General features: G+C 40.2%; 2 protein-coding genes across 2 annotated transcripts; both read right to left on the minus strand.

Moving 5' to 3' along the window:
• Positions 1–2799: 2799 nt before the first annotated feature.
• On the minus strand, positions 2800–33499 carry LOC109433481 (lipoyltransferase 1, mitochondrial). Its single transcript, XM_019709902.3, has 5 exons — positions 32890–33499; positions 21206–21313; positions 5734–5837; positions 5359–5629; positions 2800–5286 (listed from the first exon to the last, which is right to left on the minus strand). Exons 1-5 carry the CDS (start codon positions 33490–33492, stop codon positions 5125–5127), a joined length of 1248 nt encoding a protein of 415 aa, XP_019565447.2. The 5' UTR covers positions 33493–33499; the 3' UTR covers positions 2800–5124.
• Positions 33500–33861: 362 nt separating this feature from the next.
• LOC109433482 (uncharacterized) lies at positions 33862–34189 on the minus strand. The gene has a single exon (XM_062856376.1). The coding sequence runs from the start codon at positions 34187–34189 to the stop codon at positions 34016–34018; it is 174 nt and encodes a 57-aa protein (XP_062712360.1). The 3' UTR covers positions 33862–34015.
• Positions 34190–50984: the final 16795 nt, after the last annotated feature.

Raw genomic sequence — 50984 nt, forward strand, 5'->3', positions numbered from 1 at the left:
TCTATCTATCTATCTATCTATCTATCTATCTATCTATCTATCTATCTATCTATCTATCTATCTATCTATCTATCTATCTATCTATCTATCTATCTATCTATCTATCTATCTATCTATCTATCTATCTATCTATCTATCTATCTATCTATCTATCTATCTATCTATCTATCTATCTATCTATCTATCTATCTATCTATCTATCTATCTATCTATCTATCTATCTATCTATCTATCTATCTATCTATCTATCTATCTATCTATCTATCTATCTATCTATCTATCTATCTATCTATCTATCTATCTATCTATCTATCTATCTATCTATCTATCTATCTATCTATCTATCTATCTATCTATCTATCTATCTATCTATCTATCTATCTATCTATCTATCTATCTATCTATCTATCTATCTATCTATCTATCTATCTATCTATCTATCTATCTATCTATCTATCTATCTATCTATCTATCTATCTATCTATCTATCTATCTATCTATCTATCTATCTATCTATCTATCTATCTATCTATCTATCTATCTATCTATCTATCTATCTATCTATCTATCTATCTATCTATCTATCTATCTATCTATCTATCTATCTATCTATCTATCTATCTATCTATCTATCTATCTATCTATCTATCTATCTATCTATCTATCTATCTATCTATCTATCTATCTATCTATCTATCTATCTATCTATCTATCTATCTATCTATCTATCTATCTATCTATCTATCTATCTATCTATCTATCTATCTATCTATCTATCTATCTATCTATCTATCTATCTATCTATCTATCTATCTATCTATCTATCTATCTATCTATCTATCTATCTATCTATCTATCTATCTATCTATCTATCTATCTATCTATCTATCTATCTATCTATCTATCTATCTATCTATCTATCTATCTATCTATCTATCTATCTATCTATCTATCTATCTATCTATCTATCTATCTATCTATCTATCTATCTATCTATCTATCTATCTATCTATCTATCTATCTATCTATCTATCTATCTATCTATCTATCTATCTATCTATCTATCTATCTATCTATCTATCTATCTATCTATCTATCTATCTATCTATCTATCTATCTATCTATCTATCTATCTATCTATCTATCTATCGTTATCGAAATGCGTCCAGTTTCGCCTTAAAGGAGCTGAAATGTATTAAGATTTGGCCGCTTCAAAAGTTACGCGAGATTGATTCGGTTTTTAAAGACAAACTTGTTAGAATCCCAAAATTTTCGCAACAATGGCCTACTTTGGCACCTACAAACGATTTCGAGCGCACAAATCTCTTTGTAAACAAAACCAGCGCACCTTATCTTCTTATTTTAAGCTTATTACACGTGAGCAACAATAGAATAATAAAATGCACTGTTGTTTGAAGATTGCTTATTGAGATTTGTGCGTCTGAAGTTCTGACGCACTGTTGAAGCGGGATTTCAAGACGTTTGTCCTCAATACAAAATGGCCAAGTTTGATGATATGGTGTTCGTATTCTAATGCACTGATGTAGCTGAAATTTTGACAGTCGCCATGGAATTACGTGAATTTCCCTCAAGGAGCTTTTGACCAATACTTACAATAAAAAAATAAGGAAATTCTTAAGGATTTTAGAAGGAACTTCTAGAGTATTCCCAGATATAACTCCCGGAACTATAAGGAACTCTATGAGGGCTCAGAAAAAAAGAAGGAACTCCTGAAGGATTTCCAAAAGCAGCTCCTGGGGGGTTCCTAGAATAAACTTTTGGTGCAAAGCTTGTAAGGAATCCTGGATCTCTTGGACTTTTTCATCTTCTTCTTTCTGGCTCTACGTCTCCACTGGGACTTGGCCTGCCTCGCTTCAACTTAGTGTTCTTTGAGCATTTCCACAGTTGTTAATTGAAGGGCTTCCTTTGGCTGCCATTGCATGAATTTGTATATTGTGAGGCAAGCACAATGATACACTATGCCCAGGGAGTCGAGAGATCTTTTTCCGACCGGAACGGGAATCGAACCCGCCGTCTCCGGATTGGCGATCCATAGCCTTAACCACTAGGCTAACTGGAGACCCTTTAGAGAAGGTTCTCCTGCTGTACACAAATACCAGAGAGAACTCCTTTAAGAATCCAAAGGGGAATTTTTTTTCCTAGGCTCCTGCCTGATGAAATTCTATAACAACTTTTGATGGAATCCCAGAAAGAAATTTCGTGGAACCCCAGAAGGAATTCCTGGAGGAATATCTGAAAGAATTTCTGGAGGTATTTCATTAAATAATCTTGCAAGAATTCTCGTAGAAAATTCTGGAGAATTGGAGAAATTTCGAAAGAAAAATCTTGGAAAATCTCAGAAGCATCACTTGGATGAATTCCAAAAGGATGTATTGGTTGAAACCTAGAATGATTTTCCTGGTGCATTCCATCTCCTGGTTTAATTCCTGAAAGAATCCCCGAAGAAATTCCAGAAGAAATGACACCTGGTTTAATCCAAGAAGGAATTCCTGAAGAAACCTCAGGAGCGATGTAGTCTTCTCTCGAAAAATTCTCACCGAAATTCAAGAGATAACCAAGCGGAATGGTAGGAGATAACCTTCAAGATATTTTTGAAGCTTGAACCGTGGAGCCGTGCTTCAATATTTGTCAAAAATTGCCTAACTATGGCTCTCTGAGGGATCCAACGCTCTGGCAATTTTGAGATTCATTCTGGTAGCGCGAAACAGTGTCGAGCAGTGTCATTCATTAAGGATTTCTCTATATAGCTCTTGGACCAAAAACACTTACCATCTCATGTATTTTTTTAAACATTTTTGACATTTTATCATTGTCGTTCTTTCATCATTACATTCTATTTGCACAAGGTACAGTATTGTCAATTTTCAACTTCTACTTTCGTATCCGTTAGTATATTTTTATTCGTATCTATCCTAATTTTGCAACCATTCCTAATTTAACAATTTCACGTCTACTTTTTAGTTTTTTTTTTGTAAGTGATGTTCCTGGTGATGTCTCATCAAGCATGAGATGTTGTGCCAATTAGTACGCAAATTGGCAACACAGTTTCCTACAGAGCTCAGATTCAGATGGATCAACATATGTAAACTAAGACTCATTTAGCAATGTGTGTTAATAATAGCAATATAATCCGAACTAAACAAAAATCAAAGCGTTCATCGGAGAAACCCAACCTTAAAAAATTAAAATGATATGGTTTGTATTCTTGATAAATTTCCCTTATTGTGGCCATTACCGTTCTCGAGAAAAAAACGGCGAATGAAAAAATCGTGGGAAAATGAATATAAAGCGTCGTTTGATAACGGCACGGCACCTCTAATCTAGCTACTAGTGGTTAATTATCCTGTTTAAAGTCTGAAATGAACAAAATACACATCCCACTGTTTCTAATGTAAGAAAGAACTAAGGCTAATCGAGCGAATACAACTAAACGACTAAGAATTGAAAAGGTGACGACTCCCAACTTGTTTCGATCAATTTTGTTTCGCCTTGATGTCCTTAACAGATATAATCATGCTTCTAAAGTAAAGGTTAAATAAAATAATCCAATGTGTTTTGATCCAATTCTAGCTGACTAACATTTGTTTCATAATTGCATAACTGCCGGGTAAGTCAGTTATGCAGTTACAAGATTCCGGTTAGACAATTCTGTGGTACGTTTATCACAATTAAATGAATTTTATGTTTGGTCCTAATGAACTAATTGCCTTGAACTCTTATTTTACGCGAATGCTACACGTCAACAGTTTTTGAAAGCAAGGCTTCCAACGTTTTGATACGGATTTTGAGCTTTGTGCGATATGTGACGACAAGCACTATCGATAATTGCTTGAATATTATTGTCTGCATTGTTGAAGGAAACGGTGACTTCGGCAACAACTTTTCTAATTTCAGTTTTATTCGGAATTGAATGGATGGAAGTTACTCCAGGTTTATCCAGAGCAAGCGAGTTACAATCAACTCATTCTGTATGTGTTTCTCGTTGTGTGTATTTTATCCACACTTGAGTGTTTTCAACAAAATGTGTTTTGTGTCACCATCATGCTGTTTATTTTTGTCCAGTGTGTTTTCGTTGATCGTCAACATCAACCACCCAAGTGTTTTGTTAAATTTTCATGCTTCTTGAGGAAGGTAAGGTGGAAGAAGACGGTAACGTTTGATTTTGATTTTGGATTAGTTTTTTGTCATCCGATGACGAGAAAAAATAATTTGTTATAAACTGCCAAGTGCAATGGATGCGAGTTGGAAAAAAAGTTCAAACTACCATTGTCTTCGCTACACGAATTCAGCCAATAGAATCTTGTATCGCCCGTGTAGCTAAACGTCAAAGAATACAAAAATAAGTATGTACAAAAGGGCGTGCCACTTGTGGCATATTTTACAGATTTCTGTATCATTCCGTATGACTGACACCTCCCAAATAATCGAATAAAACTTGTTGCCGTTGGCGAAGCCGCCACTTCCTCATTGTCGCCACTACTTTCCATAACTATTTTAGGGAAAATCACTCACATGTGTCCAGTTCAAATTTATTTAAAATAATTTTGTCTTCAGTCTTTTACTTTTTTGCTTCCAATTTCCGCTCCAAATTAGAATTCGAAAATGTTTTGCATTAATTTGGACTTCGCGGTTCAACAGAACTCCCAAAATGATTAGCACTTGGCTTGTTCGCCTTCGATTTGTTTCGACAGTTGTTGTTTATTTGCCTCGGAACAATGAGGGAATCAAGTTCGATAAAACAAAAATATAAATGTGGAACAAAACCTCGATGGTTGCGGAAAGAATGACCGAGTGCCACTAGCCGCCACGACGACGTGGAAATCAGAATGCGCTCGCGCCCCTCGACGATTTCTACAAGCGGTTCCCTAATCTACATTTCAAATGGCCACCCCGCTTTAACCCTTCGAAGGCCATTTCGCGATTCTCGACGATCGACCCCGGCAGGCTTTGTGCAAAACGTAATCCGGTGGCATTCGATGAATCATTGCACTTGCCCACACGCGTGGGATTTAAAAAAAACTACCTACTTAACCATACGGGGAAGGTTACTGCATCGAAGGAGGCGTTGCGCACGTGGCACTCTCATTCATCCTTGTCCAGATCTCACAAACCCATGGCATGCTTCATGTTCTCGGTGCTGGCCCCCTTCATCGCGTCCAGAATGCCGTGGAAGCAGTCTTCCAGGTACGGCTTGCCGACAAGACTCGAGACCACCGGAATCGGTTCCTGTCCCGGAACCAGGAGGCTGATTTCCTGGATAAGACCCTGCAATGGAAAGAACTCATTAGCATGTGGCACATTGTTCACCCTCTCTTTTTCCATAAATTCCGTACTCACCTTCTCCACATCCACCTTGACCTTCATCTCCTGTTGCGGTTGCTGCTGCTGTTGTTCACCGCTTTCCGACTTGAGCTGGATGGCCTTCTGCACCGAGAACTTGGGCGTCTTGCCGATGCGCCAGTCCCACGAGGCGAAGTTTTCGCGCAACTCGCTGATACCGGGGAACCACTTTTCGGTGGGATTGATCAACTGGAAGCCAAGCTGCTTCATCAGCAGGTCACGTCCACCGTCCGTCAGTTGGGTGGCCGGCGTCCGCAGGAATTCATATCTACCAGAAAATAAGCAGAAGAAGAACAGAAGGTTAAGCATACATTTACAGCCGGCGAAATTTTGATAATGCCGACCGATCGATGGACGGACGGGGGTACTCACCCGATGGCCGATAAGAGCTGTTGGATGTTGACTGTGCGGTTCACGTCGGTCAAATTTTTGATTGGCGATGGCACGGATGCGGTGGCCTTGCTGATAACTTCGGCCTAGAAGTGGAACGGAGAAAAGAAGCGAACGCATGAGATTGTGGCTGTTGAGTGCATTTCATGAAATTTGATGAAAATACTTGTTGATTTTCGACCGTCTTGATAGTTTATGGAACTTTTTGGCGTTATATGGGTTTGTCAATGAGGTCTTTAATGATCTTGTCCTTCTGAACAAATTTGCCGAAGCCGATATCGTTCTATCTGCTTTCGATCCTGAGATAGAGAAGTCTAAAATTTTACTTGACAATACTGGCGCCACCTAGCGGCAAAATTACCAACTAACTGGTGCATAACCAGCATATTCTTGTCCTTCTGAACAACTTTGTCGAAGATGACACTGTTCTATCTGCGTTCGATCCTGAGATAGATAATTATAAAACTTTACTTGATAACTAGCGACACCTAGCGGGAAAATCATCAACGAATTGATGAATCACCAGAATATTCTTGTCCTTCTGAACAATTTTGCCGAAGACGACCCGTTTCTATCTGCTTGCGTTACCGAGATAGAGAAGTCTAAAACTTTGCCCAATAAACTAGTGTTACCTAGCGGCACAATCACAATCACCAGATTTTGTTTGTCCTTCTGAACAACTTTGCCGAAGACGACATATTTCTATCTACTTACGATCCCGAGATAGAGAAACTGAAACTTTACTTGATGACTAGTAGGGTTCCGGGTCATTTGGCCGAACGCCATTTGGCCGAAAGGGTCATTTGACCGAAAAGGGAATGATGAACTTAATGTCGAATTCGTTTATTTGCACCGCTTGCACCGCTTTGCCACCGGGTGTAACAAACTTGCACCGAAACCGTTCGTTTATTCGCAGGTACTGTTCTGTTTTGACACCCGATTGGCACCGGTGCAAGAAAAAGCTACACCCAGTTTGAGCGCGGTGTAGCAGGTACAAAGCTTGTTTTACCAATACATGCATATCGCTGAACTTGTATCGTGGTTTTGTTTTGGTAAGAATGATGATTTTCTCTTCGGCATTAGGTTAACAGTTTTCTTGGATATTCATTTAACAGCAAATCTGTGCGTTTAAAAATTATTTAAACTCGATCGATGATTATCACGTCTTTCAATCAACTTCTGAGGAATCTTCAAAATTTATCGGTAATATGAAATTTCGAAGAGTTGATTCAACGTATATTTTTCCCATTACTATTTTTTTTTTTTTTTTTTATTATCGCAAATATGTGGATTACTTTTAATGATTTTAATCATTAGAATTTTTTGTCGCATGGTGATCAATTAATTATGAAAAAATGACGTAATAAAGTTTTGATAATCCCAGAATAGAATTAAAATCTATTCATTCAAATTGGACTGAAATATTACTGAAGTAACATTGTGTAAGTACAAATAATTTCAAAAACCGTAAATACTATTTTTTTTTTTCTTTCAACAAATATTGAATTTTTGAATTACATTGAAAGTCAAACAAATGTCACTAAAGGATGGTTTTGAATATGAGTTGCGTGCCAATAACGTTATGTCCTAAAAAGCATTTATTTATTTTTTTTTATTTTTACGTTGTAGCTAAACGTTTTCTGTTGAACTACCTTTAACATTTTTTGTGTTAAATTTGTGCACGTAGATCGTTTACAATTGTATGTTAGCATCCTTTTTTTATTGGGCAACGGAAAAGGTTAAATTCTAAAAAGTTGCTTTTAATTGAAAATTTATGATATTACGAGAATTTGAAGAAGATAAATATTGTAGGAGTGTTAAAACATTGGATAACAATTGTCAAGTAACATTTATTATTACAAGTTTATCATGTACAAGTGGATTATTGACAACTTTTAAAATTGTTAAATTGGATATAGAAAGTTAAAAATAAAATAAATAAAAATATGATGATGGCTTGTTAGGGGAATATCTGTAAATAAAAAGAAAATCGGGTTAAGTACGGTTCCTTTGAATTCCACTAAGAATTTGCATCCTTTGACAGATACGTATTTCGACCTCAACTGTAAGGTCGTCTTCAGTGTCTTGTACTTGACTCGACTTTTTTATTTAAATAAAAATAATTTTTTATTTAAATAAAAATAATTTTGTTCATGACGGAAATCATGAAAACATTGATTATGTTTATTTTTGATATCCTTTATTGTTATCATTGACGCTCTCACGCGCTCTTACTAATACCATCATAAGCTGTCAACAAATTGCACCAAAACCGTTCGTTTTTCTGGTGTCAATTGCTACACCGGTGCAGTGCACCGTCGGGAATAAACGAATTCGACATAAGTGATCATGCCATTGCTCCGTATATCAGTATAACTCGAAAGAACAACCTATGATTCAAAGAAGGAAAAATTTCTGACAACAATATTCTCAGTTTCAACGCCAACTAATCCCTTAACGGTACAACTAGAAAGAATATTGTGGATTTCGCACTAAATTGGTGTCGGAAGAAACTTCATTGACTTCCTCTGCCTTTCCTATGCTTTAAACATAACGTCGGGAGTAGTGCGCTGTATAGAGCATCAGATTTACTATACAGCGCACTACTTCTGACGTTATGTTTAACGCATAGGAAAGGCAGCGGAAGTCAATGAAGTTACTTCCGACACCAATTTAGTGCTAAATCCACAATAGTATCCCAACTAACATTTTCAGCGCTATAAGCTTCAGTCATTTTGTTTTCTGTTGTGTAACCATCGGAAAAAAGCAGACAACGCTGAATTAAAGTGAAAGCCAGTCAAATATAAATCAAAAGCTAATACACGACTGCAAAACAAGCACCACACAGCTACAAAACTCGGTTTTCAGAAATAATTCATCACTTGTCACTGGGGTTGCCTTTATTCCACTCTATTCCAATCTGGGAGTTTACCTGGAAAATGTGAAAATTTGAACAAACCGAATAGGAATCCGCACTAAAAAAACAGCTGCAACTATACAGTACAATTTGTTATACTAACAAATCCCCAAACCAGCAGCGCTTTAAAGGCTCTTATGCGATTTCATTACAGCTAGAAGCTGTTATAAAGAAACTGTTGGTAAACCAACACGGCTTGTCGGGTGTAAACATTATTGTCAAAACAAACTTAAAGCGGGATATATAGCTTCTACACGAATTCTTTACAGCTATCCATCTCTGTGTTGTGAAATTATTTGGGTTGCTTTTATTACACTTACTCGATTTGCACATCTTCCGGCAAATCTTCCGGCATTGAAGATTTGCCGGAAGATGTGCAAATCGAGTAAGAGTCCCAGCCAATACAATAGCTGCTTTTATACAGTACGTTTGTTATATTGCCAAATACACAAAATAGCAGCGCTTCGTAGCTGTTTAAAGAACACTCTTTCAGCTAGAAGCTGTGACGAAGAACCTGTTGGCGCAACCACACAGATGGTTCAATGTAAACATTATTGCGTTTGACGTTTCACAAGCTTTTGCAGCAAGTTGAAGTTGGGTAAGGTTTCTTGTGACACAATTATGAAGCGTTGTCTGGAGTAAAACAAAACGGGCTATTTTCTATGCTATTTATATATAGCAGTGTGGTAGTGAGGACATCATCGGGACCGGTGGATACAGAGATCGGAAGTTCGATTCCAAGTAGCGGCAAGTACTTTAATTATTCAATTTTAAAAGCGATAATTCCAGTTCCACATGTATTGCGTCACGTTATCCATACTGTAATTATATTTAATCGATTAATTTGGGGATGCCGTATAACTATTATTTAACAACTGCAAAAAGGCTGAAAAAGCGCCTTCTCAAGATGTTATTCAGGGAGTGGGTTACATAGGAGCCGAGAAAAGAGCTATGACTTGGTGGCATAGAAGCTGCTCGCACAGCATATACATGTGGATTAAGTTCGCCAGATTCATTGGTATAGGGCTTGCACAGAAGCTTCCGTTAACATGTACAACACAGTAACTCAGCATCAAGTCGTATTTAGGTGAGGACGCTTTGTTGACGTTTACATTCACAATAAATGTTAGTTGGGATATGATGAAAAGAAGGAAACATTTCTGATGATCATATTGGCAGCTTGAATGTGATCCAGAGTTTGCCCACGCCTCCAAATCCTTTTGATACTGATTCGGCCAAACGACCCTTTCGACCAAATGGCCGGACACCGACTAGCAGCATCTTAAGTAGATCGATCAGTGTTGCCATCTGAGGTCATAACATCAAATAGTGTATGGCCACACGTGATAGCCCTTGGTCAGTACTCAGTACTCAAACTTTGCTTCGGAGAAGGTAAACTAGCATCTAGTATGTGTATTTCAATGGAAATTAGTAAGGTAAACGCGTGGATATTGAGCAAAACTATGATAAGGGTGGCAGATCTGATTGCTGCTCGGTCCACGAATTGTTCATAATGCAAATTGAAGCTCTCAGTTGATAACTGTGGAAGTTTTTATGGAATACTAAGCTGAGAGCAGGCCTTGTTCCAATGGACAAAATGTGCCAAATTTTCCAAATTCAACCAGGAACCAGGATTCAATCCATTTCCAATTTATTCAGCTCTCCAATTGTGCAGGTGCATTATCCAACATTTTACCACAAGCCTAAACAAAACACCCCCAAGAGATAGCCTCCCCCAGTTTGTTTTGAACTTCTGAACAACAAAGCAACCCATAATATTTTGCGCATGGACTTTGAACTTCACGCCGGCTACGAGTGACCAGCATAAAACCGCGAATCGCGAATTACGCACCAACCAACCACCACACCATTACCACAACCAAGCAGGCGTTGTTTTGAACCGGCTCCGTTTTGCGTCTGTTGTTTCAGCCCAGCCGAGCCTGTCGCCAATCTTTGCCATATGTACGCGCATGTTTTCACTTTGTTTTGCTCCCCCATCAAACGGAACCGGTTAAAACTGGAATATCGTTGTTGCGGCCGGGCCGGGCGGGCAGAACTCCGAAAAGAAGATATCTTAATTCGAATGACGAATTTGCGCGATAAGTATAGATATCTGAAAGTGGGGCACCCGCCGCGTCTTTCTTAAAATTTTCCACTCATTTCGGATTATTTTTGGCCGCAAAATGTCATTCGTCCAAACGATGGATGGAGGTGAACGCTTCAGTTCGGTTTTCTTATCGAAAGCGAGGGTGCACCAGAACAATACAATCAGTGTTGTGTGCGCTAGCTGTTGAAACAGAAAACCGATAACGACCGTACCGACAGGCGGCTTTCTTGGCTTGTTTGTCGAACCGGATTGTTGTTTTTTTTTCTATATGAATGCAGACTAGAGTGCAAAATTAGAACAGCCGGCACGCCATCGAAGCATGCGTTGAACACGATCTCTGCCAAGGTCTAAAGTTCGATGAAATTTATCAATCGGTTCTCCTGATGAGAGACATCGTCGACGATAGGTTTAAAGGAAGATTTACAATCCAATCGCCTTACAAAGAGAAAGAAAAAAATAACACATGTGTACCTGATAAAATTTGTTATGTACAGTCATCAGAAGGCCGGCTCCAGTGGCACGTTTTCCTCGATTTGGGAACAGTCAGACCACTATGATTCTATTGCTTGGGTAAAATTACCTACTGGAGGAATCATTGGAAAAATCCTTGGAGGACTCACAGAAAGAATTTCTAGATGAATCCAAGGAAGTGGAGGATTCCCTGAGAGAATTCTAGGAGGAATACTTAGAGAAATCCCTGCAGTAGTTCCTGGTAAAACCTGAGGAGGGATCTCTGGAGCAATCTTGGCAGGTATTGCAGGATTGCAGGAGGAACTCTTGAAAGAATACTTAGAGAAATGTCTGTAGGAATCCCTAGAGAGATTCCTAGAGGAATCCATGAAGTTCTTCGTGAATTCTTGGATTTATCTCTGAAACCATATCTGGAGGAATCTCTAGAGAAATCACTAGGGGAAACCCCAGAGTAATTGTTGGCCAAAGTCCTAGAGGAATCCTAGCAGTAGTTCCTTTAGAAATCCCAGGAGGGATTTATGGAGCACTTTCCGCTGAGATATTGTTTGAGGAATTCCAGCCCAAATGTCTAGACTAATCCCAGCAGAAATCCCTTGAGGAATACCTACCGATATTCCTTGAGGGATTCTTGAAAACCCTTGGAGTCCCTAGAAAAACTTCTGATGGAATCACAGGAGGAATTAAAGGATGAATCCCAGCAGAACGTCTGAGAGAAATTCTGAAGGAATCTCAGGGCGAATTGCTTCAATAACCCTAGCAGAAAATGTTTAAGGAATCTGAGCAGACATTTATGCAGAACTTGCAACATAAATTACTGGGGATATCTCAGCACGACTACCTACTTGATTTCTGAGAAATAATCCCTTGATTCCTGAAGGAATCACAGCAGGAATATTTGGATGAATCCCACGAGGAATCCATGGAGGCACTTCTCCAAAGAAGACGTAGTTGCTTTAACCCTCCTAAGATGTTAGGTTTTTTGCACCACAATGGCGTAATGCACGTTCAGTGTACCTGTCTAGACAATACTGATATTGGCATAGCTAGGCTTTTCTTTTTTCTTACTCACTCTCAAAAACAAACACGAGATAGAGAAGGATGCAAGAGGGGGCGTAGGCCCCGTCTTTCATCTCACTCTTTCTCGTGTTTATCAAGGGAAATGAGCGAGATAAAATAAAAAGCTAGCTACGCCAATGAATACCGACCCCAACATCTTACTAGGGTTAAAATGTTAAATGTACCGCGTCATTGGCGGAGCCAGCATTTTCTTTTTTCTTACTCACTCTCTTAAACATACACGAGAGAGAGAAAGATGGAAGATGAGGCAGCTTGCCCCCTCTTTCATCACGCTCTTTCGCTTGCATGTTCAGGAGAAAGAGTAAGATGAAGATTCAGTGACGCATAATGTCACCTTAACATAACAATCACAACCAAGGTTGCGACCATTCATTTGCAAAAAATTACATTCATTTGCTATTATCTCAGTTCAGAAGCATGCTATCGAAAAATAATGTATGGATGAATTTAACCCTGTAATTTTATCTGAAAGTTTGCCGAATAACATTGGGGTCGCAAACGTATACCAATGTCGTGAGCGCGTTGTGAAGGCAACTCTCCACGCGGTGAATGTCAATTACATTCACGCTGTGGAAAGTTGCATTCACAGCTCGCTCACGACTTTGGTATGCGTGTGCGACCCCAATGTTATTCGGCAAACTTTCAGATAAAACTACAAGGTTAAATTCATCCATACATTGTTTTTCGATAGCATGCTTCTGAACTGAAATAATAACAAATGAATGTAAATCTTTGCAAATGAATGGTCGCAACCTTGATCACAACCTGTAGATAACTTTGAGTTTTTTATGCGGATCCTACAGAAGTTCGATCCAGAATTGCTTGCAGAGGTTTTGCTGGTATTGCTCGCACAATCCCTCGTGGGATTTTCACGGATTTGCTCTTGCGTCTTTATCTCGAGATCTCAACAACAGTTTCTTTCAGGATATATCGTGGATGTTGTCGCGAAATTTCTGTAAAAGTTTCTATCGGGATTCCTCGTGAATATTTTCCTCGATTCTTCCGGTGTTCGTCTTAGCACTTCCCCAGGAGATTTTTCCGGAATCATCATCATCATCATCATCATCATCATCATCATCATCAACCTCGCTTTCCCATCCGGCGAAAGTGCTATTTCTGCTGGAGAAACTCTCTCCCCCAGCAGATCCGGTGGGAAACCTCGCTTTCCCATCCGGCACTTCCACATTTGTTTTTTTCTGCTGGAGAAACTCTCTCCCCCAGCAGATCTGGTGGGAAACCTCGCTTTCCCATCCGGCGGAAGTGCTATTTCTGCTGGAGAAACTCTCTCCCCCAGCAGATCCGGTGGGAAACCTCGCTTTCCCATCCGGCACTTCCACATTTGTTTTTTCTGCTGGAGAAACTCTCTCCCCCAGCAGATCCGGTGGGAAACCTCGCTTTCCCATCCAGCGAAAGTGCTATTTCTGCTGGAGAAACTCTCTCCCCCAGCAGATCCGGTGGGAAACCTCGCTTTCCCATCCGGCACTTCCACATTTGTTATTTCTGCTGGAGAAACTCTCTCCCCCAGCAGATCCGGTGGGAAACCTCGCTTTCCCATCCGGCGGAAGTGCTATTTCTGCTGGAGAAACTCTCTCCCCCAGCAGATCCGGTGGGAAATCTCACTTTCCCATCCGGCGGAAGTGCTATTTCTGCTGGAGAAACTCTCTCCCCCAGCAGATCCGGTGGGAAACCTCGCTTTCCCATCCGGCGAAAGTGCTATTTCTGCTGGAGAAACTCTCTCCCCCAGCAGATCCGGTGGGAAACCTCGCTTTCCCATCCGGCGCTTCCACATTTGTTACTTCTGCTGGAGAAACTCTCTCCCCCAGCAGATCCGATGGGAAACTTCACTCGATCACATTTCACTACCGATTGCGCCATGTCGTATTCGAAATCTACTACTATTACAAAATTCTAATTCTATGTCGACCGTTCTTTGTAACACACGTCATATAACTGAAGGGAAATTTTCATCGAGCCGTTCGCTTCTTTTTCTTCCCTTGAGTTCATTTCGGTATCTGTCATCAATACACACTCAACGAAAACTACGTAAAGGTGATTCGATTTTACTCATTACCATTCGCCTCGTATTCACTACACTAACTTTGTTTGCCTAATGCCAATTTCGCTTCCTCTGATGAAGAAGTTCTGGAACGCATAATCAGTGCGCTTTTTCCATTACATCTTCGGATAAATCTGATGTTTTTCTTATATTTATGATTCTTTGGCTTCAGCTTGGGGTATCGTATCTATACACACTTAAATTCAGAAATTTATCTCGGTAAACGGTTTACCGAGAATCCAACAGCTGATATCTCGGTAAAATATTTACTGATTCTCGGTAAAAAAATTTACCGAGATTTCGGTAAACCATTACCGAGTCTCGGTGAACTTTGCCGAGATCTCGGTAAAAATTTAGATTACCGAGATCTCGGCAAAGTTTTAACGACATCTCGGTAAAACTTTTACCGAGATTCAGTGAAAATTATTACCGGATTCTCAGCTGTTGGATTCTCGGCATTCCGTTTGCTAAGGTCGGCGATTTAATTTAAGTGTGTAGAGTTGATTGAGTGAGCACTAAGTTTTGCTGCTTCAAATCTCCTGGGGCAGATGGGATATATTCAAGTTTGCTTCAGAAGGTTTTTTTTTAAATTTCAATCATGTTTTGAAAAAAAAAAACAAACTACATATCTGCAGTTTTGCTACAGGATATATTTCCAAATCTTGGCGGGATATTACTGTGAAGTTTATTTCGAAAGTTGGTCGAGCGTCGTATGAAGAAGCAAAGAGTTTCAGGCCTATCAGTTTGACCTCTTTTTTTCTGAAATGCTTTGAACACATTGTCTCTCATCATATCCGTGATGTGCATCTGGCCAACGTGCCTCTTTATGTGAGCCAACATGCTTACCAATCTAGAAAGTCCACTCTGACTCTTTAAGACAAACGGGGTATCTGTGATAGTTATTCAGCGAACTTTCTCAATATTTTTCCGTGTTACAGTATTTTCCCGAGTTTTATATTTTTAAAACAAGTACTGGGATTGGGGTATCCGTTATCAATAGCAATTGAAAGATTCGATAACCTGAAATATTATGAATGACTCTTAGTTTTCCATATGAGCGAGAATCAGATTTTCATTTTGGGGTAACTTTGATAATGTCCTGAAAAACACATCAAATCTTAAAAAATAATCACAGAGTGAAATCTTAGGAGTATGAAGATGATGAGAGAAGTCTTGTGGAATATATCAGATAGAATTTTTATATCGAAGCATTGATTTTTCTTTAACAAAATTTTATATATAAAAATGAGTTTGTGGAGTACTGAGTGAAAAACACAGTGAATTTAACTATCAAAAATCATTTTCTTTGTAAAAATATATGTTTAACGGTACATCATCATATGATTACATACTATTTATGGCGAGTGTTCTTTTTGTTGGGTAGTTTTTAATGTTTTATTAACAAATTTTAAGCAACACTGATTTATCTACATGAAATTACAAGGGCATTGCATACTTTTAGGCGTTTAGCGATGTATGGAGATTTATGTTTTTTTTGTCTGCATTAACAAGATTTTTAACTCTAGGCTAGTTCATCTCGGGACCCACACTTTACTTCCCTTCCGAAGGAAGAACCCACATTTTGTGAGTATGTTGGAATGGGATTCGATCCCAGGTCCTCGGCGTGATAGTCTTGTGTTCTAACCACCACACTAGGTCCGCTCCATCTGGAGATTTATGTCCCAATTTACAAAATTGCTTTCATTTCGTAAAAACGCACTTCGTTAAGAGATTTAAGGCCAGATTTGGAATCTACTATGATGAATCTATCGAGAATAAGAGTCCATTCATTGAAAAATATAGTTGTAACGAAGTCGTATAGCAGATTGTTTCAAGGGATTGACAAATGCCAAAAACATCAACAAATTTTATTTTTTGTCAAAAAGTTGTACATAAACTAGGTTTTAATGAAAACTAGCTGTCCCCGGCAAACTTTGTCTTGCCTACTGTGTTTTTTGACGTTTCAAGTCTTTAGCCAAGCGACCAAGTCCCCGTTCAAAATGTATGAAAACCCTATTTTCAAAAACTCGCAATTTTGAATGGACAGTGTCAAAGAGGGTGGATAAGGGGGGTTGTTCTGAAATAACCAAAAATGAGTCTACGTAGTTTATGGACAGCGCCTTAAGGAAATACTGAAGAAATGCCAAGAGAAACACATGGGGGGATGCCTGTAAAAAAAAACAGAAAATACCTTTTAATATTAATAAATCCTAAAACTACTAAAAAATTGGATGAAACACTGGGAAAATTCCTAAAAGACAATGTTGCAATTTTTCAAGATTTTCTTGCTGGTTTATACCTTTGGCATTTTTTCTAGTATTTCTCTTGTTATTTATTCATGAATTCCTTCAAAAATTCCACAGTGCTTTTCTTTCCAAAGATTTTACTATGCATTCTCACCAGGGATTGATATGCATTTTAATAAATTTCCTTCATAGTACCTCGACAGATTTTCACTAGAAATACCTCTAGACTATGTGGTGGACCACTCTGAAAATTCCAACCACATCAGAGAAACAGACGTCACACTCTCATCGCTTCCCATCGATCACCTTTTTAACGGTTGATTCAAATATTCAGTAGTAGGTCGATTGACCACTCGCAACGCTGGTTTCGTTTTCGCTCCTGTTTGACGTTTGCTTACTACCGACATCTAGTGGCGGTCCGGCCAAACACAGTATCACACTTAGAAAAAATAGCCGACTTCGGTAATATTTTACCGAAATCTCAACCGTTATGTTTTGTTTACCGGAAAAAAATCAGTAAAGCTGGCAACATTTACCGAACTTCGTTAGAGTTTGACAGTTAAACGATAACATTTGACCGAAATTTTGTATTTTTTTACAGAATTTCGGTAAAAATATATTACCGAACGCTCAACAGTTTTTTTTTTGTTTTTATCAATGTGTATTTTAACTAAAAGCTAATTCTACACTTATTCGCTCAGCAGTTGCGATTACGTTTTCGTGACGATGTTTTTTAATGAAATTTGTTCTAAGTGTGACGTCTGTTTCTCTGTGTTTCAACGTTAAATCTATTCTTACTGGAGGAGGAGGAAACAAAAAAATATTTTGTGGAGTTTCATCCAATTTTATAAGGGATTCCAATCATTCAGAAGTGCTTTACCTGACAATTCAAAAAAAAATCTTTTAGTTTTGTCAGAAACTTTCGAAAACATTTTTTTTAGTATTTTCTTTTGATATTTCTTAAGGATTTTTTTCATTGAAAGTTTTCAGACATTACGAAACATTACGATGGCTTGCACTATACAGGGTGTTAGGTTCCTGAGTGCAAACTTTTTAAAGGGTGATAGAGGACCATAAATGGTGAAAAAAATTGTTCTACGCATATGGTCAAATCTCAACCGTTACGTAGTTATTGAACTCCCCATGTTTTTGACTCTTATTGCCTTAACTGGCTTAGCTTGAAAATGGTCAAACTTTTAGCAGTTTTTTACCCTTATTCGAAAGATTATTGAATTTTCTATCAAATGGCATCTTTGAACCGATTAGTTCAGTTAAATAATTAAGTTTTCTAGAGTAAATAGCTCAAAAGTAGTGTGTTTTAATTGGTTTTTGTCAATTATCTTTAAAAATGCGTTATAATTTGAAATTCTTTCTTTGGCAAAGTTGTGGTCCCTGTTCCACTCTACATTTCGTTCTTTGACATCAAGCTTCTATCTCTTATCGTTTTCTTGCAATTTCGATTTAAGGACAAACGTCTTGAAATCCCGCTTCAACAATGCATCAGAACTTCAAACGCACAAATCTTAAGAAGCAAGCTTCACATAACAGTGCATTTCATTATTCTGTTCTTGCTTACTCGTAGAAAGCATGAAATAAGAAGATCGGGTGCGCTGGTTTTGTTTACGAAGAGATTTGTGCCCTCGAAATCGTGAGTAGGTACCAAAGTCGGCCATTGAGGCGGCCATTTTGGGATTCTAACAAGTCTGTCCTTAAACGTCGCATTTTAGATCATAAATTTGCAATCGTCATGGTAAGCACTTTTTTGCGCACAGTGCCGCACATTTAAATCAAAATTGCAAGAAAACGATTAGAGTTAGAAGTTTTGCGTCAAAGAACGAATTGTAAAGTGAAACAGGGACCACAACTTTGCCAAAGAAAGGATTTTAAATTATTACGCATTTTTCAAAGATAATTGACAAAAACCAATTAAAACACACTACTTATGAGCTATTTGCTCTAGAAAACTTAGTTATTTAACTGAACCAATCGGTTCAAAGATGCCATTTGATAGAAAATTCAATAATCTTTCGAATAAGGGTAAAAAATTTGCGAAAAGTTTGACCATTTTAAAGTTATAGCCAGATAAGGCAATAAGCGTCAAAAACATGGGGAATTCAAATACTACGTAACGGTTGAGATTTGACCATATGCGTAGAACAACTTTTTTCACCATTTATGGTCCTCTATCGCCCTTTAAAAAGTTTGCACTCATGAACCTAACACCCTGTATATAATTGTGTGATCTTGATTTATTTTGTTCTCGAAGGTTCAGCTGGTGCTGGTGTCTACTAGCTACGGCTACATCAGTCTTACTCACTTGGTACACAGCACCGTTCTTGAGGTCGAAATAAAGGGCGAACACGATAATATTGCCACACAGAAAATATTGTATAACTTTTGATTACGTTTGTCAAAATAGCTAATTTTTTGACCATGAATAGTATATTATGTGTAGCTAATACCATATAATTTTCATTGAAATCGGTTGAGTATTGGCGGAGATATCGTTGAAACAAGGAAATTGCCACTTGAGAATCTTGTGCAAACAAACATTTAGGAAAATATCTCTTTTTTGCCGTTTCAACGCTGGCGCCAAAAATACTAAACCGATTTTAATGAAAATTTTTATGTACGTAAAGTATGTATGTAGAAGTAGTTTGTCAAAATTTCATTTACTTTGATCATACCGTTAAAAAGTTATAGCCATATATGTCGCACTATGTCACAATAAGCAGATGTGGTTTTTGGTATAGTGAAATTCAAACTGCTCTTACTTTGAAAGTACTCAACAAAAATGGCTGAAATTTTCACTGTAAACAGTTTAACACAACAATTTTACACTGTCAAAGTTTTATAAAAATCGGGACAGTCAAAATAGTGCACGCGGAACTAAAAATGGTCAAAAAGTACCTAAAATTTACCTTGAAGCGATTTGAGCTTTGAATATTTACTGAAAAAAGTACTCAACCGATTTCGATCAAATTTTTACCACTTAATTGATACTATGTTAAGAATATCGAGTGAAATTTTCAAACGTTTTGATGAGGTAACAAAAAAGTTAAAGCCTAAGTAATTTTTTGAAATGGGTGCACAAGTTTTCTAAAATCTCATTTTATGATTTCGACAATATATGCGCCAATACTCAACCGATTTTAATGAAAATTTTATGGTTTTAGCTACACATGATATACTATTCATGGTCAAAAAATTAGCTATTTTGACGAACGCAATCAAAAGTTATACAATATTTTCTGTGTGGCAATATTATCGTGTTCGCCCTTTAACTCTGGAGAATAAAAGTGGTAGGGTATCGCGCCACTTGGGCGGTGGCTTCTATATTCGTCTGTTTTCCACTATAACTCAGTCAATTTTGATCCAATTGACTTGAAATGTTGTAACGGGTAGATACTATACCTATCTCACCACATTTCAAAAGTTGTACCAATTGATTCAAATTTGACTGAGTTATAGTGGAAAACAGACGAATATAGAAGCCACCGCCCAAGTGGCGCGATTCCCTACATAATTATGTTTCCATACTGTTCATAACGACAACCACTAGTGTTCCGGAAGCAGATTTCCAAGGGTTCTGCTTCATAACAGTTTGGAATACTAAGTCCTCAAAACCATACAGCGATCGAAACTGTTTAGAGAACAGCATTCCTTAAGTCAAATTAATTAGTGTAACGGAAAAAGCTATAGCCACAAGTATATTCCCGAAGTTCCAATTTCCGAAGTGGTTTGACTGATGTTCGAAACGTAACAAAGAAAGGTTCAAATATTTTTACATTGTAATTGATTACGCAATGTTATATAATTATACCGAACCAGAATGAAAAAATAATATTGTGTCGGTTGAATGAAAATAACAAAAAAAAACTCAACAGATTCAATAAATATGATTAACTATGCAACTTTACTCAATGTAGCGGAAATTACTGCTGTAGCTCTGAATTCCTGAACAACAGAGTAGCTTGGCTGATATAGAACATCCTGCAAGCATCTGGGAATGGTTCCAAGGGGTTCAAAGATTATATGACTTATATGTAATGTTACAGTTTATAACGAAAACAGCTACTGCAACGGCTGTAGATGTCAAGGACTTAATTCCACGACAGCTTAGACGACTGGTAGCTTGATTGGCATTATTGAAAATGGTTCAGGGGGCCTTGCATGTTTAAATTTCCAAAAAAAAACATTTACAGATTTTAAGGACTAAGCTCAACAACAACTATGGCCTCCCCTATTCACAAATCAATCATGATTTGTGTCTCCCCCATCCGATACCCGGTTGATAACAAACGAGACCATAGTCGCAAAATTAGACGCGCGGTTCCCATGCAGATGGCAATTATCACAACCGCCTTTATCAACACAATCATCATCGTGTGAGACCGCCACCGGCGTCCATCCCGTACCCAGACAAAACAACTTGTTTGTGCAGCACGACGGCAAACGATCGAATAATTACAATTTTTATGATATGGTAACGAGTCGGAACTGGAATTCAATAAGTACGTATGACCGATGTAGCTCCATGATTGCTTCTCTAGGTATGTATGTATGTAGAAGGTACTTACATTGTCTTTGGCCAGCGATTCGCCCAGATGCAGTTTGTTCGAGTTGACCAACAGGGTGCAATGGTGATAAGCATTGGGCTGACCGAGCTTGGCGGCGGTGCCGGAGATCTGTAAACGGAATAATTAAAAAGAGGGATTAGTTACACTGGGAAAAAAATTGTTGTTACAAAATTACACTGATTAAAGAGTTTTTTTTAATACATCTAACTCCGTGACTAAATAATCTCTTGGTTGTGACTCAAGCCAAGATTATATCGTGTGCCACAAAAACTGCAGTCACGCGTCTCTAACGTGAACAGGGAGATCGAATGGTCTGGCCAGTGAATGTGTAAATTACGCTTCTATTTTGAACTGTCCATCTTGGCACTTTTTTCCCTGTATGTAGAACACCACGAACGTCAACGATACGACACAAGTAATGGAGGACTTGCGCGCATGGGTCTAGACCCACATTAGCGTAGCTAGGACTGGCTACTAAGGGATACCAGAATTTTCTGTATACCAGCGTTCTATTTGTTTCATTGTTTTATGTTTTTAAATCTAGATCAACGTATTCAGATTTTATGTTTTTTTAGTATCAGGAAAATGATGGCTTCGTCAGATTCTCAATCTATAATCGCCAGACGATATCCGAATGCAAAAATGCCAATTTGCATAGAAAACTCTCAGTTTATAACTGCACAAAGCGCGCTTCCTCTTCATTTGTTTCCATGCGTCAGTATACTAGACGCATGCCGGTACTGGACGATCGTCTGGTCCCAAACCAGTTCAATAAGCCGGTTCAAGGATGCCACCGGGCTAATCCAACCGTACACGCTCGAATGTAAGAACAAAAAAAAAAGAGTCATCGTTCCTTCCGTTATGGGGGCATTAATCGAAGCGGCATTTACCTCTCGTCAGCCTGATAAGAAGAGCTCCACGACCGGACGGGTGAACCAACACACTCAACGATACACGCCCATTTCTACTAATATTAACGCGAAGTACCGAGTGTTGAGGCGCCAATACCATCAAACACGTGTTCACGTGCACATGACTGTCAGCATAAATAGAAAAAAACGTAAACTAAGGAGGTAGGTATGTCTACACCAAAAGGTAAACCTAGTAAACACACCTTTTATACCTTTGTGAACGAATTTGAAACATAAACATTGGGGAACCGGTTTTACTTCGCTCATATGGGGTCGCGAAGAGTCACGCTTCCAGCACGTGATAGCCGAGCCGGCTTAATTCGCAGCGCAGCGATGAATGACCCCCGTGCAGTGCATGGATAGCTTGATGAACGATAGCAGAAAGGAAATTGCACTCTTATAAAAATCAGCTGCTGCAAAGAAGACGAGATCGCGGTTGCTAGGCAGCTTTGCAAATTGGCGAACGTGACCATTCGCACGCGCACTTCTGACAGGTAATGGACTGATAATTGGGTTTTTAAATTAAGAAAAATGTATCGATTTTTTGATTTTATACAAAAGAACACCTTTTTCTGAGCCACTATGATTTTTTTCAGATTTTTAGAACTTTATTTTGATACCTAAAACCAATTTCAAAGAGATTTTTTGAAATCACCTTTTGACAGCTAGATAACTGTTTGACAGCTCCACCCACTACAAAATGCGACGAGGGGTGATTCGACAAACCGCTCCCATTCAAACTTCAAATTGATCTTTAAATAGGTTCCCAGGCACCAAAATAATTTTGGTTTTAATTTTAATTTTAGGGTAGGTAATCAAAATTTGAACCAAACTGCGGTTTTCTGAAGCAGTGCAAATTTTAAGTGATTTTTTCTCCCACCTGGAAATAATTTACTACGGCAAAATCGTATGTACACGAAAGCCACGGGTATAAGCTTTCTGTTACATATTCTGTTCTGTTAAAAAGTTTGTATTTGCACCGAATTTCATTGAAATATTGATTTTAATCTTAATTTGAACCACCGTAATCATAATTTGAACCAATTTTAATCTTAATTTGAACTACTGGCGGCAGCAGCTCGAGCAACTCACAAAACAGCCAATTCCATGCTATACAATTAAAAATCCCATGAATCTGCTAATTCTCATACCAGGCAGTGGATTCTCAACTCAGAATGTTCGAAATTCTTTAGGAATTTGGAAAGTATATTTGGAATTTTTCCTCCCCCAAGAGTAAACAAAGCAATCACTAGCGCAATCTACCGGCCAACACTGGAAGCTAACCCCCCCGTTTACTAGTTCAAATTTAGATTACAAATGGTTCAACTTAAGATAACATTCTCCAAGTAAAAATCACTTAAATTTGATAATTTTATGACAAATAATGCGGAATATTATACGGTTGGTCGATTCTACGATAAATAAGCTTTCATTTGACGTATTCACTTATTGCGTGTGATGTAATGCATGAGCTGTATGGGTGCACCGAAAATGTGCTTTTTATGGGGGGAAATAGGTGAAATCACAGTGATTTTTCAATTGCTTATTTTCGATGGCAAAAACGCTATTTTCAATGCTTTTAAAGTTTATGTTATCAGATTATATTACGGAAAGCTGTTTAACATCTTTTCCGGGACAATATTTGCCCAAAAAGTACGTCATTTCAATGAATTTCTAAATGGTTCAAATTAAGATTATATTTTGACTAGTTCAAAGTTTGATTTCTTAATACCCTAATTTAATGCTAACCAAATATAATCATAACCTTTTAGTTTTCAGATTACAAAAAGGTAAGAATATTCTATCATATAATAAACAATCACACATATACATACATATGATATGCATATTGGGAAAGGGGGGACCGTCAGGGCACCCGGAGCCTAGGACTGCCTCCTTCTTGTTGTTAACATTTCGTGGATTAAGGGCGGGCTCTTCGACCCCATCTATTGGGAGTATTAAAAAAGACACGGACACGTTCAATGCTTCCAGTGAGCTATTTGCTCTTTGAAGGAAGCACGACACTAGACAACGGACTAGCATGCAACGCCCAGTGGCACAGCCGAAAACTTTTCCTGACAGCTGCGGCGGGAATCGAACCCGCGCTCCTTAGCACGATGCGACTAAAGGCTTGGTGACCTTAGCCGCACGACCACGAAGCCACACAGTACCCAAGCAAAGTTTCATAACAACCGGATAACTTACTATGTTATCTGATATCAAAAATATTTAACTAAATTTGTTCTCGTTTTGGCTGAATAAGCAGGCAACATAACAAACATGATAACACCCAAGTATACCCGTGATATCTTTAAAATATCTCATTATATTATCATCAAAGGCACCCCGATAACAACTTCTGTAAATCAATCAATTTTATTCAACTGATGGCCCGTTTACATATTTGCTAATTCTACGCGACAGTTCATTTTCGAGCAGTATTGGCGTCAATTTAGCGCAATGTAAACACTTTTTAGCAGACAATAAATTTAGCATGACAAAATCAGAAGCTTCTGAATTCGGTGCTAAAACTAGTGGACAATAATGAGGATATTAGATTGTCCGACACAATTAGCATCATGTAAACGGTCTGCTAGACGAATTGTCAGCTAATTATGCCATCACGCCAATTTTATTGGCAGATAGGGAAGTGTTTACATTACGATAGTTTGGTACCAACACAGTCGGACAATTTATTGTCCCAGATTTAGCAGCTAAATTTTTAGCGGCAATGTAAACGATACTAGCGTGGAATAAATTGTCCGACAGAATATTGTCACGTATTATTATCACATATGTAAACGGGCCATGAAAACTCATTTTGTTATCACAAAGATATTTGCAACTGTAACTGAAAACTAACGTCCGTTGTTGTTGTCGTCGATGATGCCCCCATTTTGACAGGTATGGTAACATGAATTATCAAGTTGATAACACAATATTGTAAAATGAGTTCTGGAGCGAACACAAGTTATCAGTTTGTTACTGGTCAGTTATTGTACTTTGCTCAGGTATTGTGTCAATCGAGGGCTTGATTTTACAGGTGTTCGTGAGAACTTTCTTTTAGAAGGAGATTCTTTACCCCTGACGCGGGTTTCGCGCAAGTGTCTCTGCATGCGGGTCCGTATCACCCTTTTGGCCCTTCATACAGGAGAATAACTGATCACTAACAACAGCACAATCTTGCTCAAATCGCTTATCAGATTATTCCAGTGCTATAGGCAGATGCCTTGCTACAATAGATGGTAGAACAAAATCATCATCAATTGGGGCAATCCCATGGAAGAGTCGATATGAGTAAAAAGAACCTATTTCATTTATTTAGTTAACATCAAATTCATGATAATACTGAATCAACAATTTGCCGCCATAATACTCGATTTGCAGCTGCAGCTCTCCATCCTCGGTCACGCCCAACACTCGCCAGATCACGCTCCACCTGGTCCGCCCATCGTGCTCTCTGCGCTCCACGCCTTCTTGTACCAACCGGATCAGTTGCAAACACCAACTTTGCAGGGTTGTTGTCCGGCATTCTTGCAACATGCCCTGCCCACCGTATCCTTCCGGCTTTGGCTACCTTCTGGATGCTGGGTTCGCCATAAAGTGCAGCGAGCTCGTGGTTCATCCTTCTCCGCCACACACCGTTCTCCTGCACGCCGCCGAAGATCATCCTTAGCACCCGTCGCTCGAAAACTCCGAGTGCTTGCATGTCCTCCTCGAGTATCGTCCACGTCTCGTGCCCGTAGAGAACCACCGGTCTTATTAACGTCTTGTACATGGTACATTTGGTGCGGGGGTGAATCTTTTTTGACCGCAGTTTCTTCTGGAGCCCATAATAGGCACGACTTCCACTGATGATGCGCCTTCGTATTTCACGGCTCACGTTATTGTCAGCCGTTAGCAAGGAACCGAGGTAGACGAATTCTTCTACCACCTCGAAAGTATCCCCGTCTATCGTAACATTGCTGCCAAGGCTTGTCCTGTCTCGCTCAGTCCCACCTGCCAGCATGTACTTTGTCTTAGCCGCATTCACCACCAGTCCGACCTTTGCTGCTTCACGTTTCAGGCGGGTGTACTGTTCTGCCACCGTTCCAAATGTCCTAGCAATAATATCCATGTCATCCGCAAAACATACAAATTGGCTGGATTTCGTGAAGATCGTACCCCGGCTGTTGAGCCCGGCTCGTCGCATAACACCTTCCAGGGCGATGTTGAATAGTAGGCAGGAAAGTCCATCACCTTGTCGTAGTCTCCGTCGAGATTCAAATGAACTGGATAGTTCACCCGAAATCCTTACGCTGTTCTGCACACCGTCCATCGTTGCTCTTATCAGTCTAGTCAGCTTCCCGGGAAAGCTGTTCTCGTCCATAAATTTCCATAGCTCTGTGCGGTCGATACTGTCGTATGCCGCTTTGAAGTCGATGAACAGGTGATGCGATGGGACCTGGTATTCACGGCATTTCTGGAGGATTTGCCGTACGGTGAAGATCTGGTCCGTTGTCGACCGGCCGTCGATGAAACCGGCTTGGTAACTTCCCACGAACTCATTTACTTTAGGTGAAAGACGACGGAAGATGATCTGGGATAGCACTTTGTAGGCGGCATTCAAAATGGTGATCGCTCGAAAGTTCTCACACATTAACTTGTCGCCTTTCTTGTGGATGGGACAGATTATCCCTTCCTTCCACTCCTCCGGGAGCTGTTCGGTTTCCCAGATCTTGACTACTAACTGGTGCAGACAGGTGGCCAACTTTTCCGGGCCCATCTTGATGAGTTCCGCTGCGATACCGTCCTTACCAGCCGCTTTGTTGTTTTTGAGCTGGTGGATGGCATCCTTAACTTCCCTCAGCGTGGGAGTTGATTCGTTCCCGTCCTCTGCTGCACCAACATAGTCATTTCCTCCGCTGCCTTGGTCCTCCGTGCCTACATTCTCTTCGCCATTCAGGTGCTCGTCGAAGTGCTGCTTCCACCTTTCGATCACCTCACGTTTGTCCGTCAGGAGGCTCCCGTCCTTATCCCTGCAGATTTCGGCTTGTGGCACGTAGCCTTTGCGGGATGCGTTGAGCTTCTGGTAGAACTTGCGTGTTTCCTGTGAACGGCACACCGGGGCGGCCGCCGGTAATGTACGTTGTTAATAACGGAGAGTTTTGGGCGCAGTTTAACCATCACCAGGTAGTGATCGGAGTCGATATTAGCGCCACGATAGGTCCTGACGTCGATAATGTCGGAGAAGTGCCGTCCATCAATCAGAACGTGGTCGATTTGCGATTCCGTTTGTTGTGGTGATCTCCAGGTGTAACGATACGGGAGGCTGTGCTGGAAGAAGGTGCTACGAATGGCCATGTTCTTGGAGGCGGCGAAATCGATGAGGCGTAGGCCATTTTCGTTCGTCAGCTGGTGGGCGCTGAACTTTCCAATCGTCGGTCTGAATTCCTCCTCCTGGCCTACCTGAGCGTTTAGATCCCCTATGATGATCTTGACGTCGTGGTTTGGGCAGCGGTCGTACTCGCGTTCGAGCTGCGCGTAAAATGCGTCTTTGTCATCATCAGTGCTTCCGAAGTGAGGGCTGTGCACGTTTATTATGCTAATGTTGAAGAATCGGCCCTTGATCCTCAACCTGCACATTCTTTCGTCGATCGGCCACCAACCGATCACGCGCCTCTGCATGTCGCCCATCACTATAAAAGCTGTTCCCAGCTCACGGGTGTTGCCGCAACTCTGGTAGATGGTATGATTACCTCTAAACGTTCGCACCATAGATCCTGTCCAACACACCTCCTGCAGCGCTACGATTCCGAACCCGCGGTCTTTCAGTATATCGGCGAGTATGCGGGTGCTCCCGATGAAGTTGAGAGATCTGCAGTTCCACGTACCGAGCTTCCAATCGCAAGTCCCTTTTCGTCGCTGTGGTCGTCGCCATTGGTATCGGTTCGCATTCTTCTCTTGTTGATTTTCCGGTGCTAGTCTTTTTTACGGCTGGCTCGCAGGGCCTGACACCAACCCACTAACCCAGGGAGCTGGGCTTACCTTCCCGGAAGCTACGGGTTCTGCATTGGCATTTCCTCCAACTACAGTGCTAAATAGCTAGGCTCGAGCGCCAGTCTTCGCCGGGGGTGGTGTTTTTAATGGGCGCCCAGGAGATAATATTTTACCTGAGCTTCCACCCCCAACCTATATTTGGGTTGATTTCGGGTTCCGTGTGTATGGGTCGTCACACTTTGCTGATCTTTCCTCCCCCCTCAAAGCATGATGTAACTTAGAGACGTTTCCCCTTCAGAAATATCTCCAGGAATTCCTTCATAAAGTGATCCAAGGTTTCTATCAGCAATAGGACAGGTCGGTGGAGTACTATGGAGTACTATGGTGAGAAAGTCAATTCTCTGTTTCTGCAATTAAATTGTGCAAAAAGCGTGGGTATTATGATTCCTTGCCTAATTTGATGCTGTTTGAACAAAAGTTTGGGCAACAATGTTGTTGTTTTCTCCATTTTTTGCAACATAAACAACATAGTTATCCAAAGTTTTGCTCAAACAGCATCAAATTAGGTAAGGAATCATAATACCCACGCTTTTGACGTAAACTTTTTGTACCATTTCATTGCAGAAACAGAGAACTGATCTTCTCACCATACTAAAATTCAGCTCATTACTACAAATCTAGTACTACACCGAACGTGTCCCATTCCTCCATCGGTTCCTTCAAATATTAATTCAGGGATTCTTCAGTAAGTTGCAGAAATTTAGAAGTTCCTCTGGGTATTCCTCTGAAATTCTTCCAGGATTACTTTCAAAGATGCATTTAGAAATTGGTCTAGAAAACTCCCCTAGAAACTACTACATAAATTCCTTTGGGAATTTCTCTTGAGATTTTTTTTCTTATACTTTACAGAAGTGTTTTTCTAGGCATTCTTCCTGGATTTGCTAAAAAGTATTGTATTGTTCCTGCTGTGAATGCATCGTGAGTATCGTGCGCGAGAATATTCGGAAATTAAGCGGCCACCTGACGTGGGTGATCGATTGTTTGCTTTTCGTGTAAAGCGGTCAATGACGAGACAGGTTGTATATTTTGTGAATTTATTTGTAGTAAACATTCAGCGACCACCCGACGAGGGTGTTCAATTGTTTGTTTTCCGCGTGAAGCGAACAATAGCGTGGTACTCTAATAGGAATTACAAATGAGAGGTTATATTACTTATCAAAGTGAAGCCGACCCAAACATACCTTCCCTACTAACAAGAATTCCTTCCTGCAGCCTTTGGTGGAGACGTGCGTCAAACGCTTAATTTCATATAACAAAGGTTGGTACTAAAGGTTGGTTCGAACCAATCGTGGAGTAGCAACCATAAATATACACATGGAGGCGGTCTAAGCTCTAAGAATTCTTACAGGATTTCCTAAAAAAACATTCACGACTTCCTCCGAGTATTCTTTCAGAAAAACCATTCATCTCGATAAAGGATTCCTCCAATAATTCTTCTTCTTTTTAATAAATTCCTGAAGGAATTTCATCAAGGGTTTCTCAAGCAATGCTCCCAGGTAGAACTCAAATACTATATTTCTTCAGCAACTCCTACTAGGATTTTTCCGAGCAATTCTCTAAGATTCTTTCAGATATTTCTGCAGAGATATTTATTAAAGAATATCTTCAGAGATTTATACAGAACTTAGAAACTTAGAGCTTTTGTTTATTCAAAAATTCATTCTACGATTCTTTCAGAAGTTCCTTCCCGAATTCTTTCTGAAACTTCTTCAGGAATTTCTCTAGAAATATTTCCAGAGACTCCTTCAGTAGTTTAAGGATTCTTCCACAAATATCAGCAAGGGATTTCAACAGAAATTCACCTTAAGTTTATTTTTTCAGAAATTCTTTGACGATTTTTCGGAAATTCTTCCAAAGACTTCTCCAGGAATCCCTTGGAAAATTTTGTCAGGGAAAGAAATTTCTAGAATGTTTTTGTTTTGGTACTGCTCCTGTGGTACCTTAAGAAATATCTCCTGGGATTACTCCATAAACTCCTCCAAGAATTCGTTCAGATATTTCCTGACGAGAATCCTGAAAAAATCTCTGAAGCAATTTCTGTAGTAATCTTTCTGTAGGGATTCTGAAGAGACTTCTAAAGGACACTCTTGAGAAATTTTTGAAATAAATCTCGGAAAAATTCCTGAAGGAATCCTTGAAATAACTTCTGCAGGAATTCGAGCAGAAACTGTAGACAAAGACATTAGAGGAATTCTTGAATAACTCCCTGAAAACATTTCTGAAGGGATTCTTGAAGTACACTACCCGTCATAAGTATGGACTCACAAAAAGTATTGCAACAATATTGCATCACATTGACTCACCTCAATATCTCCAAAACTTTATGACTTACAAAGATGCTGTCTTCAGCAAAGTTATTCAGAAGCCCAAAAGCAACAACTTTTCTGAAGGCGGCATTTTTATAGGTGTTCTGGTTTTTGAGATATCGAGGTGAGTCAGGGTGATGCAATATTGTTGCAATACTTTTTGTGAGTCCGTACTTATGACGGGTAGTGTATGTTCTGAGTCAAACTCAGGATGAACTGCCGGAGATACTTCTGGAGGAGTTCATAAAATAATTTCTTAAGGAATCTTTAAAGGAATACCTGGAAGTCTAGAAAATGTTCCGCAGTAAGTTTATGAAGAATCTCTTGATATGTCCCTACCAAGAAAAAAAAAATCCGGAAGTTATTTCCGAAAGAATCCCAGAAAGAATCTCTGAAGGGAACAGTTTTTTTTTTTTTTTTAAAGACGCGGACACCGTCTTCAGCCAGAGGCTGTACAGACTGAATTACACTTAACACTAGACAAGGGACACACGAAGCATGCACCAGTGGATACGGAGAAGAAACTATTCTCACGAAAAGTTTCATCGCCCGGAGCGGGAATCGAACCCTCACCCCATAGCATGGTGTGATTAGAAGCTTGGTGACCCTAACCGCACGACTACGAGGCTCCACAAGGACAAAAATCCGCAGAGAATATTCCTGGATATTTGAGGAACTTCTGAGAAACCCCCTGGAGGAACTTCAAGGAGAATCTTCTAAGAACTTTCTAGAAGAATGAGTGAAGTAATGTCTGAGAGAATCTCCGTTAAAATTCCAGAAAGAAACCTCTCGAGGGGCTCCAACAAAAATTTCAGAAAGCATTTCTTTAAAAAAAATCTGAATATCTCAAGGAATGGGGCACGTTCGGTGTAGTACTAGATTTGTAGTAATGAGCTGAATTTTTGTATGGTGAGAAGGTCAATTCTCCGTTTCTGCAATGAAATGGTGCAAAAAGGGTGGGTATTATGTTTCCTTGCCTAATTTGATGCTGTTTGAGCAAAACTTTGGATAACTATGTTGTTTATGTTTCAAGAAATGGAGAAAACAACAACACAGTTGCCCAAAGTTTTGCTTAAACAGCATCAAACTAGGCAAGAAATCATAATACCCACCCATTTTGCACCATTTCATTGCAGAAACGGAGAATTGACCTTCTCACCATACTAAAATTCAGCTCATTACTACAAATCTAGTACTTCACCGATCTGTCCTATTGCTGAAAACGTTTCGGGATAATATTCGGCCTAAGATAATATTTGCTTATGGGCTTAAGAAAATTGTATTGGAAAGACTCTTTATGCATTCTTATACCACTCACAGCTACTAAGGGTCTGTGTCAATTGGGAAATTAAAATAAATTTTTACTTAAATTTGACAGTTCGACACTTAAACTTGACAGTTCTCCTTAGGAAATAATTACCAAACTGTCAAATTTAAGTGAAAATTAATTTTAATTTCCCAATTGACACAGACCTTAACTACAACATCATAGCAAGTAGTGGAATTTTCCATCAACAGTCTATCGCTGATTCTAGCTTCTGCACCAACATATATGCGCCGAAAGAAATAACGTAAATACCATCTTATATGTACGACTGCACTAGCGAAACCAGTTCCCGATAGTATACAGTGGTTCCGAAACACGGCCCAGTAAAATTGCGGATATCTCTTCAACTCCATAGAGTAGTTGTTTCTTTAAAAATTTGAAGAATAATTTTAATTTTAAAGCAAGATTGAAATGCCTAAATTTTTGAAAGGCTTCTTGAACCAAAAATATTTTAGCGATATACCTAAGAACCCATATTATAAGATGGCGCGTAAGATATCCCAAACTCTTTCTTCCTCTCTCTATAAATCCTTACGTATTTATTTTAAAGACGGATCAAGTCTTAAAATTCTACTGTAATTTGTCAGTCTCATACGTCATTTATGGACAAAAATTACGAATTTACTCTGAAGAATGCAGGCTTCTTTTTCTCCTTTTTTATCTGGCATTGCGTCACAACAAGGACAGAACCTGCAGTCTTATGGACATTTAAGGTAGATGAATTAATTCAAATTTGGAAGGTTCTGATTTACTGCTCTGGGTTACTGCTGTCATAATGCAAGTGTCACAGACAGTACTGGAGTTGCGGCGAGTGCCGAAGCATAGTGATATTGAACGTTCAAAAGCGTGTTAACAACAGTTTAAAAGTTAGACAACTTTGTTCCGTTTTAACCTTCTAATTAAGTAATTTATGCATTTTTACAACATAAATAATCGAAACCGGTTTAAACTTTAATAATTATTTGGATTAATTTGTAATTTGAGCTTCATTTGTTTTAACGATAGCCATTTAGAGTATACACTTCAAATCAGGCTCATGAAACTCATTTTGACCGTCACTGCGACTTAAGTCGAGAATCACTGAACTAGTATTTCACTCACCTTCTTGCCCATCACGGTAATGTCGTCCCGGTCGGAGATGTCCGCACTGATACCGTACTCCCGATACAGCGCCCGGGTGATCAGATTCAGATTGTACTTCCGATCGTAGCGAGCCCTCGGCGTAAAGAAGGTACAATTCAGGTTGCCCAGATCGTGGTACACCGCGCCACCGCCGCTGTTCCGGCGAGCCAGTTCCACCCCGTTACGCATCAGGCCGGATACGTTCGCCTCGGCAAACGGGTTCTGGTGGCGCCCGACGACCACCGTCGGCGTGTTGATCCACAGCATCAGGATGTGATGGTGGGCGAAATCAAAGTTGCGATAGATCCAATCCTCCAGGGCGAGATTGGAGTAGACATCGTTGGATTGCGAGATGAACACCGACTTGCGTACCTCGCTATCCGGAATTTTCTTCACGTCCGACGAGGACAGCTGTTTGCCTTTGCTGTGGTTGGTGGTGTTGTTTTGAATTTGCAGCCGGCTGGTGGTGGTGATGGTGCGCGCCAGGAGGGTTGTATGGGTAGAGGCATTAGAAGAGGCCACATATAACTTGCACACGGCACGTGCAGCTGTATTGCAGCGTTGTACAATGAGGGCGGCCATCTTGGGAATTTCTCGCTTCTTTATTTTGGTCTCTTTGTCCTATATATAATTTCACTGTTTGTTCCGCTTTTCGATGCGTTGGGAGTTTTTTGGGGGGTTGATAATTTTTGAAGGTCTGCGTGTTGCGTAACGATGGGATTGTCCGGATTTTATTCGGTATCGCGGGAATTGCTGAACTATTTTTTAGAGCACTTGGATGGGTTGCACTGTTCGGGATCAACGATTTCTATATTTATATCACAAACTTATTTTTTCGATGTTGGCAGTGTTCATTGACAGTTCTCGACACAAACAGTTCGCGTACGATTTTTTTACGTTTGAATTGACTAGTTGAACGTAGAAGAAGCCAAAGTTCTTTTTTTTTTGTCGGAGGAAAAAAGTTGACAATCTTCGCACTTTTCTCTTTAAAACTACTGAACTGATTTATTGCGGCTAAGCTAACACTTTCTCTTAACTCGATAGACTAACGTAGTAGGCGGTAGTGGGTTACTAAGATTTACTGGTACAACTGGCACTGAGCTCCTTAGATTGCGCCGCACTCGATACCTTCTTGACCGAAAGCGTCCGTGTCCGAAGCGCTCATAGAGATGAGATATTCATGCAGGGCGATGGTCTGGTGCAACCACTTCCAGGTCTGGTGCAGGGAGTTGATGCGGTATCTAATACCAACACAGTCACGACTGCAGTTAAAGGGCATTCCTTTTAGTTAGCAGACAGTAGCAAAATGTTAAATTCCCGTTGCCTATCTGGAAACAACGGCAGGTCAGTCTATCTCCCACTATAGGCTGTTGCTGCGACGTAGAACTATCCACGTTCTCTTCCACTGCTCGATTCTCTTCTAATCACTCAAACTTCGCTATCACATTGAAGCCAATAGACACTATACAATCTGCTCATAAGAACACTGTAACCGAAGGTAGAGGACATTCACTGATGATATTTGATTAGAAGGGCGCGAAGCCAATCACTGTAACTGAGATAGACACGTTAGACGGCGCGAGACGAAATCCACTCGGAACGACAAGCGAAATGCAACTGAAGGCGAAGTCGTTCGGCACCTTCATTTATATATTTATTTCGCCCCTATCAGTGTATTCCAGCCTACTCGGATCGCACACGACAAGCGTGACTACGCGAACGAAGCACAGCACACTACGTTGTTTGTTGCCCGCCTAGTAGCCGTAGAGCCCACAATACACGGAATGCATCGAGAACGCACTTTACGACCGTTCTCACGCGTATTGGTTGGTCTGTTCTCACACCACCGCAGCACGCGAGTCTCGCGTCGAAATCACGATATCAGCTGATGATCCCGTACGGAAACGTCCCGGCGGCGGCCCCGGACGGTAACGCGTGTACGAGTCAACCAACTCGAGGCTCTGATGCTCTCGCGATGCTCCCTTTTCGGCCTAGCAACATGTTCTGCCGCATCGACGGTCGCTTTTATATGCCTTCCCGATTGCGTCTTGCGTTGCGACCGACGAGTACACTTGAACGCAGAGTGCATTTACGTTATTACGGCCGAATCGGATGTTCTGGATGAATGGCGACAACTGCACTTTCCTCCGAGCTAACAAGTTTTGTGTGTAGGTATAGGTTGGCGCATAATGAATTGCGATTTTCATTGTTCCCTCGTCGTCATTCGTCTCTTGTTGTCTTCCCTTGTGGAAGGTCAGGAACTCTCGCCGGGATCATGCTAGCCGCAGCCGCCGGGTCGGTCGGTGATGGTTGATGATTGACAGATTTCATGAACAAGGAAGATTCCCTGGATGAGTTTCCTGAGGGTTGATTGATGGGTGGAAAGGATTATTTTTAACTGAAACTCATTACTTTGTTGTGACGATACTTTCACAATCTTGTACTAAGCCATTCCAGTTTAGTGAAATGATGTAGTCTGTTGTGAAATATAAACTTCTAAGAATTATTTTTCAACGTTCGTGGTATATGTATCTCTGTAGAACAGCATCACTCTACAACAAATCTCACAAAAATAAAATAAGTATTGTGCAATGAACATATTGAAAGAAGTTTACTGGAATGAGTAGATTGTGACCAACCCGCCTCCACTTTCGCTCCTGCATTTGTGTCCATATAGGCTTTTGATAACATCGACGATGGAGCGTCACGTTGTAGATCCAATTTAGCGGCATCGGTCTCACCCCAGCCGGTGTAGTGTTACGTTTGTAAATTGTTGTGAACATTTTGTCTGTTTATTTAGTATGTTTTACTAAGGTTTGTACATTTGTCCCTGAAATTTAATGTGCATTTGTAGCGCTTCAAAAATTTCAGGAGCGATCCAGTACAAAACGCACAAGCCGTCCCCTAACACGGACATCAAATTGTAGACGGTCTTGTGTTGTTACCCGAATCTGGATGCCCCCTTAGGATTAGAAATTCCTAGACCAAACACAAGCTATGTAAGTAAGTAACGCTGCAAACAAAAGGCAATCAGCCAGAAAAAATACGATTACAGGATTGACTGATGGACCAAGAACAAAAATGAAACCTCGTCATCCTGGGTTCGGACTTAGTTATCTATTTGGATAACTGGGCACAATTTATGTTATGTGTTGCATGTTTGTGTTTTGTGCATTTGTAATGTTCCATTTTGTTATTCGTATCTAAGTTCCCAGACGTGGGGCCTGATACGGAAAATAAAATGTGCATTTATAAGGTTCCAATTTATTCGTTACAGTAGGTTCGAACCTGGCTGACGCCGTCGGTATTTCTGAGACGCAAATGTCTGATCACGCTTTCCCTTGGATAGGAAGTACAGCCGTAGGTCCCGCCCCATGTGTTGGTGAGTTCGATATCCAGGGTGTCAGGTGTGCGTGCATGTCTCCCTAAAAGTCCGTGTTTAGGCTTAGTACCAGAAATAGACGGACGTTGAACTACAGCTGATGCCGGTGTCGGCTGACGAGAAATAAGAAGAAAAAGAAGAATAAGAGATCCAATTGTGAGGTCTTACTTATCTTACCGGTCAGACTAAGGCCTGAGGGACCTTTGCTGTACATAGGAGGCTTCTCCATTCTACTAGGTCCATGGCTGTGTATCTCCAGTTCCGCACTCTGCGAAGGGTCCGCAAATCGTCCTTCACTTGATTGACCCACCTAGCTCGCTGCGCTCCACGTCTTCTTGTACCGGTCGGATGACTTTCGAGAACCATTTTAGTCGAGTTACTATCCGACATCCAGATGACGTGACCCGCCCCCCGTAGCCTCTCGATTTTCTCAGTGTGGATGGTTGGTTCTCTCAGTAGCTGATGCAGTTCGTGGTTCATTCGCCTTCTCCAATTCCCGTCTTCCATCTTCACTCCGCCGCAGATGGTACGCAGCACATTCCGTTCGAAAACTCCGGTACTCTGCACGTAGAGTTCATGCTTCGTGCCCTTAGAGGACTACCGGTCTAAGCAACGTTTCGTAGATAGTTCTTGTGTTGTTCGATCCCAGTCCCGGCACTTTCGTCAGTTGCTTTTTCCCCCTAAGAGCAGCTGACACTGTCTCTCTTATGAGCCCATGGCCCAAATGGATCTGGATACATGGACATCAGCGAATGGCAACTCATAATGGACCCCCAATTGGACTGGAAAAGGAACAACCAACAGCCACACATCAACATCCTCGTGCTCATCATTCTACCATGATATGGTAGAAAGTGCAAGCAGTGCAAAGGCAATAAGTTCGATATAGTAGATTTGAAATAGAATACATTTAGGCACTGTAGTGCCATAGTGGACAAAAGAGCTGAAAATTACACACCAAATTTTTCGAAACGTTTCCAGCACAAAAAAAATCAGCAAAATAAATTGCTGAATTTCAGCAAATTTTTTGCTGAACTTCAGCACAACGTTGCTGATCAACTGTCAAAATTGCTGGATGGTTCAGCAAGTTGAAAAATAATTGCTGATATTCAGCAAATTCATATTGCTGAATGAAATCAGCACAAAAAAAAATCAGCAAAATTTGCTGAATACCGGCAAACAAAATTTGGAGTGTAGGTTAAGCGATTGAAGAATAAAAAAAATAACAAGCAGCCCTCGCCCACTTGATCAGTGCACGCAGTGCACCAATGTAAATCTTGGTGCCACCTTCGGCCGCCATTTTGATACCTAGATATTGGAAGCTTTCAACCTTCTCCACTGCTTGCCCAGCTCCGTAAAACTGGAAGGGTTGACCATGTTTACATCCAATGAGTTGGTCTTGTTTACGTTGATGGTAAGACCTGCCGTTGAGGGGCGTTCGACAAGATCATCATTTGGTTCACGTTCAATCGCACACCAGGATCTCGGCCATTGCATTGAGGAACAGTAGCGATGATAGTATGTCTTGCCTCACTCCAGCGACGACCCGGATGCGATCGGACAAGACACCGTTGGTCGAAACATTTTTCGTAATCAATGAACACCAGGTAGAGAGACTCTTGGAATTCATTGATTTGCTCCAGGATGATACGGAGCGTGACAATATGGTCCACACAGGATCGTCCGGTACGGAATCCAGCTCGCTGCCGTCGGAGAGTTGCGTTAATCTTCTCCTGTATCCGGTTAAGGATCACTTTGCAGAGGACTTTAAGAACGATACACAGTAACATGATGCCCCGCCATGTCGCGGTTTCCCATATGTTGCAGAATAATTGATGCAGTAGTTGTGCGGATACTACGGGGTTAACTTTGAGCATCTCGGCTGATATGCGATCGACCCCGGGGCCCTGTTCGATTTCATGGTACGGATGGCTGTTTCTATCTCATGCACTTATGGAGCTTCGGTGTTGGTAATACGTCGAACTCCTGGCGGATCATACTGAGGTGTTGGTGGCGTGATCGACACTTAGTACTCAAAGTACTCAAACCAGCGTTTTAGCTGATTTGCCGGGTCAGTCAATAAGTGTCCAGACGTGTATTTCACGGGCATCGTAGCATTCATCTTAGTGCCACGTGAATCATCGGGATGCCAACGGGTTACCGACCAGTGTGTAGCCACGTGAAAAAGTCGGACGAAGCTATCTAACGCTGGACGGAAACCGGCAACTTTCCGACCATCGCATCGGGACTGTGACGGCAACGGGAACGTTCTGCCCCCCCCCCTTCTTCGCCAACGACAATTAAGTGGCCAATTCGTACGATCGACACTCATAGCCCGAAGCAACGACACTCAATCCAGTTTCCGCATCATTGCAGCCGACTTCAGTGTGGCTGCACTCATCGACTACACGCATGTCGTTTTGTTTTTCGCCCGCCCCACCAGACCATTCAAATGAGTCGTTGAAAAACTGAACATCATGTTGCCCTACCGTCCCACATCAACATTTACAAACAAAATGTTACTGTTCGGTAACATAACATAAGGCTGAATTTCAAAAGGCTGAATGCACAAAAGGCTGAACACGAAAGGTTGAAAGTAACATAAGGCTGAATTTCAAAAGGCTGAATGCACAAAAGGCTGAAATTGCAAAAATGCAGGAAATGAGTTATAGTACCATAAACTGGGGTGTAGTTGATCAGTGGGGTGAACCTGATCACTCAATTACCCACGAATATCGACTTTCAAGGAAGTTACCATTCAATTTTAATGTTACGTCATTGAATTGCGAATGGTTAAAATAGAATTGTTGCTTCCTTGAAAGTCGTTATACGCTGGTAGTTGAATGATCAGGTTCACCCCACTGATCAACTACACCCCAGTTTACGGTAGTTCTTCTTCTTTTTTTTCTGGCGTAACGTCCCAACTGAGGCAAAGCCTGCTTTCAGCTTCTATACGCATTTCAACAGTTATTAATTGAGAGCCTTCTCTGCCAATGATCACTTTGCATTTGTATATCGTGTGACAGCCAGGAAGATGCTTAATACCCGCGGTTGTCAAGGAATTTTCCATTACAAAAAGTTTCTGGCCCGAGGGAGAATCGAATCCGTCACCCTTAGCATGACTACTTGTTCGCTAACCAGATCGGCTACATATATGAGTCCTAGTCATAGAATGTGCTTAGTAAAGAGACTAATGATGCATCCCAAGTAACAAAATTAATTTTATAATGCTTTTGAAGTATTCTTCAACACCTGTTCTTTAACCCTTTGGAGCCGGAGGGGTCATATATGACCCCGGCGATGAAACCGAGCATAACAAACGTGTTCGACACCAGCGAGGTTGCGTCGACAGCGGCGAAAAAAATCGGCTCCAAAAGGTTAAAACCATGCATAAACCAAATTGCTCTGCAACACGACATCAACTCAACCATAAACCCGCCTTAAGACCAAAGAGGCCCATCCTAAGATGCTCTTGGAGAGATGTTTTTAAATTTCTCTTAAAACTTGTTGTACTTCCCAAGTTGTCCTCAAGGCGAATTGCTCACTCCTTGTAGAATTCTTCAAACGAACGATAAAACGATAATAAATTTGTCAGTGTTGATGCTGATGCAGCTTTTATGTCGACAGAAAAGTTTGGTGAATTAAATTGAAATTAAAAACACAATGAAAATGACACATTATTGTAATCGGGATTAATTTATTACACAAATTGGAAACATTTCCGTGGTGTAACAAGGATGCCAAATGCCAAGCAAAATTCATCGTATATATGTTGCAAGATACTTCCAAAAATTGCAACGCGCTTCCATTATAACGCACTAATAAAATATTTAAAAATATTATTCCTGGTCATGCGAACATTGCTCATGAGTTTTCTCAACATGGCTTCCATTGAAATTTAGGCCGGTGGTCGGTCCATCATCGATGGTTTTAATCAAAATCACCATAAGATCGTCTTAAATTTCTTTCAACTCATGCCAGAGCTAAAAGCATAACTCAAGAATACTAGGATTTATAACGTTCTCAATGCAGCCTGGTTGGCCTCCATCCAGAACGTCTTAAATTTATTTCATCTTATGAAAGGGTAAGAAGTATTACTCAAGAGTACTCAGGTTTATAACGTTCTTGATGTAGGTTTATGCAAACTCTGCCAAGAACGTCATAAAACATGTACGCCAAATTGTAAACAAACAATAAATTATCGCACCGCGGTGGATTTTGTAAATCTTGTCCGATGAATTGATTTATCAGCCCGGTACCGTTGCCAACCTGGCAGACCTTTTTCGATAAGCGGCCTTGATGCGGTGCAGTGCCTCATTCCTCCGGTCAGCATTTCCAACAGGTAAGTAGTTGTTGATTTTGAAGTTCGATGATTGGAACCCCGATTGCACGGGAAACGACGTCCTGGATGACCATACCCACCTCATTTCGGATGCTGCAACCGGAGGAACTTGGCACTGCACCGCGTTGCGGTTGGGTTTCCGGGTAGGTGTTCTTGATTGGCAGCAATAATGGAACGATGAGAATCAAAATCTGATGCTTTTTTTCTTGTATTTTTCATGTACCAAATTGTTCTTATGCGAGAGCAGTTGCTCTTGATCAAGAACGGATGATTGAAAATAACTACAAGAACCTTATAAAACTGAAAATAAGTTCAACAGTTCTTGTTGTGTTTATGGTTTTATGAACTGAACCTCAAGTATTCTTGGAGGTGTTTTTAAAACCACATATTGACGAAGAATAGTTGTGCTCAACTGAAACTCCGATAAGATCAACTAGAATATGCAATGTTCCGATAAAACTATCATAAAAACAAATAAAACCAAATAGAATTAAAATTGTTACTTGGGATACCAACTAACACAAAAAATGACTGATGGTATTTCAATTGGAGATTTTTCCTTCTTTGAGCATGAACTATTCTTTCGAGTCATGCTGTTATGGAGATTGATTGCCATTACAGCTGCCAACAATGTGATCAGAGATTTTTCCTTCTTTTAAATATATGCTATTCTTTGGAGAAATACTGTCATAGTTATGTAGGCGATCAATGATGCATATTTAGCGCGGTAAAACAGTCCTAACGCATTCCGATTTTGAACATAGTAACGGAAGCATGTTCGTCCAATGAACCATCAACCAATGAGCGGTAGTGTGCGTCAAATGTCAAACTCAAGCAAAACCAATGCAAGTGTCAGGGCTGAGTGGTCGGCCAACTAGCAAATTTTCACTAAGATCATTATATCAGTGTACGATATGAATAATTAGAGTGTTATGTCTGTTTGTCTGTGATGTTAGTGTTGCCTTTAGGCTCGCATGATTGCCTTTAGGCTCGCATGACTGCCTTTAGGCTCGCCGTTTGAAAACTAGTCAAATCATTATTTCAGCCTTATGTTATTTCAGCCTTTTGGCATTTTCAGCCTTTTGTGATTCAGCCTTTCGTAGTTCAGCCTTTTGTTATTTCAGCCTTTCGTGTTTCAGCCTTTTGTACGTAACCCGAATCATCGTAGAGAAGACGGATGTCGCCGGTGTTAGCGGCTTTCTCGCCTTCGTCGGCTAGGGAGTCCACCCACGCTCTCCCGTCTACATGAGCGTTTCACTTCCTCCTCGAGAGCCGAATAGCGCTGACGGGCTACGGCTTTGGCTGCTCGTGTTTTCGCTCGCTCTATCGCGGCTTTGGCGTTCCTTCGCTCCTCTATGTTCCTTCAGGTATCATCTGTGATCCACTGCTTTCTCTGGGTGTGTAGCTCACCCAAATTAATCTCGCCAGTGGCGATGAAGGCGTTCTTGATGGCGCTCCTTTGATCTTCTATACGCTTCCACCTGCTGGAATATCCGCAACACGGTTCTCTAGCTCCTCGACGAAGGACCTTTTCACCGTAACGTCTTCCAATCGGCGTGTGTTGAGTCGACGGCCGATTTTCTCCTCCTGACGCAATGCGCAGTCGGATTAGAATATGATGGTCGGACGCAATGTCACTACGTTTGTTCCGCACATCAAGAAGTCCCGTCTCCATTTACGGCTGATGCAGATGTGGTCGATTTGATTTTCTGTGACGCCATTACTGGAAATCCATGTCACTTTGTGCACTGGTCGATGAGGAAAGAGCGATCCCCCATTTACCATGTCATTGTTGCCACAAAACTCTGCAAACAGCTCTCCGTTCTCGCTCATTTCTCCGAGACCATGGCGTCCCATGACGTGCGCATAGTCCGAGTTGTCGGAACCAACCTTCGCGTTGAAGTCGCCCATGAGGATCTTGATATCACCTTTTGGAATCTTGTCCACGACAGCATTCAGTGGACGGTAAAAGTTCTCTTTATCTTGCAATTCGGCAGCATCGGTTGGCGCGTAACATTGGATCATGGTAAGGTTTCGAACCCGAGTTCTGAATCTGGTTACAATTATCCTCTTATTAATAGGTTCCCACTTGATGAGCGCAGCGTGGGCGTGAGCGCTAAGCAGAAAACCAATTCCACGGTGGTGAGGAGCGTGTTCACCTCGTAGTCCAGAATATAGCAGAATTTGACCCGACGCCAATCTGTGTTCTCCAAAGTTCGACCAACGGACTTCGCTCAGTCGTAGGATCTCAAGCTTCATACGGCATGCCTAATTGGCTAGTTGTGCCAGTTCACCCTGCTGGGCTAGGGTTAATACATTCCAAGTTCCAATTCTTGTCCGTTGTTTTGTGCTAAAATACGTTGCCGTTGAATCAGTTCGTAATCTTCCATTTTCGGTTTCAGTAACGGTTTTTTGGGTTTCGGAAACAGTAGGTTGTTGGCCTAAGGTCCCCTATCCACCGTGGTGGGGCTGCCACCTTAGATATAGCTTCCGGTGGAGGAGCATTTCATACTCAGCCGCTGGATCCCAGAACAGACGCTGTTTGAGCCGCACCTCCTTGGTGAACAGATGCTCGACGTACCTCCTCAATCTAGCTGAAGTCAGAAGGACAACAGTGCCCAGGCTGCACTACCAGCTAAGCACACAACTCTTAGCTGGCGGTCTTTGTCATCGCTTGACCCGTGGAAGCATGAGGTAGGAACTTGTGAGGACCAGAGCTATGTTGGACGCTCTCCTTTTCGACTCACCGTTTTGCAGCCCGTTTGTCCAGATTTGCCATAAAAACTTCAAACGCGATGCACAAAATGTAGGCTAAACCAATCATGCCCCAAATTTATCACAGTTGTTTGGGATCTTTAGATGAATGCAAAAAAAGATAAAAAAATGAACATTTCTGCTTATACTCCATATTTTCTGACATCGTTGCGTTAAAGAGCAAATATTGGAATATAAATACAGAACCACTTACTTACAAAGTAGTGATCTAGTAAGCAATTGTGCAATAAAATGCGTCATACCACCAGAAGCCGGCCGGCATCAACTTAGTATACCATCTATATTACTATATTAAATTGACGAACCTACGTATTTCGCAGAGTGTGACACAGAAGGCATGTCCGTCCGTCCGTTCGATCATACGGTACGGGTGACCTGAGAATCATCTTATCTTGCCCACTTCACGCAGTAGTAATCATGTACGTACAACAAATAGCATCTCAGTTCTAACCAGCCAATGGTCACAATTGCTACAATTTACTCCATTATTGGATGCATTTGTGATGCGTAGTTGTAATATACAGGGTGTTAGGTTCCTGAGTGCAAACTTTTTAAAGGGCGATAGAGGACCATAAATGGTGAAAAAATTGTTCTATGCATATGGTCAAATCTCAACCGTTACGTAGTTATTGAACTTCCCAGGTTTTTGACTCTTATTGCCTTAACTGGCTATAACTTTAAAATGGTCAAACTTATCGCAGTTTTTTTACCCTTATTCGAAAGATTATTGAATTTTCTATCAAATGGCAGTTATTTATTTAACTAAACCGATTGGTTTAGTTAAATAACTAAGTTTATAACTTATAAGTTGTGTGTTTTAATTTGTTTTTGTCAATTATCTTCGAAAAATGCGTAATAATTTAAAATTCTTTCTTAGGCGAAAATGTGGCCCCTGTTTCACTCTACAGTTCGATCGTTAAAATCAAACTTCTATCTTTTATTGTTTTCTTGCAATTTCGATTTAAACGTCGCATTTCAGATCATAAATTTGCAATTGTCATGGTAAGCACGTTTTTGCGCACTGTGCCGCACATTTGAATCAAAATTGCAAGAAAACGATAAGAGCTAGAAGTAAGGCGTCAAAGAACGAACTGTAGACTAGAACAGGTGCCACAACTCTGCCAAAGAAAGAATTTTAATTTATTACGCATTTTTCAAAGATAATTGACAAAAACAAATTAAAACACACTATTTTTTACTATTTTACTCTAGAAAACTTTGTTATTTAACTAAACTTATCTTTTCAAAGATGCCATTTGACAGAAAATTCAATAATCTTTCGATCAAGGGTAAAAAAACTTCAATAAGTTTGACCATTTTAAAGTTATAGCCAGTTAAGGCAATAAGAGTCAAAAACATGGGGAGTTCAATAACTACGTAACGGTTGAGATTTGACCATATGCGTAGAACAACTTTTTTCACCATTTATGGTCCTCTATCACCCTTTAAAAAGTTTACACTCAGGAACCTAACACCCTGTATAGATGCACAGCTGTCTTGTACCGGACGATCATCAGAGAGAACGCCTGATCGCAGGTTCCAAAACTGATTTGAACCAGTTATAATCAGTGGCTGGATGAGTACAGGGTGAGAGTGGAATAGTGACGCTATTTAGTTCAGTTGTATTATGATGGATTTGGAAACGCATGATTTTTGAAAGCACCCTAACCGTGTGCCGCTTCGAGATATTGACGCCTACCTATAAAAAAATGGTTTGCATTGGAATTCTCTAGTGTTACATCCCTTGAAAAAACAAACCTTAACCGGTTCACCCTTTAACTGATTGAATACCATTTCCGAGTCTCCGGTCGCCGGTGAAAGAGAAATGGTTCCCAGCGACGATGCGACGCGTCGTACAACTGAAATCTCCACACAGCACAGGCGGGAACAAACAACTGATAACGTTTTGACAGGCTCTGATCCATCGAATCAAAGGTTATACATATGTGTAGCTAGCTGCACAATGAGACTGCCGACTAACTGTTCGAGTAGAACCCCATGATTTTAGTTTGTATTTAAATGACACGGTTCCGACGATTTTCGAAATCATAACTCAACTATATCACGTTGATAACAGCGATCTATCTGTTCTAGTCCGCAAATGATCACGTATTAGGGTGGGGCACTGTAATCACTTGCACAGATCACGGTTTTCTTGCCAATATGAGCTTATAGATTTAGGCAATTTTATAATACCTTTGTATCGTTGTAAACAAAATCATTTGTACGTAGGGTTTACATTTCCACAGCTTTTAACTGCATGTCTTTTGAGAAGTTGAATTCAGTTACAAATTTTGAAAACGACGTATAATCAATGGTGTAGCATTGATTATACGTCGTTTTCAAAATTTGTTACTGAATTATTTGCGGTTGTTTAGCGATTAGGGATAGCAATTGGAATCATTGTAGGTTTTTGTATCGTTGCATTTGTATATCTTCTGTATTGCCTCCTAATCAGCTAGATCCAGCTGCGAATTGCTAGGATTCTACGACAGGACGAGATAGGTAATCTGGCGCCATCTGGGAGACGCTGCCGTTACATGGTCCTTCGTCGAGGAGCTAAAAACTTGTGACGCGGACATTCAGGAAGTACGCATCGTAAAAAAAACAATAAAGTACCATTGGGAATGCCTCTATTGTCACCCACCACAGAAATAAGTGAATACAACGGATACAACGCGAGCAAAAATACTAGGAGCCAAAACGTGGTTAGCCACATTGGGTCACGGAGGTGGCAAACGTTTCCTATTCGTAAATGTTTGTTAGATCAATCAAAACTATTTTTAAAATACAAAAACGATTAAGAAAACTATCAATGCTTTTATAATTAGTGCAAATACTACAAACCGGTGACGCCATTGCTGTATTCAATCCGCCATCGAACACGAGCGTCAAAATAAAAGTTCAAAAGGTTGGACACGCCATCCATGCCATGCAGTTGTTATTGTCAGTTTGTCTGTTCTTCTATGAAATGGTTCTACCGGACGCGTACCTGCCTCTACTACGTCGAATTGTATGCACTTCTCTGTTATCAGTTCCCAACTGGGGCGCTAGCGGAGATTCCAGATCGAGATGGGATTGTTGTATGATTACATTACTAGGACCTACCGTTTGTTGTGCGCCGTAAGATTGTTGTAGAGGAAAGGTTTCATTATTCGGTCCACGAAATGGTCCACGAAAAAGATTTACGAGGAAAGATGCATTCAGCGCCTTCAAATGATTTTCTAGATTAATATGATCTTCTACAAAGTTGTTCCTGAAAATTCCTAAATTAGGGTGGTCCATATTTTCAAAGAAATTTGGAACCAAACTTTTTTATTTGCAAGAATAACTATATACATTCTTCGGGATAGTTGAAGTTCTATCAATTTTGAGCAAGTTTGCTGAAGACACTATTTATGTAGCTTTAAAATTGACCGATCTAGAGGTATTTTTCTGAATAAGCTTAGGGTGGTTCAAGAAAAACCGGTTTTCTGGCGTTAACATTTTCAGTATCGATTTTTCATCAAAGTCGCCCAAGAAACACTTGTAGAGCATTTGAAGACGCGTCGTTTCGTGCGCTGAGATGGTCGTTATCTCTTTTGGTTCAAAAGTTACAGGCATTTTTCTTAAAAAAATCATAGTTTTTTTTAAAAAGGTGTTATGACGGGTTGGGGCAAACATAAAAAATATCTTTTGCCCGCATTCAAAAGAAGAAATGTTGTTTTAAAACAAATCAAAAAATTAGAGGGGTGTTATTTTTGTAACTCAAGTGAAAAATACTAGAAAGTGCATATTTTTTTCTACAAAATCACGGAAACGAACCAGCCAAGGGCTGAAAGTCTCTTTAATAAAGACAAATCAATCAATCAATCTACAAAATCATCAATATCTTTTGAACGGAATGACGTAGCAACATTTTCAGCGCACGAAAATGTGCGTTTTTCAAAGCTCTGAAAATGGTTCTTAGACAACTTTAATGAGAAATTTGAAACTAAAAAGATAAAGCGTTTAAACTGTTTTGACCAAATTGGAGCATTTTCCCATAGTTTTCATAGGGTGACGCTAGAACAAATCGTTTTATTGCTTTATCTTTTTTGTTTCAAATTTCTCGTCAAAGTCGTCTAAGAACCACTTTTAGAGCCTCCAAAAACGCGCATTTTCGTGCGCTAAGAATGTTTCTACGTTATTCCGTTCAAAATATATTGATGATTTTCTAGAAAAAGTAGACACTTTTCAAGTATTTTTCACTTGAGTTACAAAAATAACACCCCTCCAATTTTTTGATATGTTTTATAACAACATTTCTTCTTTTGAATGCGGGCAAAAGATATTTTTTATGTTTGCCCCAACCCATCATAAACCCTTTTTAAAAAACTATGATTTTTTAAGAAAAACGCCTGTAACTTTTGAACCAATATTGATAACGACCATCTCAGCGCACGAAACGACGCGTCTTCAAATGCTCTACAAGTGTTTCTTGGGCGACTTTGATGAAAAATCGAAACTGAAAAAGTTAACGCAAGAAAACCGGTTTTCTTGAACCACCCTAAGCTTTTTCAGAAAAATACCGCTAGATCGGTCAATTTTAAAGCTACATAAATAGTGTCTTCAGCAAACTTGCTCAACATTGATAGAACTTCAACTATCCCGAAGAATGTATATAGTTATTCTTGCAAATAAAAAAGTTAGGATACCAATTTCTTTGAAAATATGGACCACTCTATTTTTATTATTAGGTACAACTTTGTAGAAGACCATAATTGCCTAAAATCTCATTTGAAGGCGTTGAATGCATCTTTCCTCGTAAATCTGGTTCGTGGACCACTGTGCTGTGGACATGCTCACAGAACACTAAGCTGAGAAGCAGGCTTTTTTCAAGTTTGGAATTCACGTCAGGAAAAACTAGAAGTACATACAAGAAGCAACCCTACGCAGATGAAAGGTAGCGTCCATTTATTACGTAACGCTAAAATCGGCATTTTTCAAACCCCCCTCCCCCCTCCGTAACGCTTTTTTGTAAGAAAATCCTAAAATTTTTGTATGGACCGTAACACTCGGCTGTACTCCCCCCCTCCCCCTAGAGCGTTACGTAATTTGTGGACGGCGCCAAACTGGGTAAGACCTGTTCCAGCGTTGCGCACAGACATGCCTACCTAAGGCATACATAAAAATGGTTCAAACACGTGATCGATCACAGAGAGGGATGCACATTTCACAGAGCTACCATCAGACGAGCTGTACTAACTAGCATACACATAAATGCGCACCAAATGGTCACTGATTGTATCATCAACTGAATTGACCTGGGAGGAGAGGCCATTTGCGTAGATGCTGGTGGAATTTATTGATTTCAGTCGGCTGACAGACACACGGTGTCCAAATAACCGCTATTATCGCGTTGGCTTACATTCGTTTACGTTACATTTTCCTTAGCTCTTTTCTTTTTTTTTATTAATTTAAATGCTTGCTCAAAAAATATTTCTTTTTTTTTATTTGTATATTATTCTCTGTGCAATTTTCCTACTAGAGGCCACCGAATTCGGCAGCAATGCGCAAGTCGAAAAATTACAAAGATCTGCCTGTACTGCCTATAACTTCATATTTGAGATGAACAGATGATTATCAAACGAGTACTCTTGATAACCTGAATTAAATTTGTTCTAGAATTTAAGAAAAAAAATCCAAGTCATTTTGTCTCATTGTCAAATGTAACCGCATAACAGTCACATTGAAAAAAAAAAAATCTGGCTTCAAAGCGTATAACAAATCAAATTTAGGTCTAAATAATTTTCCTGTTATTGATCCAGCGTATGAGAATGAGAAATAACGTAGAAGATTGAATTTCTACGATTGATTTCAAATTCCCTATACATTTTTACACTTCCATATTTTCCATACTAGCGCAAGTTGCAACCTTTGGGCTACAGTGACCGGCACAAAAAAAAAAGATCCACCATAGTGGTTACAGTTTCTAATTAAAACTACATGCAAAAATGATAAAATACACTATGAATGCACTACATGCATTTTACATTGTTTGAGAATGTGTGTGTGTTGAGAAATATTTGGTTTATGAGTAATAAGTAAAATGATTTCTGATAAGATTGGGAAAATTTCTCAAAAATTGGGTATGACAGAAAAAAAATCCACTTGGAAATTAATTCAGAAACTTCAAAATTTAGCCAAATTTTCACATGTTTTGTTTTTGGTGTATGCTATTGTGATGCATTCGATAATGAAATTTATTTTGTTATGAGTTTTATCAATTTAAGGGTGATATGGGGCGAGTTTATTTCTCAAGGTTAGTATAATGGATCAAATTGTCCTTAAGCTATAGAAACTATCTGTAAGTTTTTTTTCCTCGCCTGTTTTGATATTCGCATCTAGCCAGCTAATTACCATCTGTCAAGTAATCAGCCACTGCCACGACGCGTCGTCTCCCAGTCAGGTGCAATGAAATGGATTAACTCCAAGACCTTCCCAGGTTCTGTAGACCAGATCTCACTGGGTTGCAAGCAATCACTATTAAGAAATCTTTGCCTGCGCGTGTATAAAGCACCACAACTGCAAAGCAGATGTTCCGAGGTTTCACATTCCGTATTACAGAAACCACAGATATCACTCTGAATATGTCCAATATTTTTCAAGTGATACCTGCTCGGGCAGTGTCCAGTTACTAGGCCAGTGTATGTACATAGAGCTCTCTTGTTGAGCTCTTAGATTTTTTGGTTTTATAAGCATTTGGTGTTATAAATCGTTTTGACTGATTGCAATTTTTAACATCCATCCAATTAGATATCACCCTCTGCTCAGCCCAGCATTTCAGGCCCATTTTTATTGTACAGTATGATATACCGCAGAATGGTTCTGGGCCAGCAAACTGTAAATTGGAACCACTTTTAGCAAGCTCGTCTGCCATTTTATTCCCTTCAATGCCAATGACCTGGAACACAGTATGTATAAGTTTACTGAATACCCTTGGCACAGCCTGCGCCGTGAAAGAATGCATTCCCAGACAAGCTTTGAAGTACATTTGTAAGCGCACAATGCTTTTAGTGCAGCTTGACTATCTGAGAAAATACAAATATTTGCATATCTATATTTTCTCTCAAGGCAGATATTTGCGCATTTCAAAATAGCAAGAATCTCTGCTTGAAACACCGTAGGATATTGTCCCATCGCCATTGAAATTTGTATTCCAGGGCCGGGAGCAGGACCGTTTTTATTCCAACTTTTGAGCCATCTGTATAGAATTTGATTGATCCTTGACGAACAGTGGGACCTCCGACTTCCCAATCCGCACGAGTTGTTTCGTGCAACTTGTAAGGAACATCATGGTTCTCCACAGGTTTCATCCAGTCTTTTCAACTCGTTCAAGTCTCAGCAATTCCGTTTCTGCAGATTGAGAACAGCATCTTAAGCTTTTGATGGAGTGCTTCGCATCGCTCCTGTAACAGCAATGGACGCAAGACGTTGAATTTTCGCAAGCTTTGATTGCGTGGTAGCCTCTTTTGTTTTTGGCCACCAGACAAACGAAGCATATGTCACTTTTGGGCGGATTATGGCAGTATAAATCCACATTATCATTTTTGG

Source organism: Aedes albopictus, chromosome 3, assembly GCF_035046485.1.
Source record: "Aedes albopictus strain Foshan chromosome 3, AalbF5, whole genome shotgun sequence".
Classification (NCBI taxonomy): Eukaryota; Metazoa; Arthropoda; class Insecta; order Diptera; family Culicidae; genus Aedes; species Aedes albopictus.

What these genes read in the sequence shown, in the direction of transcription:
- LOC109433481 (XM_019709902.3), bottom strand. Translation starts at nt 33,492, where the DNA reads ATGGCCGCCCTCATTGTACAACGCTGCAATACAGCTGCACGTGCCGTG. An exon ending in TTACCGTGATGGGCAAGAAG is followed by an intron (nt 21,314 to 32,889) that starts GTGAGTGAAATA and finishes TTCCGTTTACAG; the next exon opens with ATCTCCGGCACCGCCGCCAA. An exon ending in CAGCTCTTATCGGCCATCGG is followed by an intron (nt 5,630 to 5,733) that starts GTGAGTACCCCC and finishes ATTTTCTGGTAG; the next exon opens with ATATGAATTCCTGCGGACGC.
- LOC109433482 (XM_062856376.1), bottom strand. Translation starts at nt 34,189, where the DNA reads ATGCCCTTTAACTGCAGTCGTGACTGTGTTGGTATTAGATACCGCATC.